This window comes from Gossypium hirsutum, chromosome D02, assembly GCF_007990345.1.
Source record: "Gossypium hirsutum isolate 1008001.06 chromosome D02, Gossypium_hirsutum_v2.1, whole genome shotgun sequence".
Classification (NCBI taxonomy): domain Eukaryota; kingdom Viridiplantae; phylum Streptophyta; class Magnoliopsida; order Malvales; family Malvaceae; genus Gossypium; species Gossypium hirsutum.
The window spans coordinates 38,912,895-38,984,983 of record NC_053438.1 but is presented as its reverse complement, the minus strand read 5'-3'; the positions used below and the strand labels follow the sequence as shown (position 1 = coordinate 38,984,983).

The window sequence follows — 72,089 nt, the reverse complement described above, 5'->3', positions numbered from 1 at the left end:
TAATTAAATAATTTTCTCAACCCAATTCTAATTCTGTTAAAATCATGACAACTTTACTAGAAGAATCTAAAAGGAAATATATTTAATTTTCATATCCAACGAATTCATAATTACTAATTAGTTTAATTCCATTTTTGAACATCAATTATTTCATTATAATTAGTTAAATAATAATTCGAAAACCTTAAGTTATTTCTCAAGTCATTTTTATACTCAGTGACAAAAAACATTCATTTTGTGAATGCTGTCCATTTTTCTAACTTCATCATTTCCATTCGTTTATGTTCATTTGGTTCTACATGCAATTAATTTTTGGTTTTAACAAGCTAGCGAAGGGACTGATTGGATATATAGAATTTAAGGCTCAAATAATTTATAATTATATTATAGCTTTTCACCTATTAGTTATAAACTTATTTATTTATGAAGTCATTCTACTATAGTATTGTGACTAAGTTCTCCTTAATTATATACCATTATCAAAACTACTCAATCGGTGCTCATCCAATGACTTTGTTATAAGTGTGTTACCCTCATAGGATATCCTTAATATCTTTGGGATAAATTTGTTCTCCCAATATGATCCTATTTTATCTTATGGTAACCATTACATCTTCCTTCATGTAAAGTCAATTGCTATCACATAGTAATCAAGTCATTTATAACAAAGACAAACAACTCGTGGTCACATTTACATTTCATCTATCATGTATTTACCTATTAATTGGGCCATGGATTTCAGTATTGAAAATGATGCTACATACTGTAGAATTCATATACCCAACTCACCAACTTTCGGTTCCTTATCTATTTGAACTTGAGCTTTTATTTACATCAAAGTATATGAGTCATGCATATATAGTCCATCATCCACTTAGGATTAAGGTATGTCCTACTATGAACGTCACAAGTGAATAAATCCATAAATGGATCTAGGATCTATTCTTCTTGGGTCATGTCCGATATAATGTCAGTCCAGTTAACCGCATCTATGTCTCTATCTTTTGGGAGTCACCCGCTCCGATGCTCAAGACAAAGCATCTCCCCAATTAGACTTGATAGACAACATTAGTCTTTCGACGAGTTTGCTCATTTTTATTTGACTAAAGACATGTTTAGGTTCATCTAGTAATACAAGTTGCCTTTCTCTATTACGATCTGACCACGTAACACCGCTTAGTATTAGTTGAACATTATATAACCAGTAAGCTAATATATGCTTCTATTTTGATTTGCATGCAAAAACATTGAGGACAATATACAAAGGGTGTTAATGTAATTAATGGATGTTATTATTGACCCAATTTGTTTGAAAAGTAAAAGTATACAAAACAAATATATTACACTTAGGGTACTAGAATCAACGAAAATCTAGCTCATTATAGAAGATCATGTTGCTAGGGAATTTGAATATTGGTAATTGATTTGGATGGAAATTCCTCAAAGTAATTCCTTGGGTTATGGACTTTAGATTGGATTGTGATTCTGATGTTGAGCTGCTAAGAGTCCATATTCGTCGTGTATGTTATTATGTTGTTTTTGTATTGATGGAATTACTGTTTTATTGGGATTGTATTAGATCTTCTATCGTAAGCAAGTCTCAAAATCATGTTTGTATATTTGAAAGCCTTGCATAGGAAAATGTATTGATTATTAGGCCCTTAATCTGCTCTTGTGAGAATATTTTCTGCAAATGTTGTTTTTAAAGTAAAAGCTATTGGTGTGGTTTTATGTGATCATATGAGGTATTCATAGTGGTAAGAGTATTGTATCTTCAAAGTGTAAGGGTGAGGGAAACAATCAAGATGTGTGTGATTGAATATGTTCACTTTGTAATTGTTGAAGAAAGTGAGCTAGGCTTTGTAGACGTAAGGAAACCGAATTGCATAATCATTTTCTTGTGTTTTGTGTATTTCTTGTTTTCTCATTTGGTACTTAGAAAAGTAACCACATTCATTGTATTGTTTAAAGATTTCATGAATCTCAAAGAAATTATAATATATCGTACATATAACTTTCAAATCTCCTAAAATGTCAGTTATTCCATGCTTTCAAAATAAAAATGTGCAAACAATTGTTTCCTTGAAACAATTATAAATTTTAGATTCGATAATTCCAAAGTAGAATCAGTTTAGACTCGCGAATTATTGTTTGACGTGAAGTGATTAAAAGGGAACAAGGGTATTGGTGGTATTTTAAAAAATAATGAATTTATAAGAAAGAAAATTCCCAAAGATTAACTTTAAAAATAAATCAACATCTATGTTTTAATAGTATCTAAAACTCCTATCTTAAGTAAATATTATTAAAATTTCTATGTCAACTATTTGTGATTATAATACTTCTTAATTTTAATTACTACGTTGATAAATAATTAATCATTTTAATTTCAATGCGACTAAAAATATAACAATTGTAAAACAAATTTCATAATTTTTTTTAAAAGAAAATATTTGTGATGTGTATAAAAAAATATTTTTCTTTTGGATTTGTTGGATACATGCAATCAAGATTTTCTCATTATTTTGATGCATTAGGTGTATGATTCTTTCTTAAACTTTTGAGCCAAAATGTTAAAAGAGAAGACATTTTTAATATTATAATAAATTTTAAATTACATTGTTTTACAAATATTTTTGGGTGTTTAACATTTACACTATATAATATTTTTATATGTATTAACATAAATTTAAATCATCTTAAGTTATCTTTATACCATATAATATTTTATAATAATTTTAAAAATTATGATATTTATGACACCAGTTATTTAGCCGTTTAATTTGTGTGTTTCGAGTTTCCTCTTTAATGTATATTAATTTTTCTTTTTCAAAATAAAAAATTATGGTGTTTAAAATTTTAATTTATGAAAATGTAAAAACTAATAAAACTTGGCTTAAATTTAAATATGAAAATATCAATCCCGCATCGCCGGAATATATTCCTAGTAATTTTTCAGTTAAATAATTTTCTTCAAGTAAATTTAAAAAAATAACGTAATCTTTTAACAAAATTTTGTTCCAATTTTTTATTTTGAAAAAGATATTTTAAAACTATTAAAGTAGTATTTTAAGTATTATTAATATACAGAAATATCTTAGAATTGTTTAAAAAAATCATTGAAAACCTTTTTTAAACTCATTTTGAAAAAATAATAAAAATAATTATTAAAAGTGAGAATGTAAAATACAAAATGTTTTTATAGAAAACGTTTATAGTAGAAACAATGAAAATATATTGTACAATAATTAATGGTGGGTCTCACTTAATTTTTAATGTTAAAAGTGATGATATGTGAAGAATTGAAAGTGTCCACTTGTTGCCACCTAAGATGATCTAGTGCTATAAAGCTATGAAGCCGGAAAAATAATTACAAATTGACAAGAAGTTAACCCCTAATTGATGTATTGTAACATGGGGCATACAAGTTAATTGCCCTAGTAAGCATATTTATTGCTAACACATGGAATGCAAACCATCTTAGAAAATATTATGCGTAAATACCTATGAAGCAATAAAAACTATAGTGCATTAATATAAGCTCTTTAGAAGCAAATTATCATAGTTGTAAAAATCTTCACCGAAACCCTACACAAGGTTATAGATCCATCCATAAAAGCACCCTTAAGGGGTGAAAAGTTATTGGTCCATCAAAACAACAAACCATAGAAATTAATCATTAACAATTTATAAAACAACATAAAAGCTCAATCATCAACAAAGCCCATCTTCCACAACAGATGTTGTAGTATGGCTAGTAGTTGCGCATACCTCAAAACTTGGAGCAGCTTTTAGAGTAGCATCCCTCGTAGTTTCCTGAACAACAACCATAATGTAGGCATTCCCTACTATTTTAATAAAAGGATTAAACATGTCAAATCCTTCCGACACAAGATGCAAAAGCTCAAATGGAACTTTGTTGAAATCCACTAGCTCATACTTTAGACATATCTCCAAAACTGTCCAGGCATTATAGTGTTGGAAAAAATCCAGTTTGAAAATAGTTTTTTTGGCATAACGAAAAATAAAAATTTTGAAAATCAACTCGATTTGTGATATTTGTAGCAATAAACCCTAGACCAAAATTATACCTGTGTTTTTGGATAGACGAATCCTTGTCGTTTTCAACTTTCAACCAAACGATCTTCTCCTATATTCTCATGCTACGAATTGCTTCAAGTGTGGGCTCGAACAAAACGAATCAAACACAGAAACTAGAAATAGTTTTCTTTTCTTTTGGGTGAAAACGAAAATTCTCTCTTTAAAATAGAAACCAGCAGAATCATTATTTTGAAAAATATATTTAATTCTTAGAGGATAAAAGTCTCTCTATTTTCTGGCAGAATAATAATATCTGAAAATTGTGTGTAAATAGCCCTACTAGTGTCATCTATTTATAAGGAGAAAAGGTAGAACCCTTGTTGAATTAGAGAAGTTTATTTCAATTAGAAAACTGAAATCCTAGTTCTACTAGGATGTACGGGGCGACAACCCTAGTTAAATATACTAGGGTTTGTTGTCCCCATTTATTACATAAGGGGCTTTTTGGGCCTCTTCCATATTGGGTTCAATTACAAGTACTTCTCGGGCTTTTAACCTAATACTTTGTAATTTGATCCAACCCAATATTTGTTTTTCTATTTCCCAAAAATAAAATTCAATATTTATATTAAAGAATCTTCTCATCCCAATTTTAACCCCCAGTAAAATTATGACGAATTTACCCCTAATAAAATTTTTGAGAAGATATATTTAATATTTCACCATTCAACTTGTTCACTATGATTGTATAGTTTATTTTCATTTTTGGGATTTAAAATAGCTCAAAAACACAAACCCAATCTTCCGGTCATTTTTGAGAAATCTTTGTTCATTTTTAAATGAATTTATTTCTCGTTTCTCATTTTCATTTTCATTTCATTTTTCATTTTGGAGAAAACCACATTCATTTCTAAATGTTTTTTTTATTTCTTCATTTAACCATTTCTATTCATTTGTTTTTATTTGTTTCAACATACAAATTCATTTATGGTTTCAATGAACTAGAAGAGGGACTAATTGGACATATGCAATTGAGTTTCAAATGATTTATAATAAGTTCCAACTTTTCGCCTATTAATTATAAACTCATTTACTCACAAATTCATTTCAATAGAGTATCGTGACTGAGCTCTCCCTAACGACATACCATTATGAAAGCAACTCGATTAATGCTTGTCCAATGACCTTGTCATAAGTGTGTTACCCTCATAGGATATCCTTAATCTCTCTGGGATAATATTCATTCTCCCAATATGATCCTATTTAATCTCACAGTAACCATTACATATTCTTTAATGAAAAGTCAATCACTATCAAATAGTGATCAAGTCATCTATCACAAATACGAACCCATGGTCACGTTTAGTTTCCATCACCATGTAATGCCAATGAGAGGATATCATTTTCCCATGTCTCGGGCTATGAATTCCACTATTGTGAATGACACTACAAAATGCAAAAGTCGTACACAACGCACCAGCTTCCGATTCCTTATCCATTCGAACTCAGGCTTTCACTTACATCAATTGTCCAATGTCTTTGTCATAAGTTTGTTACCCTCATAGGATATCCTTAATCTCTTTTGGATAATATTCATTCTCCCAATGTGATCCTATTTCATCTCATGGTAACCATTACATATTCTTTCATGAAAATTCAATCATTATCAAATAATGATCATGTCATCTATCACAAATACGAACCCATGGTCACGTTTAGTTTCCATCACCATGTAATGCCAATGAGAGGATATCATTTACCCATGTCTCGGGATATGAATTCCACTATTGTGAATGACACTACATATTGCAAAATTCGTACACCCAATGCACCAGCTTCCGATTCCTTATCCATTCGAACTTAGGCTTTCACTTACATCAAAGTATACGAGTTACGCATACATAATCCGTCATCCACTCAAGATTTAGATATGCCAAACTATGAACGTCACAAGTGAATAAATCTATAAATAGATTCAGGATCTATTCTTCCTGGGTCTAGTCTGATGTACTATCAATCCAGTCAGTCACATCTATGTCTCCATCTTCTAGGAGTCATCTGCTTCGATGCCCAAGACAAAACAACTCCCTAACCGGACTTGATAAACGTCATATTAGTCTTTTAATCGATTTTTTCCATTTTCGATTAGACTAAGAACATGTTTAGGTTTGTCTACTAATATAAGTTATTTTTTTCATATTACGATCCAACCACGTAATACTATTTAGTATTAGTTTAAACATTAGACAACCATTGAGCATCATTTTCTTCCATTTTGCTTTGCATGCAAAAACCATGTGAGGAAAATATACAAATTATTAATGTAATTCATGAATAATTTTATTAACCAAACTATTCAAAAAAATTACAAGTGTACATTGACGAAAATACTACATTTAGGACACCAGATCCAACAGGTATCTCTCTTCAATATTGACAATCTTATCCACAAGATCTTTTTTCTACGCTTGCTCATAGGCAACTCTTTCTTCACTTTCCCCAACTCCTCAATCAATGACCTCTTCTCCCCCTCTAGCAATTCTAGTTTATTATCCTTGCTTTTGGTAGAAAAATCTAACTTGTCTTAGGTTGCGCGACTCTCCTTGTGTAGATGTTGTTTGGAAACCCCTAGTTCCCTTTTAGAAACCAAAATTTTTACTTTAAAACTTCTTTCTCATTCGTTACCATGTCAGGGTGATCGAAATACACACTAGTTGCATAGAGACAATTATTGTTAGACTAACATTATAATGACTAGGTTGCTAGTGGTATCGAAAAATGTGATTTTGGGTTCTTGTTTCTATAAATTGAGACTATAAATATTAAATAAGGATATTTATAGAGTTAATGTTTAGATGAATTGAAATTTGGATAGTCAATTTAGCGAAAATTGTGTTTAATTGAGGTTTAGAGACTAAATTATAAAACTCTAATCGCTATAAATTTTTAATTAGGAAATGGCTTGAGGAATAAATTGCAATTATCCAAAGGGAATTAAACATTCTCTAGTGGATGGTAATGATTATTATTGATTAAATTAATTAATTAATATTAATTATAACTAAAACATTATTAATTAAAGTTAATTAAGTTATAATCTAAGTATAAAAATGAGAATTTGGTAGATGGAGAGACAAACTCCATTTTATCCAATTGGCTATTAGAAAAGAAGAAGTTTGATGCCATTTTAGGTTTTTAAAGCTTTTGGTCCTTAATTCAAGTAAGACTTTAGCCATTTCTCTTTGATTTTTATAGATTTTTTTTTACCTTGGAAGCTTGATTAAGCTAACCCAGGGATCAATTTGATCAATTGGTGAAGTTTTCATAAGATTCCATTGTTGAGAATTGAATGATTTAGGTGTTAAATTGGTAGAAATTAAGCTTAGTTTAATAAAAGGACTTAATTGTCAAGTTTAATTGTTAGTTTCATACATTAGGGACCAAATTGAATAAAATTCAAAACTATTATAAAATTTTGGTAGGAATATAAAGGATAAGGTCCCTAATGAATATATGTGAAACCAAATTTTAGTCCAAAGATCTAGATTGAAAGTTATGCTTGTCCTGGGTTTAGGGACTCAATTGAATAAATTGTAAAATATGTGTGACTTTTTAATTGAATTTGATTTGATCTAGAATTTGATGTTTTGTGTTGTTGGATTATTATTTTTACCTAAAGATGATGCAGGGCCTTCGATAGGGAAAGGAAAGGTAAGAGTCGATGATGAGTAACTCGAGTCTTCAGTTTGTATTTCTATGACTCGAACCACTATAATTGTTGCATATTTATATTTTTTTGCATAGTATGATATTAAGGTGAGTAAAAAATGATTATTTAAATTGAATTGTTATGATTAAGATTGGTTATCGAAATAGAGAACTAAATTGAATAGAAAATAATTTAACTTGATGAAAATATGAAATTGGCTTTGAATTGGGTTGAAACATGTTATGTTATGTAATGAGATGATGAATTGGTTATTAAATTGAAAATGATGAAATGTAAATTGAGCTATATTATGAACTGGATATGTGATTACCCTACTAACTGTTTGGGCAGAGTTGAATATAGTTGACATGCCATAGGATAGATTGAGTACAGGTTACTTCGACTATATGTCAATGAGCATTGGGCACATTTTCCTTCGATATATTGGTTGATTGATATTTGAAAAATGATTAAATGTTATAAAGTTGAATTACAAGTATTTATATATGATATTTGATTATCGATAGCATGTGAAAGATGATATGAACCGGTTAACAAGCCTGAGAGTCAATATGGTAAGATACAAAATAATTGATTCGATTTAAAATTGAAATGCGGATTTGATTGAATTTTTTAAATTGAATAGGAATATGAACATTAATGATATTGGTATGGTATGATCAACTAGCTTATCCTTGAAGTAATACATAGTTAATTCATTTTGTCAAACCCAAAATTCTTTAAACTCGAAAACTAAAGATAATTTAGGGGTTAAATTGAAAGATATCATAAGCTAGCAGCCTCTATTTGGGAATCAGGTGAAGTTAGAAATAAAACTGGAAAAGGTTGATATTCGATTCACGTTTCAGTTGAATTTGAACCAATCGGTCTTTAAGTGGGGGACAAAATGATTGCGGATGAATGGTTGTTATATGGTGGGAGACCACGCATGGGGCAATGATCAAAAGGTTCGAGTAGGAAAATAGAGAATCCAGTAAGCTGCTACTAGGAAAATAAAAGCTTTAGTGTTCGGAGAAGCTAAGGTGGGGAGACGAGGAAGCATCAAGTGAGTTTCTGTACTCTGATTCTGGAATGATGAGTAATCTCTATTGATTTTCGTATGGTATATTAGTACTCGCCATTCAAGTTCATTATGCATGATCCCGTGATGTTTTATTTATACATGCATGTATTGTATATACAATATGAAAATGGGGTATTCAGTGGGATTAGTCAAAGTTAGGAATGGGAATAACGAGTGTTTCCATTAGATACCGCTATACAGTGTTGTTGTATGCACTCGTGATGAGCGAAGCTCCAAGCCGTGCAGAGGGGACACTATGGTGTTCGAGCATCAAGGTTAGGAATGATGAAATGGAGGAATGGATAGAAAGCAACAGGAAAAGTAAGTAAGAAAAATCATGGCTAGGCCATGGGTCCGATCGGAGGTTATATTCCTAAAATGAGTAAGACCATAGCTGAAAGATGTTATGGTATCATAATTAAAATGAGTACGACCATAGTTGAAAGATGATATGGCATCATTATAAAAATGAGTAAGACCATAGCTGAAAGATGCTATGAGATCATATGAAAGTGTCCCGGAACAATAAATAGGATTAAGAACATAGCTGAAAGACGCTATGACATTCTTTGATAGATCGTCAGGATAGTAAACACGGGGTTATATTGTGTAAGACCATAGCTGAAAGATGCTACAACATCATAGACAATCCATCAAAACACTAAACACGGGGATCCTGTGGTGTATGACCATAGTTATACTATGGCAACCTATGGAGTCCACCGGGACATTAAACATGGGGTATACTGTGCAAGACCATGGCTTGGCTATGGCAATATAAAAAGGCTGTCGGGACAATAAACACTAGTGGAAAATCAAGGCAGTAATTATGGTAAATTCCACAACAAAGGAATAAGGGTTAGAAGAAAATGTAAGTAATGGCAAACGATAGTGAGCCAACAAACTATCAGGAAATTAGTTGAATAAGGAAAAAGAAAGTAGAAAGGAAAATAGTCTGTTAAAACAGTAACATGAAAGCCGGAGAAGCATAAAGATGGTAACCCGATAGGAATCAGATGTGTGAATTTTCACTCCAGTAGTGTTTGGTGTATAAGTAAGTTGAAGAGAGAGTAAATAAAGGATCACTGAGCTTTATCGCTCAGTGTATGATTTTTTTTCGTAAACTTGTAATGCTTTAACTTAAACAATGAAAAATAGAAATTATTTTCACACCAGACGTGTGAATTTTCACATCAGAGGAACTGTCAATGTTGATTGAAGGTCGATGGAATGACTAGAAGGTAATTACTCAATGATCTATATGTCAATGGATAGGATCGGGAATAAGATTAAGTCCACTGTGACGGGTTTAAAAGAAGTTATTTAGAACAATCAATGAGTTATTTGTATCTAGTTCTATCTATTTAAACCCTTGTAAGATGAGGATTAATTACGTGTAAATTAGAGACTCACTAAGTTCATTCAAACTTAAAAGTTTTTGACCTGTGGTTGCAAGATCCACAGAATAAAGAAATCGAGGAGGAACTAAGCCAGATCGTGTGGAATCAAGGATTTAATGTTAGTCATGCACATAGGAAAAGGTACCTTTAGAGACTTCACCTTGAGTGGAATAAGTATTTTGTAACTGTGTGATTCCCTTAGAACTTAGGAGTTCATACAATAAACCTTTATTTAATAATTTGCATCTATATTGTAAAGATTTATATTTAAAGAAATAAGTAATATAGTCTAAATTTTAAATTAGTGAGATTTAGACAAGGTACGTCAACTTGGTTTTATTGTGATACCTGCATCCGGTGACTGGGTAGGGTGACTGTATTACAAATTTGGTATAATAGGCGCACTTTGTGGCATATATATATGTTGTTATGCGATTAAGGATTAGCATGAATTATGTATGAATTGGCTGTTAATGGTAATTGAATTGGATATATAACTTGATATAAACTTGTAATGATTTAACTTAAACCATGGAAATACCACTTAGTTTTATCGCTCAGCGTACGATTTTTTTTCATGCACGGGTTAGGTTCATATCGAGATTCCATGCATTGAATTCAGCATCTAAACAAAGATCCCAGACTCAAAAATGTTTGTATAGTTTCTTTTTTGGTTATAGAACATGTACCTAGGTTGACTCGGTTTTTTGTATAATACTATGTTTTTTAGAACATTGAATTAGAAATTTGGTAAATGGATTTAGTCATATGGATGCGGAATGTATATGAGTTTGTTATATGGTTTAAAAATGTATAAAATATGTAATTGCCTATGGTACTTATGGATAAGTATGTATGTTTGAAATCTTGAATGAATTAGACTAATTAATGAACTTATATGTAATTTGGCATTGGTGTATAGTTGATTAGGGTGTTATGATTTAATGGAATTGCATAATCCAACTGAAAGTATGGAATGAATATGTATGTAAGTTGATTGAAAATTGTAGGTGAATGTTTCACTTAGAAAATTTGCAAAAACAGTATATCACGTTACAACGTCGAATGTTTGTCGCCACGACGAGACCAGGTTGCCATACCACAGCGTGACGTGGGGTATTAAATGTTGCGACGAGGCCTACTCAATACGTTTTGTCACAGTGAGGAACCCCTCGACGTTAACCTGATGTTTTAGAAATTTTACAAGTTTGTCCTATTTTGGCCTCGAGTTAGTTTCAGAGCTTTCGTAAGCTTGTATAATACCTAGAAATGGTTGTATATTGTATTGTATCCATGATTGGATTGAAATTGATTATTTAATAGTATAAAATGAATGTAGTTTATTGTAGTTGCTCTGAAAACAAATGTGACACCTTGAATCTTGGACTCGACGATTGAGTCGGTTATCGGGGTGTTACGAACATATGGGTAGAAGCATATGACTACCAAAAGGTAGACTAAAAGTATGTTTGCATCAATAATGAGTAGTCATCTTTTCTACTTGGGAAATGTAATTTATGTACTTCTCAAGCTCATTTACAGGATAGTACTTTAATGTCCGTTCGACATGAGTGGAGGTAACAATATTAGGAATAGCAAACTTCAATGGAGAATCAAAAACATGAGGAGAATCTTTAGACACATGAACAGGTTCGACACTTGACAGGTGGGGCAATTTTTTGTCAGACATCTTTCCAAAAGATTATCCTAAGAGTCTTTTACCATTTTTTTCATAGAAATATTATGGATAATTGGTGCAACAAAACTCTCCATTCTTTCACTCCAAGGAAACAAAATGATTGCAAGCAAGATTAACTTATATTCAAGGTAGTTTTTTTAAGCGAATACATTGGGCATCAAGGTCTAAGTATGTCTCAGATGGATTGGATACAATCCTTCATTAAAAATAACGCCCCTTTTTTTTCGGCCTTGGGCTAAAACCTTGTGACAACTGCTTATATTGGCTCACCTTATAGCCAAAATTTCTATTTCGCCTTCGTTCACTAAGGCATTGCAAAATTCAACATGCAACATCCAAACCTTCAGAGTCTTCAACATCTTCAAATACTCATACCAAAGTAATTGGAGTTGTGGAAGTCTCCAGCTTTAGTATTGTACAAGTATTGCCTTAAATGTTCAGTTACATGGAAAAACAACATGCATACAAGAAGGGAAAAATTTGTAACAACAAGTAACATGAAATAGAGTATCATACCCACTTCGTTGGCAAACCTTGGGTGACAACCTTAGGGTAATAATCAAGTAAATGATAAATACCCTTTTATCTAACCTAAGTAATACTTACAAATCTTCAGGGGATTGACTTTACAATAACGGAAATGGTTTAAAAAATAAGTTACCTTATGTGCTTCTTCTCCAAACACTTGCAACTTCACATTAGATTTTTTGTTCTTGAATTTCCAATGAGCATTAAATCCCCATTCTACATGTGTTCATTTCCTCTCAAAAAACTATTGGAGTATGCTCAAAAACCAATCATATGGTGATTGCAAAAACATACTTGTTTACTTAGTTTATTAATAAAGGCATTGTCATGATTATTTTTAGTCTTTATTTTCGTGTTAAATAAACTCCTAAGAATAATATTATTTACTCTTAAATATACTTAGTCAAGTATTATTATGGGCTTGGACAACAATAATGCATTAAGACTAATATGTGTTTTATTGATGACAAGTGTTGTTATGGATATGCGATATCAAGTCAACACATAAGTATATGTTTGAGAACGATATATTGGATCGACTCACCATGAGAATGCTTCTTGGATTATTATGTAGTAGTCACAACATTTCTCATAGTGATATTTGTAGATATGATCTTCAGACTTTAGATCACTGTGGTTTCAACATTATGAGTCATATTCTTTTTTACAGTCGAACATCCACTATAAATATTGATGTTGGGTATGCCATAATCTATGTAGTGGGATATGATTGATCAAAATAGAATATTCCCCTTCCACATAATGGGAGTGATATCTCAAGCCCTTGATCATATAAGACTAGATATACATGGTCAGGCTCAAATGAGTTAATATGAGATATCATACTCATTTGTTTATCTTAGGCTACTCGAGATTCAAGAAATAAAATATTTGAATATACAAGTGTTATTGTTTCATGACTTGTGTTCATTCTAGTTATCAAGAACAAAGGGATATACCACACAATGATATTATCACAGAAAAGTTACGATAAACCACAACTTTCTATAATTTAGGTAGCAATGATGCATTGCCAGATGGCACTCATTGTTCACAACATAGGAATTTTTTTAATGTTATTGCTAACATTATAGGATCCTACAAGTTACACTATGATGCCCCACACCTGATTCAATCATCAGATCTGAATACAAAATGTCACATTATGTCACCAGAGCAACTCAGACTAACTCGATGCAATTTCAAAAATTTTAACATGTAACTATTGTGTATTTCAGATCAACCCTCATTCATAATTGTAATCACACATTATAGACGTCTATCAACTTCATTTAACATGTCTAGGTTGGAAAAAGAGAGTCGGGACTCAAACTCAATCTATCAAAAATTGAACAATGTGTCTCGGAACAATGAAACCATGTATTTAGACTTGATTCCCTTGTATTCTTAATTTGCTTTGATGTTCACATGTCTCGAGACATAGCTCCTCTATTTTAGACTCTTACACCATGTTTGGTTGGGGTGAATGGAATAAGGCTGTAATGGAATACAGTTGTAATGGAACAGAGCTGTAATTAGTAATTCAATTGTTTGATTCAATGGAATTGAATAGAGCTATAATAGTATTTGTGTTTGGTTGGATGGAATATATGTTGTAATAGAATACGAAAAAAGATTTAAATGACCAGAATGTTGGAATGCCGGAACCCCTACGCGTAGCGGAAAAATAAAACATTCGGCGATCCTAACTATGGATCCATGTGTGAGGAACGAATCGGGGTGAAATAAAGGTTTCGAAATTATCGAATCTTTATTCTGAGTAGACAGCAACGCCTCAGCAACGAGTAATTTGATCTACTATCGAACCAAGCTGCAATCTATCGTGACTCCGACCTCTACGTAATCCACCCAGTTGATAATGAACGGAAGGAATCCCCAAAATTTTTTTGGAAAAGACTTTGCTTTGACGGCTGCTAGACCCCAAGCAAAGAAAAAATAAAATTTTTATATCTATTTTTTAGGGTTTCTAGAAATTAAATAAATATAACAATGTTTTAAACCGAAAATTATAATTAAATTAATTATAATAATGATTTCGGTAAACTATATATTTATTTGAATTTATATACTAACCAAATTCATGTTCTCATTATGCGTACAACAACCTTGTACATAATGTGTTCGATATTTGATTACCGAATTAAATTGACTAATTTAATTCAAGCGACAACCAAACATGATTCCAACTATGTTTTATTCCGTTCATTTCAACTATAGGGTGTGACCCTGTAGGTTCTTGTAACGTTAGCAGTATTACTAGAACGATTCTAATGTTACAAACAATGAGTGGCACCTAGCAATGTATCATTGCTACCTAAGTCACAAGAAATCATGATTCGACATAACCTTTTTATGATTAACCTTTCATGCAACAATCCTTAAGTCCTTTATCTCTAGATTGGACACAAGTCATGAAATAGTCACACTTGCATAGTTCATTCCATGTTCCTTGATATCTTAAGTAGACTATGATATACAAATAAGTATGACATCTCATATCAGCTTATTTGAGCATGGCCATGCATTTCTAGTCTCACTCAATCAAGTGGCCTAAGATATTACTCCCATTATGTAGGAGGGACTTATCCTATAACGATCAATCATATCCCTCTACATAGATCGTGGTATATCCAACATCAGCCTTTATAGAACAACCAGTTACGGTGTACGTTTGACTGTATCAAAATATACAACTCACGATGTTGGGATTATGATGATCTCAAGTCTGAGGATCATATACATATCAATCACTATGAGTAATGTTGTGACAATTACATAATAATCCAAGAAACATACTCATAACGGGTCAGTCCAATATATTGTTCTCTAAAACACATATTCATGCATCGATTTTGACATTCCATATCAATGACAACTCTTTATCATCAATCAACTACATGTTAGTCTTAATGCATTATTGTTGTCCTATCCAACAATAATACTTGACTAAGGACCTTTTAAGAATAATCATATTATTCTCAAGACATTATTATCAAATAGTTTATTTATACACACAGAAAAGAAACTGAAATAATAATGGTAACGCCTTATATTAATAAACATGATAAATCAAGTATGTTATTACAACCATCTCATGATTGATCTTTGGGCATACTCTAACACAGAATACCCTTAGTAGAATTTTTTTAGGAAGATGATTATTGTTATTGTTATTAAATTTTAATAAGATTATTATTAAATATAATTTAATAAAAATAAAAAGTAAATAATTTAATCATATTTTAACATAATTATTAATACAATTTAATAAAATAATATATAATTTAATAGCATTCTTAATATAATTATTATTTTAGGTACATGACTATTTTTTTTCAAATTTGGGTCATTCTATTTCTTGTCGGCGTTCACTTTTCCATTGAATCAAATGCAAGGATAATGTCAGAAAAGGTCACAAAGAAAAGCAAAAGTGTAAAAGGATAAAATTACACAATATTCCATTACTTTTTATATTCAAATTTGACAAGGGCCAATTCTTGAACCACTTTTCTCCATAGATTACATTTTTATTACAATACAAGTTCAAACTTATACACCCACAAATGGCAGAAACATGAATTTGTTTATCACACTCCATGATCGACGTCAAGATTGGTATAAATTCATTCGGGGGATGATAATGGCGCTGATTTCCAAAATCTGTAAGAAATGTTGAGTTGTTTCTTGGCTCAAATTAAGGTTTACTTGCACTATTGATGGAATTGTTTTCAAAGCAGAATTTTTACTGCCTATTTCTCCCACCACCACTCTCCAAATCAATTAAAAAAGAAACTAATTATATATATGAAGAATATAAATATATTACCATATAGAGCAAGACAAGAATATATGATATATATTTGAACATGAATTAACTATTTCTAGCAATTAAGATAAAACAATAAATTCATCCATAATGCTAATAAAGGAGGTAGATCGAAATAATAATAGTACATGAAGTTTTTTAAGTGAAATGAAGATAAGGGAACATGATTTGAGCTAAGAAAGAAAGAGAGAAGAGAACTGATTTGAGCTATCACCTCTGCTTTTGGACTATCTGTGAGCATACCAAACCAATTCCTTTTAAAGATCCGTGATTTTATACTTCCACCATGTGTTCAAACTTGAATCAAACTTTGCATCCTCATCACTAAATTTCCTTTTTTGAAACCACCAGTGACCCTTTTATTGCCAACGTAGTACATGCACTTAAAAGAACCATACTTGAAGCTACAAATAAATTCTCAGATACCCAAAATCTCTTTTATGTTTGTTTACTCCATTTCATACATCCAAAATCTTTCTTGGACAATGGCACCATTGAAATCCATTGCACTCTTACCAAATTCATCCACCATTCCCTTATAATTCTAGATTTGTCCTCATTTTTATGAACTAATTCATTTCAAATCCATATCATTCTTAGTTTTGCTACTTTGAATAAGGTACAAATATGAATCTTGCACTCTCCTCAACCCTCATTCCTTCTTATCAACCAAGAGAAATTTCAAGTAAGATCCATAATCAGTATTGGACTATCAAGCAAGAATCTTAAATTCAATGCAAATAAAATAATAAATCAAATAAAAAACCAACAAATCTAATACACCTTTAGAAGAAAGAACTAGAAAATCTTAGATAATAGATTCAAAGAAGAAAACATATTCCATTAATTTAAGCTAAATACCAAATTGGAACATTAACTAATTTTTTCACATTTTTCCCTATAAGAATAATCAAAATCTCTAAACATTGGGATCCTAAAATTACACTTTTTTTTCTAATAATTTTTAGTCTAGGTATTTGAAGCTACCTTTATCTACCTTAAACAGATAAACAAACATTAGGCACGCACACGAGAACAACACATTGTCTCTCCATGGCTTATAAAAGTAAAGTTTCTTCCTTTTATTTAAAAATTAAAATGATTTGTTATTGTCAGAGTTAGTGATCTTTTCCTAAAATGTATCATCAAATTCACAGAAAACCAAACATCAAAAAGGAAATATTTAAGAAAATGAAAAAAATAGAGACAGAAAGTTTTACTGGAAGTGTTGGAGAAAATAGCGAGACAAAGAGCCCAAATATCGAAGAAGGGTAAGTTTTTTCAATCTAATACAAATAGAATGGAATCTCAATGCTCTTCTTAGAAAGCCAAATTACTTGAACAATGGTAAGTTTTACATTTGCTTTTACAATCGAAAAATAAAAATTTAAAAGCAAATATTAATTGAAAAACACGTAAAGAAACATTGAAAAACAAATAGTTCGAATTAAAACTTACCAGATCTTGAATCCTACGAAAAGACTCGAAAAACTCTTCAGTTCTTTTTTTTCAACGGATTAAGCTATTAGGATTAGGGAAAATGAGATTAAAAACAAAATTTTAAATTAAGTGAAGCAAAAATGAAGTTTACAGTTGTGGAGGGAAGAAGAATGAAAAAAATATCAATTGGGGATTGGGGATTTCAGGTGTGAGAAAAAGAATATATGAGTTGGGGATTTCAGATTGAGAGAAAGAGAGGAGAATGGTGAGGGTAAAATTGAAACCTTTCTCTAATTTGCTATTCCAACTATTCCTTGAACCACTATTCAGTGGAGGGAGCACGGAATGGTTTGAAGCATTTTCACACTGAATAATCCCGTAACGAATATGGCTGATATAATTATTACAGCCAACCAAACAATGGTTTGGTAATGGGCCCACTAGATTGGGCTGTAATGTATTACCATTACAATCAACCAAACATGCTGTTAGTTTTGATTTTAGATGTCTCTAGACAAAGAGATTCTTCTTTGAAGACCTTGAACAGAGCAAAACTATTTTAGGTTTAATGTTTACTTGTCTCGAGAGAAAAGATCACTTGTCTCGAGATATGACAATGTAAGTCTTGAAACATGGTCAACATGTCTCAAGACCTAAACCCTTAAATGTATGAATTGGTCATTTTGTTCATAAATTTTCGAGACATGATAATAGTGTCCCGAGACCTGCATGTCAAATTGTAAAAAATACATCATTTCAAGCATAGAATTCATATCCAAATGTTACATAAGTTTTCGTAACATCATCTTATACTAATACTCACATATTTAACTTAACAAAACACCTTTAATCAACTCAAAAACATGGCATCCAATGCATCCTATTATTATATAGATAGGTGGAATATAAGGTAAGCTAAAACATACATTTAGCTATCAAAACTAAACATCAAACACAAATTAGGACACTTATAAGTTCAACATGTGCCAAAACATACTAAAAACCCCAAAAATGACATTTAGCCAAGTGACTCAACCTAGGTAAATGTCTTTAACCATTTAAGAAAAAAAGAACACAAACTTGGCATGAGCTGAGCCATTAAGTCTTGAATGATTTATAAGCCCCTTAATCTATCAAAAACTTATTTTAGGCCCACACACGAAACAAACAAATTCTTATGTTGAGTGTTGTATACTTAGTGGTGCTAACATGATATAAAATATAACATATAAGCATAAAACAATAGAACATAACAATAGCATCATAAATTAACCATCAATTTAATTCGACATGATATCTACCAACTCATTATTCTAAACCAAACTATTTTAATGCATTTTATTTCCTTAACTATCTATTTTTCAATATATTGCATCATTTCAATTCAATTCTTTCAAAGGTATCTATTTGATCAATTCTCAATGTTAACTCATGTCATAATGAAGCATAATCTTTCGTCAAGTGGCACTCATATGCCATAATCATCTTTCAATCTCATAACATGTTATAACATATATGTTTACCACATAATGATCTCATTTCATGAAAATCATTCATTTTCATTTTGTATTCATTATTAACCCTTATTAACTTAACACGTGATAAAGGACATGTACGCAGGTTAATCCCCTAACACTCCATAATGTCTACGTATGTGTTGATTGGGCCCTAAGGCTTCGATCCTCCCTAACACTCTACAGTATACATTGCACTGAAGTGTCAGAATGAATTGTACCAAAGTTCCAAAAGGACTTGCACCGTAGTGCCACAATGCTCTCACCAAGCAAACACAAATATTATGGCATGCCAACTATACAAGAACTTTATCCACTATTGTTAATAGGGTGATTATGTATTATCAATTCATTTTCAATTCACATCAATATATATACATGAATTCACATACCGTTTGTTCCTTTTTTTTCATTATATTGTCATATTCCCATCATGCCAAAACCATAATACATTTATACACATTAGTTCAAATCATCAATATCAACAGTTTATTTCATCTTTCATGAAATCAAGCATTAATGTTTGGCTCAAATCAATCACTAACTATTGAAAAAAAAATCAGTTTGAAAATAGCTCTCTTGCACAACGGAAAAATTAAAAATTTGAAAACCAAGACGGTTTGTGATATTTATAAAACTAAACTTTACTCGAAATCTCACTTGTGTTTTCAACTATACGGTCGTTCTCGACTTTCAACTTAACGACATTCTTTTCTATTCTCATACCACGAACTACTTTGAGTATGATCTCGAATGAATTCAAATCAAACATAGAACTAGAATTCATTTCCTTTACTTTCAGTAGGAACTCAAATCTATCTTCAATAGAAACAGGTAGAATTGTTATTCAGGAAAACAAAATTTACACTTTGAAAATAATTCTCACATTATTTTCAACAAAATAACAATATCTCAAAGTTGTGTATTTAGCTCTACTGGAGCTATCTATTTATAGAGAGAAAATGTGAAACCATTGTTGAATTAGTAGAAGCTTATTTCAATTGAAAAACAAAATCCTAGTCTAACTAGGAGAGAGAGGGGTGACAACCCTAGTTAAATATACTAGGGTTTGTCATGCCATGTATTAATTTGAGGTGCTTTTGGGCCTCTTCCGTGTCAGGTCCAATTATACGTACTTCCTAGACTTTTAACCCGATACTTTATAATTCAATCTAACCCAATACATGCTTTTCTATTTTCCAAAATTAACATCATAAATTCATGTAAATAAATAAAAATTGCCCAATTAAATAATTTTCTCAACTCGATTCTAATTTCATTAAAATCATTGAAATTTTACCGTAAAAGAATCTATGAAAAAATATATTTAATCTTTCTATATTCAACGGATTATGACTAATTAATTTAATTCCATTTTCGAACTTCAATTAATTAATTAATATGTCGAAAAATCATAAATTAATTTTCAATTCATTTCCATTTAGTGAGAAAACCACATTCATTTCCGAATGTTTTTCATTTCATCAATTGTACAATTTCTATCAATTTATGTTCATTTGATTTAACATGCAATTCATTTCTAGTTTCAACAAGCTAATAGATATACCAATTGGACATATGTGGTAAGGGAAGAAATTATTTATAATTAAGTTCCAGCTTTTCATCTATTAATTATAAACTTATTTAGTCACGATGTCTTTCGACTATAGTATCGTGACTGAGCTCTTCCTAATAACATACCATTACGAAAGCCACTTGATCAATACTTGTCCAATGACATTGTCATAAGTGTGTTACTGTCATAGGATATCCTTGATCTCTTTGGAATAAATCCACTCTCCCAATGTGATCCTATTTTATCTCCCTGTAACCATTACATATCCTTTCACGAAAAGTCAATTACCATTAAATAGTAATCAAATCATTCATCATAAAGACGAACGACCCATGACCACATTTACTTTTCATCTATCATGTAATGCCAATGAGAGGATATCATTTATTAATGTGTTGAGCTATGAATTCCACTATTGTGAATGACACTACACACTGTAGAAGTCATATACCTAACGCGCCAGGTTTCATTTCCTTCTCTATTTGGACTCAGACTTTTACTTACATCAAAGTATACGAGTCACGCATACATAGTCTTTCATCCACTCAGGATTAAGGTATGTCACACTATGATTGTCACAAGTGAATAAATCCATAAATTGATTCAGGATATATTCTTCTTGGGTCCAATCCAATGTAATGTCAGTCCAGTCAGTCACATCTATGTCTCTATCTTCTGGGAGTCATCTACACTAATGCCCAAGACAGGACACTCCCTAATTGAACTTGATAGATGGCATATTAGTCTTTCAGTCGATTTGCTCATTTCCGATTAGACTAAGGACATGTTTAGGTTCTTCTATTAATATAAGTTTCCTTTCCGTATTACAATCTGACCACGTAATACTGTTTAGTATTAGTTAAACATTAGACAACCAGTGAACTAATATTTTCTTTTATATTTCTTTACATATAAAAACTACGTGAGGAAAATATACAAAGAGTATTAATGTAATCCATGAATAATTTTATTAGCTAATCTGTTCAAAAAAAATTGCAAGTGTACATAGACCAAATACTACACTTAGGGCACCAGATCCAACATTAACATCATAACCTAATAATTTATGTTTGATTTTTATATCTATCATCTCATCAAATATTATCAAATTCATTAAGCTTATTTAAATATCATCTTAGTTCATATCATAACATTATATCATATTCTGTAACCAAGCATAACAATTTAACAATCAATCTCAGCTACATCAATTTACATAAGTTATAGTTACTTACCTTGTTCATTAATCAGGCTTGGAGATCACTACTTGATATTTGCACAATCATTTGGCTTTCACCCATAACATGAAGTAAGCATACTATGAAATTTATGGCTACCATTAACTCAAAATATTTAACATCAATTAGAAACATAGAATAGGACATTAAGTTAGCACAAACTATGTTAGCTATTCATCACCCAAATTCGCTTTATTCCCTCGACGTTTCGACCTCATCTTTAGCTACTACAACAATTCCATTATAAAAAATATTACTTCTCATAGATAAGCATATAACTATACTTAATACGTATTTTTCACTCTTTCCAGTTTAGTCATTTATAACCCTATTATTTGGAATTTTTGTATCTTTCAATTTTTTGATCAAATCAAAATCCCACTTTGTAAATTTTATCTAGGGACCTCTAACAGTCAGTTCATAGCATAAAATTCTGACAACTCTCATTCTTTCACATAGATCCCTAAAAATTCATCAATGACCATAAAACTAAAGCCTGATCAAGATTGTTTCAACATTACCCACTATCACCAAAGCTTATTTCTTTCATAATTCAAACTAAAAAACAATTAGATTTTTATGATCAAAAATTTATTTCACACAAATCTCTAACATCTCACAATTAGTAAACTAAGGAAAGATCTTAACAATTCCATAATCTAATAGTTAAGTTATAAAAATCTAATTCTCTAAGTAAAAAATCCAACAAAAATTGAAAACAAAAGGTCCTCTTACCCTTGTACAAAGCTTAAGACAATGGTGGAAATAACATGCAAGTTCTTCTTTTCTTTGCTTTGGCATTGGGAAAAAGATGAACATAAGGCCATTTAAATGTTTCTTTTATTTTATCCAACATCATGAAACTTAATTAATAAATATAAAATAAGAAAAATCAATGTTCATAATTCTTTCATGTATAAAGAAATGGGAATTGATTGTTGGGATCAAAGTTTCCCACTAACTTAATATTACTTCAAGGACTTACTTAACTATCATCTAATCTCTTTAGTCTAGTCACCTTACAAGTTAATCCTTGCACTATATTTAATAATTTATCTAATCTAGTCACTTAGAAAATTGATCCTATAATTTCATATACATCATATAAAATCTTCAATTATAATTTTTGGAATAACTTGACTTAAGAAATTTGGCTTCTAATCTCACTTGTCTGACATCCACGAAAAATCGAGTTGTTACACACAACCTATGGTTGAAACGATCAAAATCAAAAGAAAGTTGTGTCATATTTAACTATCACACTAGTTAAATTAATTATATAAATGTCCTTATAATTAATTTGATAGAGTTAAATGTTAGACACAATATGTGTGCATTCTTGATATACATACATAGAGGACCCAATTAAAAATAAATATAAAATGAGTTTTATATAATTTAAATGCTTATATCTTTATTGTAATTATTAAATAATAATTTAATAATTTTTGGTCAAAGGTTTATTTTAAGGGTTGAAGTAAATTGATATCCTTTATGGAAAGGATACTATGGAGGTGTTTGGTAAATAGAGTTTTGAGCTTTTTTAGCTAATTTGGGTACAAATGGAGGATTGGGTAGTCAAACCCTCTAATCATAGTGTTTGGTGAATAGAGGTTTGCAAGAGCTTGTTGAGCTAACACCTCAAAAGAACGATCGGATGGGCAACTTTTTTCAACAGCTGATTGGGAATGAGATATGTAGACTGACATTCTGATCATGCTTGCTCAAAAATTATTCCATTTGTCGCATGATTTCAAACCTAATAGGGGTGTCAAGATATCAGTAGCCTCCATTCTCTCATTTTTGTCACTTTCACCTCCAAAGTTCAAATTAAATCTCAAAAAAAAAAGAAAAACTCTACCGTAAACATACAAAAATCAACATTGTTACGAGAAATTTTCAATGGAGCCCATTCATCCTTGAATATTTATGTACTCTTAATTATTTTCAATTTACTTGTGTAAAATGATTTCTTATGCAACTTTATATTAATTGAAATATGCTACTTGACAAATTTATTCAGAGTGTGACATAATTATCACTAATTTACATGCTAAGAACATGACATAATTATCACTAAGAATATAGTTTACCATTGTATTGATACACTATTGATATTTATCCATTTCCACAAGATTAATATTTGTAAATAAGGAACTTAAGAAATTTGTTTATTTAAATTTTCAAAAATATTCACTAATTAATTTCTATAATAAATGTTTTAATTCCTTGGTAATAGTGTTTTATTTCAATAATTTCACTCAATAAAGACAAAGTATTATAAGCAAATAAATACTTAACAATAAAATGTGACATGCTCTTATATGTCATTTTACACATATTAGCTTTCAGCTTTCAGTTAAGTTTTACCAAGAACTTTTAAATAAACAGTTAATAGAATCAGTTGGTCAAACTAGCCACTACAATTAGCAATCAGCTATCAGCCAATTGCCAAACAAGGCCTATGTTTTAATTCTAATTCTTTAAATTTGTAACAACTAGATTTCTAATAACTTGAAATTAAAGATAATTAAGGGACTAAATTGAAAGAGACTGTAAGTTGGCGGCCTATATTGGAAGAGGTGGGAAAGCTAGAAATCAAATTGGACATGGTTGAAATCCAAATCTGATTCGATTAGAATGGAACCAACCGGTTCCTTAGTGGGAGGTATAATAATTAGCAAGGGACGATTCTCCTAAGGTTAGTGTTGATGCGAGAAGGGCTATAAATAGTTGGGAAATGGCTTTCCAGGGTTATTTTTTCTCGAGCTTGTTTAATTTTTCTCGTTCTTCATCTTCTTTGGTAGCTCGAAGAAGGAGTTGCTATGAAAGGTTCTGCATGAAGCAGACTTGATGAAGAAGAAACTGAAAAAGTAGGGAAAGCAACAAGTGGGTAAGGTTCTTAACCCTTCTATGCACGTAAGATTAAGTTATGGAACTTCAGAACTGTCTTAAGGGTTCTACATGTCATGAAAGTTTAAGCTTTTGAGATGTAACATAAGTTTAACCAATGAATTTTTTGTTTCAAGCTACTGTTTGGAGAATGGAAGCTCCGGTTCTCGAGAGAAGAAATAAGCTAGGGGAATGATAAGGATTCAAGTGAGTTCCAGACTCCAAACCCATTGTTATGGTTTACACTGTTTAGATTTGTCATGGTTGAATAAGCATGAAGCATGATAATATGAGCATGCATTGCATGATTTTGGGTAAACCTCAAGGGGATAGATGAAGTTTAGGAAGGGAAATGGGGAGAGAACCTATTAGTTACCGCATCAGGCAAAGCTCTAGACCTTGTAGAAGGAACATTGTGGTGGTTGAGAATTAATGTTAGATGGTATAAAGGATGTAATAGGAGAAGAATTTGAGAAATGAAATTAAATAATGGTATTTACCACGATTGCGGTATCGACTAGTCCTTCAGGGTGACACATTGATGACGGTATATGGTGTAACACCATAGATGAAAGATGCTATGGCAGTCTAATATGTGGTATGTAGTGTAAAACTATGGATAAAAGATACTATGGTAGTATGGTACACAGTAAAATGGTAATGTTGTAAGACCATGGATGAAAAGTGTTATGGCAGCAAGGTAAATGGTATAAGGTATGCGGTGTAAAACCATAGATGAAAGATGCTGTGGCAATCAGGTATGATGAGTAAGAACATGGATGAAAGATTTCATGGCATCCACAAAGATAGTCTGCTAGGACAATAAACACAAAACAAAGTTGAGGTTCGCTGGGACAATAAACATGGAACAGAGTTGAAGTCCATCAGGACAGTAAACATGAGTAAGACCGTTAGGACAAGAGAAATAAGGTAAAAGGGTATAAAACCATAGCTCGACTACAACATCTCATAAAATCCACCAATATACTAACGCGGAGAGTTAGCTAGAACTCAAGTGAGGGATATATAACAGGTGCGCCAAGCATGAGAACCCACGCAGGTGGAAAGAAAGTCAAAAAGAAAGAGGTAAGAATAAATATAAAAGTCGACTTGGCATTGGCAAAGGCCCAACAAGATTTAGAGAAAAGTGGGATTGGCAAAAGCGGGTCTGTATATGGAAATGAAAGAAAAAATTTACCAAATGATCACAAGATAGGATCCACAATCAAGAACCACCATAAAGGGTACAAAGAAAGAATACGAGGGGAAAGAATGCCCTCGTAAGGAGGAAAGTCTTGAGCGGGAATTCTACCACAATGATAAGGAGAAAGTGAGCAAATGGGATGGAAAGTGGTATAGTCGCATGGATGCTAACATATTGGTTTAGCAAGTTAGACTGACCTGTACGTATGAGACAGGTGAGGTCCAAAGTAAAAGGTAGTTGTCATACTTCAAACGATAGATCTAAAAAAGCGAGTGAGGTATGTAGGTTATCTATTCTGGAGCACTGTGGTAGGATAATCCGTCGCCTTGTTGGCTTACCAGAAAATTAGAGTTGTGGCGCATACTAGTGTTAAAATATCCACCCGTTGGCTATTTATAAGGATTTAAATTTCAAGGTATCTTCAAGTGAAGAAAGAATACGCCCAAGGAATAGTACACCTCAGAATTTTGGCTGAGCATGAAGAGCCTGCCAAGTGTATAAAAAATTTGTAGAAAACTTCAATGTCTTTAAGGCCACGCCATATGCAAGTCATCGTCAAGGTATAGTGTGCTCGATTTTCTTGAGCACTGTTCAAGTTGGTTATTGTAACTGGATTAGTTGGGAGTCAACTGAATTGATTTAACCCTCCCCATCTAGATTTTCTTTTGCCTTCCCTAGGATTTTGTGGGGAAATCAAGAGACAATTTCAGTAACCACCGTCACTTGTCAAAATCCACAGAAAGGTGATAGAGAATATATATTTAGTGAAGGGAGAGGCATTCCAGATGGTTTTTCTTTCTTTTCTATGTTCTAGTCCTTCTTCATAACCTAAATGTTATATTTTTCTTCGCTAAGCTAGAGCTAAGATTTCATTTTATCAGTGGATGATTCAACCATCTAGTAAGTCTTATAGCTCTATATGTTATGATTGTTGAAGAGTAAGGATGTTAAAAGATGTAAGAATAGTAGGGTGTAAGTGGAATGCCCTATATGGGGGTCATATGTAGTTGAAACATTAGTAAACTATCTGTAATTGAGGGTTTTAATGAAAATTCCATGATCTTTTAAGCAATTGTTGCTGTTGGATTGGGAAGGACAACCAAAACTGAAACTTCGGGCCGAGGTAAAAGTAGGTCTCTAGTGAGCTTTTAGACTCGACTTTTCCTTGTTATTTTATGATGGTTCTTTATATAGTTAATGCCCCTATAGTTGTGCTTGTCTTCTTGAAGAGTTACTGCTTGTATGTGTGTGTATTTTGTGCAGCATCTACATGTATGTAAATGAGTGTATGATGTGTTGCATGAATATGAAGATGTGTTGTAAGTATGCATGGGAAATTATGTATTGAGAAGTATGATTCTGTTATGGGTATGAGTGAAGTCTATATAGATGTGTTCGTTATATTAATTGAATAATGTATGACAAAGTGTGGTTGGAGAAAAAGGGTTCGGATGGAGTGTTAGGAAAAAAATATGATATGATAATGGACCTCGGGGTGGTGTTTTAATGATGTATGCCGGGATAGTAAACACGAGGTAAGGCCAGTGTGGTAGATAAGTGGAAAGACCATGATCATGACACATTCTGGAAATGGCAGATGAGTCGCATTTGTCCACTAGGATTTCTGCATGTCTCGGGGCGATGATGGGCAAACCTCAGGGGTTGGTAAGTTTAGGCAAATCCATATAACCAAACATGATAGTTTATATAATGCCTTGGTGGCAAACCAAACAAAGCCTTTGTGGCAAGTTATCTGTAAAGCCCTTGTGGCAAATTATTTGAAATGCCTATGTGGCGTATTCTTTGGAGAGCCTTAGTGGCGAAGATATCTAGAAAGCCTTTGAGGCGAGTCATCTGGAAAACCTATATGGTGAATTTTGTAATGCCTAAGTGGTAAGTTGTTAGTCCATCTTTATGGCAAGATCAGGGTATGCCTTTAAGGTATTTTCTGAAAGAGTTCTTGATTGTGTACTCGATTGATGAATCTGTCATAGTATTTTGCCAGGATAGAGAGCTTGGTGTATCCGTAATTATGGGTGGTGCAAGTGTCTGCCAAACTTGAGAATTTTTGCATTATGTATCAAATTCATTTGGGTTTCTATTGGATGATCAGAAATATTGTATTCATCAGACCAAGCTTGTTTGTTTGGATCGACTTGGAGATACAGTGTAACCGACGTTCTTACAGTCTGCCAGAGTTAGTATAAGAATCTGTCAAGGGTAGTATCTGTATGCATATCATTTTAAGGAATATATCTATCTTCTATCTTCAAAGACATTTGTGAAATAGGACCCGCAATAAGGTGTAAAGTCTGTGATCCGCTAATCGAGTGGAATGTGCATAAGGTGGTCAAGTGTAGAGATTAGCTTATAGTTACCCACTAAGAATCAGAAAAGTATCTGTCAAAGTCTAAAAGGAAGCCTAGAATTCTAAAGTCAAGGAATTCAACAATAACGTTTACAGGTAATATTGGTTGAGACTTACTAAGTTTTAAATGAATTTACGGGCGTCTAATTGTGATGTAGGTTCTTGGAATTGAAGCAGTACGCTAGAAGGGACCAACCCAGGAATGTGCCAAGGTGATAATTCGAGGTACGATATCATGCATACAGAGGGGCACTCTTTAGAATATATCAAATTTTTTTCAACACCACGATTAAGTCTATTATAATACTTAAGTTGTAATGTCTTATACTACTTTTGAGAATCTGTTATAATTAATAAACGCTTCCTTCAAAATCGTTTGACTTAGAAAAGAATATAGATAAATAAGAAGTATGTTTAATATGGTTTTCGCTAGTTGTAATTTTTTTTTAAGTATTTAAGTATTATGGCATCCTATATCTGGATGTGATAAATTAGATCTGGTATAGGGTGTTACAGCAGTATTAGGGGCGAATTAATAGAGGTAATTCCCAATTGTAAATAATAAGATTAAATTAGGGTAGATACGCCAATAATGAGAGGTCCAATGTGAGTACACCCATCGAGGGGATGCGAATGAACCTATTAGGACTAAGGTATGAAAAGAAAGAGTCCACCAAGGACTGGTCTGACTAGAGAAGTCTATCATTGAAGGTATGTTCTAAGAATACTTGGGCAGAAAGGCAATGAAGCTAGTATGGATGAACAATATGGGAAGCCATATAGCTGTTGAAGTTAAATGTTATTTAACACCTTGTAAGCGGCGTGTTTGAGAGAGGAAAAGATGAGAATTAAGAATAGGACTCGTGAATGTGGTGAGGTATCTCAATTACGGTTAAATAGAGAGTTCGACCAAGGAAGATTTGGGAGCTGAGTAGCTCAAAGGATTGGGTGCAGTTTGCCACCTTGATGAAGTAAACTTTTCGTGAGCAAGCAGGAAGTATTTTATTTACGTTAGTTTATTTTACATTGTTGCCCTTGTGTGACAGGGTTTAATTATGAGGTAATAAAGGAACTCACTAAGTTCATTTGAACTTAGTAGAGTTTGTATGATGATCGCAAGACAAGTGAGTAATCAATGACTTTGATGAGGGACTAGGCCAAACGATGTCGAGATCGGGGTTTGTAGACATTTAGATTTATGCACATAGGAAGGGAACACCCTTGGAGAATCTATCTCAAGAGAAATCATGGTGATACTAGACGACCTCCTTAGAGTCTGGATTCTGAAATAGTTAGCCCTTAGCCAGACTTAAAGGGGTCCCATTGTAAACAAATAGATCATTTAGAGATAAAGATTAAGGGATAAAACATTTAGTGGCTGAGGCCTTGGTTGTACGAATTTATAATATTAAAATTATTTTTTAGATTATTTTTTACCTTAGTCTATTTAGAGCAGTTAAGTTAGCCAATTTAAGTATAGGTTCATTGTGACACTCCATACTCGGATCTGGTGAATGAGTCAGGTGTGGGGTGTTACAAAATCACTCTCGGAGATTTTGTTGTTCAATAAGGAAATCTAAATATAGGCAAGTCTTAATCCATTCTCTCATGGTTACATGAAATTAACTTGTCTAGCAATAAAGTTTTTCAAAACTCTCTAAAAAATTCAATGAGGTTTCTTCGATCGTTTTTCTTTTGGGTAGATACCTTAGAGGCCGGAGCAAAACATTGTGGTTGTGTTTTGACCACTACATCAAAAACACACTACTAGAATCAGATTTTTCTCTAATTAGATCGTTGAAGGTATATTTTCTAAAATTCTTTCAACTCAAATTTGTTTCCCACACATGAATCCATAGGTTATGGTCGTTAGAATTTTTTTCTACTAAGCCATGGGCATATCTGCGTTCCAACAAAAAATATGTCGCCTTATATGTCCAATTTGTTGGAAAAATTAGGTTAAAAATAGTTATTTTAGGTATAACAAAAGTTTTAAAGTTTTCTAAAGCCAAGCCTATTGTTTTATTTATATTTATAAACTTAACCGAAATTATAAATGTGCTTTGTATGAGCAGGCTAAAGTTTATCTCGACTTTCTATCGAACGACCTTCTTCACTATTCTCGAACCACAAGTTGTTTTGAGTGTGAGTTTAAAGTTTATCGAACCGATCACACAGAATGAAAACTTTATTAACTTTCAATAGGAAAGTTAATTCTCTCTATAACCAGAAACTATGTGTTTTTTTTAGAAAATAGAATTTATTTTGTAAAATAAATTGTCATTATTTTCTAACAGAATAACGACATATGAGAAGTGTTGTAAATTGCTTAACACGTAGTTCCTATTTATAGAGAAACAGTACAAGAGTTTTGTTCCAATAAAGCTTGATTAAATAATAATATTTAATAAAAAATACAACTTCTACTCCAATTAGGAGTATAGGGGCAACGACATGCCCTAGTAAATACTAGAGTTTGCTGGCCTTTGTACTAACCGAGCCTATTTTAGGCCTTTCATGTATTAAATCAATTATATGTGTTACTTGAACTTTTAACCAACACTTATAATTTATCAAACCCAATATTTATTTTCTATTACCCAAAATATTATTTATTTAATCAATTAATTTAATAATTAACAAAATTAATTTCTCAATTAAATAATTTTTTCAACCCAATTATAATTCGGTTAAATTCATAGTAACTTTATCGTAATGGAATCTATAAGGAAAATATATTTAATTTTCTTATTCAACAAATTTATAATGACTAATTAATTTAATTCCATCTTTGAATTTTAATTATTTAATTACAACTATTTACATAATAATTCGAATAACCTTAAATTAATTCCTAAGTCAACTTTTGTACTTAGAAAGAAAATGCATTCACTTCGAATAGTGATACATGCGATCTATTTCTCTTAGTTCATTGTTTTGATTCATTTCATATTTGTTTGTTCTTGATGCAATTCATTTCTAGTTGTCTTGAGCTAGCAGATAGACCGACTGGACATATATAATTAAGGCTCAAATAATTTGTAACTAAGTTCTAGCTTTTTGCCTATTAATTACAACATTATCTAGTCACAGAGTTATCCCACTAAAGTATCGTGATTGAGATCTCCGTTATTATTTACCATTACAAAAGCTACTTATCAAATGCTTGTCCAATGACCTTGTTATAAGTATGTTACCCTCATAAGACATCTTTAATCTTTTGGGGATGAATTCATTCTCCTAATATGATCTTATTTTATCTGATGGTAATCATTACATCTTCCTTCATGAAAAGTCAATCACTATCAAATAATAATTCATTCATTTATCACAAAGAAAAATAACCAATGACCCACGACCCTGTTTACTTTTCATCTATCATGTAATGTTGATTAGAGAATATCAATTACCCTTTAATTGGGTTATGAATTCCATTATCATGTAATGATGCTACATACTGCAGAAGTTGTATACCTAACGTGCCAACTTTTAGTTCTTTATCTATTTAAACTCTAACTTTCATTTACATTAAAGTCTATAAGTCACGCATACATAGTCTGTCATCCACCTAGGGTTAAGGTGTGTCACATTATGAACATCACAAGTGAATAAATCTATAAAAGGATTTAGGATCTATTCTACTTTGGTCATGTCCAATGTACGGTCACTCCAATCAACCACATCTATGTCTCTACCTTTTGGGAGTCATTTGCTCTAATACCCAAGATAAAGTATCACCAAACTGGACTTGATAGACGAAATATTAGTCTTTCAATCGATTTCTCAACTCGATTAGACTAAAGACGTATTTAGATTATCAACTAATATAAGTCGTCTTTCCGTATTACCATTCGACCACGTAATACCGCTTAATATTAGTTAAATGTTATATAATTAGTGAGTCAGTATTTGCTTTTATTTTGTTTTGTGTATAAAAACCGTTGAAGATAATATATGAATATATTAATAAAACTGATGGATATTTTATTAAACCAATTTGTTCAAAAAATACAAGTACATATAAACGAGAAGAATACACTAAAGGCACTAGATCCCAACACAATTATAGTCTACAAACATACCTTCTTACTCTGGTTACATGTAATACCAATAAGTTGACTTTGATTGGCAATAAAACAAATTACCCTCATGAAAATGCTCCATTACAACTCACAATAGAAAATGAAATAATACTAAGATGACCTAAACTTTTGGGTAAAAGATGGTTAGGATTCATATTGTACAAATTTAACATTTTACAAAAAATAGGTGGAATAAGTAAAAGCACCCTAAAAATGTTTAGATAAAAACACAAGCAATTTTTAGCTTTTTTACCCTCTTACATTCTCTAACTTTTACAACAAAATCTTTAGAAAGGTTTGAAAAGATATCTAAATTCTTTAGATCAAATCAAATTAACTCCATCTTAACACTATCAGGGACAACATCTACAACTGTTAACAGAGATAGACCTCCAGTGCTACCTTTCATTGTTATGTTTGACATTTTTTATCAAAGAGAGAAAAACCAACAAAAGAATAAGGTAACATGGAGTATAACATGAAAGAACAGAAAAAAAAATTGCAAAAGAACAAGGCAAATCAAAGGTATAAAAAAGAATAAAGAAAAAATCAAAAAAGAAAAAGGCTAACTATTTACAACAATAGAAAACCTTAAAAGTATTTTCAAATGGGTTACAAACTTGAGAAAAAAACCCTTCTTCTAAGACAATTGAAGTAATAAAAATGATGTAAAAAGACTTGCAAATGAAGTTTATAATCGTAATGTAGTTACATGTTCCAAAAATATGGTACATCCCAATTGACTTTCCACTATCTTGTAATTCATGGAATTAAAAAATAGTAAAGATCAATTTCCCTCTCATTCTGGAACTTTTTTTCAAGATGGGGTCATCAGTAGCTATTAAAAAGGTGTTAACTTTCTATGGCATTCCATAGCAGAAGTTATTATTGGTATCTCACAAGTCACTTGAAACTTGTTATAGACCTGTTTATTGAAGGACTATTGTTAATACCTAGTACCTCATGGGCTTATACCCAAGGAAGTAAACACAAGCTAAAGCCTAGACAAATACAAACAACTTAAAATAATAAAACCTATATAGGGTTATTGGCCCATACACATAATAACATAATAGGATGGACCTTAAATGCCTCACAATGGATCTTTCCTTTATAGAGCACAAAAACTTTTTCACAAAGCACTCTCTCTTATATTCTTGAAAGAATGATAATATAACAACCCATTTTCAGTGAAATCGGAATAGTAGTTTCGGGACCACAAATCTGACATGAAAATAATTATTTTAATACTATTTTAATGTCTACAGTATGTTAGTAGTGTCATATAAAAATTTTGTTAAGAAATTTTATCGTTTGCACACTTAATTTGGTAAAAAAGATCAATCATAAAATGTGAAAAATTAGAATTCTATATGTTAAAGGTATCAAATGGCTATGAAATTAAATGGTTAAGGGATTTAAATGGTAATTAGACCATTTTTTTATGAGTGGACATTTATGGGCATGAATTAAATGATTTTAAGGTTTATAATAAATGTTAAACATGTAATTTAATAAATAAATGTTAGTAAATTAAGGAAAATAAAAATATCATCTTGTTGTTCATCTTTCTCCACCAAAAAATAAAGGGGAAAAACCTCCATGGAAGCTTGTTAATTTCGGCTAGACATTCTCCATGCATGTAAGTATTATTTTGTCTTGTTTTTAATGATTTTTATGTTTTCGGGATCATTGTAGCTTAATCTAGCTAGCCCAAGGATTAATTTGTAAAACTGTTAAAGGGTTAGGGTTTTACCATTAACATGTTTGTGTGATTCTCGAAAATTATGAAAGATTATGAGTCCTTGTTGTTAAATAAACAACTTTTGTAAAGTGATTTTTGTTGAAAATGTCAATTAGGGATTTATTTGTAAAATGTGTAAAATACATGGTGAAATTGTGAAATAATGGTTTGTATGAGTTGCTATGGGATTATATTGAATTCAGCTAGCTTAGTATGTGGATGAAATTGCATGAATTTCAATTTACGGGATTAAGGACTAAATTATAAAGAAGTTAAAATATTAGGGGTAAAAGTGTAAATTTGCAAAAGTATGTATTTTGGATTGAATTGAATAGAGTGGATGTTGAATGGATTGAATTTACTTATTTAGATCAAGTTAAGCCTCGTACGAATCTAGATCGAGGAAAGGATAAAGTCTCGGACTACTTGATCCTATTTCGTCGTTTTTGTGATTGAGGTAAGTTCGTATGTTTAAATAGCATTTTAATGTATTTGATTTAAATGTTATTATGTTATTCATCATATCATGTCACGACAGAAATCCAATGACGTTACGATGACTATTGAGCCCTATTTGAACCTTAGGAATATATAGGATATGACATGTCATTAAGGTTACCATATTTTGAGTGTTGGTCCTGAATGTCCTACCGGTGGCTGAGTTTCGACATTTGTTGCGAATACTTGTTAGCTTGTGTGAGCGGCATCATGTAGCTATATTCTGATCGTCAGCTTGTGTGAGCAAACCCATCTATGGCTCGAGTGAGCATCTATGTAAAGGAAAAGAAAGAAATGGTTTCGACCATATGTTAGCACACTTTGTGTGAGCTTTCTGCGTATTTGATATTATTCTAAGTGGTTCAATGGGCATGAAAAGGGAAAGAACAGTAAGTGTACTTAAAGTTAAGTTAAGAAATTATGAAAATTTATAATTATTGATGATCAAGTATGAATACTCATGATTATGAAAATTATGATTTAAGTGATGCTATGCTTATGTTCTATACCTTACTATGTGATGATATTGCTAAGTTATGTGTTTAATCACTAACTTATGTTGTTGGTGATGCTTAGGCTTGTGCCAAGCTATGTTGGATTGATTCATGTCTATTTTATGAGATTTTGCTTTGAAATCGTAAGCTATGTTTATGATTTACGAACTTACCAAGCATTATGTGCTTACGACGTTTTTCTTTCCTATGTTTTATAGATTATTGGAAGCTCAATCGATTTGGAAGCTCGTCGAAGACCTATCACACTATCCAAAGATTATATTGGTAGATTTTGATGTTTTACTCATAGTTATAATGGCATGTATAGGTGGACTTGTGTTAATGATCTAGTTGATATGTTTGGTATGTATATATGTGGTATTATGGTTGGTGAATTTTTGGCCTTTTGATGCTTTGGTGGTTGGTGTTTATATGGCCAAGTGAAGGTATATTTTGAATGATCAATTTGGTATGTTTGAATGTGATTTGGTATATGGTCAATTATGCTATGGCTTGGTATGGAAATAGGTAGTTGTGATGGTTGATTTGTGAACAAATATATTTACGTTTAGGTTGATTTGATGATTTGTGATTTAAGTGCCTTTTGGCATATTGGTTTTATGGATAAATAACCTATTGAATTGGTTTTATTTTGCATGTTTTAGGCATGTTTTAAGGCTTGATTGTATGTGCAAATGGCTTGTAGGTGTGCTTGATTTGGGTGAAAGAAATGGCTCGAATTTGACCTATTTCTTGTCCACGCAGCCAAAGACACAAGTGTGTGTCTTAGTCGTGTGTGACACAGGGTCGTGTGTCTCCTATAGGTTTCAAAGGGTTGCAAGTCAGGCAGTTACACGACCTAGCACACGGCCTGGCACACGGACGTGTGAGGCCATTTCGAGAGTTACACGGCCTGGCACACGGGCGTGCGGCTTGGCCTTGTGACCTAAGTCAAAGAGTTACATGGGCACGGGCACGGGCTAGGACACGGTTGTGTGTCCCTTTTTGGAATGTTAGATGGCCTGAGACACGAGCGTGTGCCTCAGCTGTGTGAGGCACACGGCCTAGCCACACGGTCGCATGACCCTGCAGTGTGAATTTTTCTAACTTTTTCCTTATGGTTTCATATGTTCTCGATTTAGTCCCGAATCGTTTTTAAAGTATTTCTAAGGCCTCGAGGGCTCAAATAAGGGATGGCATGAGTGTGTTTGAATGAATTATGCTATGATTTATCTAATGTTTGAAAATGAATGTTTTAAGTTATGATTTTACGGTAATGCTCTGTAACCCTATTCCAGCAACGGATACGGGTTAGGGGTGTTATAGATAAGCTTTTGCAAGCTTGCTCTGAATTGCAAACACGAAATGAACAAGGGATTTAACGACCCTGAATTTGTAGAAGAAAGCTTGTGCATAAATAGTTGGATTTGAGCAGTTGCCCAAGCAGTTCTAGGTAGGAGACACAAAGCCTATAAATTCTCATACACACTACTATTGAGGCATGTACCCCTTACTGCTCTAGAAACTTACTATATATTATTTATCTTTTTATAAACTTACTATCTTAAGTATCAGAGGATATTCTGCAAATAAAACTCAAAATCAATTTCTCCTTTTTGTACATTGATAATTTACTTACAATCATATCAACCCAGCTTTCAAAATTCACAGAAACATATATAAAATAGGATAAATACTTAAATTAGAGCCCAACCTTTTAAAAGTTGCTCATATAGGGGCCAAACCTTTCAAAATGCTCATATAATGGTCTAACCTTTATAAATATTTGGTGAATTCTAACGTATTTGATGAATTCTAACGTATTTAGAATAAAGTACAAGACAATTGAATCGAATATTGATTTTTAAAAAAATAAAAACATAATTTGAGACCTAATATACGACATTTGAGAAGCTCTTATTTGAGCACTTTCAAAAAGTTTTGGCTCTTATTTGAGCTCTTTGAAAGGTTTAGCTTTCATTTGAGCACTTTTGTAAATGTTAGACCCTTATATGAGCATTTTTAAAGGTTTGACCTTTATGTGAGCCACTTCTATAAAGTTGGGCTCCAATTTGAGCATTTAGCCTATTAAATAAAAGAGATGATTTTATACATTTATTTATTATTATTTTTGATAGAAATATTATTTTGATAAGAAGACTTTTTTAGTTAGTATAGTATAAACAACTTGAGAAATCTGAATTAATATTATACCCCTCTAATCTCAACCGCTTTTACTGTCTCCCTTTATACTCCCACCCCTATTTTATAGTGGCAACTAATTTCTTTCCGTGGATGCACAGGTTGATCGCGTGCAGTAATTGAAATATGTTATGCTTTGCATATAAAAAATAAAATAAGTTTTTTTTTGTAAATATAAAGCTTAGATAACAAATCTAAGATAACATCAATAGCTAATGTGATCTATCTGTGACCAGCAACAATTGTCGAATGTCATCCTCCAAAAGTTCTCTTACATATCTAGGGGGTTCCAAAAAAATAACAAATTGGTCCATCATGCCACCATCTGCCTTCGCGATGCAATCCGCAACTCTGTTGGCCTCCTCCTGAATATGTCTGAACTTAACTTCCCAATGTTTCAAACACTACTGGTGAATACTTCTAATTTTATCAACATTACTCACTTATGCCCAATCATTTCGAATAAATTCAATCAACAGAGCATTATCACATTCTAATATTTAAGAAGAAAGATATATAAAAGATTCAAATTGTATAAGCATATAAAATAATTTCATTAGTTAGTAATCATATTTATAATCTAAATTATGTATTTATTCATTACCATATTTATAGTAAAATATGTTGTAATTTACGGGCAAAATACCAAAAAAGCCCTATTTTTTTTAAAATTTACCGAAATAGGCCCGATATTTTATTATTTACCGGAATGAGTCATTTTCCCCAAAATCGTGTCCACGTCAGCGCGATGTCAGGAGACGTGTCAGCAAATCGCGTCCACGTCAGCGTGCTTTGCTTACATGGACACAAATCGCGCCTACGAGGACGCGATTTTCTGACACATCAGCAAAACGCGTTGATGTCCACGCGACTTGCTGACACGTCCCTTGACATCGCGCTAACATGGACGCGATTTTGGGGAAATGGCCCATTCCGGTAAATAATAAAATACCGGACCTATTTCGATAAATTTTAAAAAAATAGGGCTTTTATGTGTAATTTGCCCCTTTTTTTGGTATTTTGCCCCTAATAATACATATTAATGTATTACTGTAATATGTAGCTCAAATTATGTATTGTAGTTAATATTCATAATATTGTAGCTCAAATTGTCAATCCGTCTATACTATTGTACTAATAATATATATTAATGTAATATTGAAGAGTTAATTGATTAAAAAAATAAATGCAACAAGTACAAAAAAGATTCAAAATTGTTACCAACAAAATTTGAACCAAGGTACTAAGGGAAAAGAGCAAGCATCTTAACCAACTAAGCTAAACTAATTAATTGACATATTATAAAAATACTGTTATTATCTTAATTATATTACTTACGTTCTAATGATTTATCGGACCTATTCCATACACGTGTCAAATTAGAAAAAATAATACAATAATTCTGTAAAAAAAACCCGGTGTTTACTTCAAATAAATAAGGAAAATAATGATTTGAATGTTTCAAAATTCAATTTTAAACCAAAAAAATCAAAATTTAATGGCAAAAAAGGATCTTTTTCGACGAAAACTGCGGCAAACCGCCTTCGACAGTTTGTCAGCGCGTAGATCTCGAAAAGTTATTCGAAATAAAAAAAATCGTCTCAATCGGACAACCGAGCCAAAAGTTATGGCCTTTCAAAGTTTTTCAAGCTAAAAAACATAAATTGTTCATGAATTATTGCTTCCACGTCAGCAAATCGCGCTTTCGTGGATGCGATTTGTTGCCACGTAAGTAATCGCGCTGACGTGGACGCGATTTGCTGACACATACCCTGACATCGCTCTGACGTGGACGCGATTTCGAGAAAAAAGGCCAATTCCAATAAATAATAAAATACCGGGCCTATTTCGATAAATTTTTAAAAGTAAAACTTTTATGTGTAATTTGCTCGTAATTTAGGCAACCATATTTTAACATTGAAATAAATACATAATTACTGAAATACAAGGTCAGTAATTATCGGAAAAAGGATTCACCTCATAACAATAAATAAAAATGATTACAAGTGGCACGGATAACAATATCACTTTTCATGAAAACAACATCTCACTAACTAATTTTCCTAAAATGCATGAAAGTTTTTTTTACCCTATGATGCATAGGTTGATTTTGTGGATTAATTAAAATATATTAAATTAATGTATGTTATTTTTCTAATAAATTCTCAAATAACATAAGTAAGAAATTAAAATAAAGTAATTGAAATTTAAAATATAAAATATGGGATATAAAATTAATTTGTAAACAGTACTAAAAGATAATTTTAAACTACATTTAAATATTTAATTATATTTTAAATTATTTTAAAATTATTTAAAAGCTTTTAAATTTCTTATAATTTTTAATAAAATTTAAAATTTATTTTAACATTATTGAAAATAACGTTAAATTTCATATAAATTTTAAATTTTTTTAAAATTATTCTTAATATTAATGTAATTAAATATTGGAATATAAATAAATAAATAATATTAATTTAAATTTTATTATTTTTTAATATGGATTGAAATATATTTAAAGTGAATTCTAAGAAAACAATCATCTAAATTATTTATCCACTTTTAAAAAAGTGGGGTTTTATTTGAGCACTTTCAAACAAATTTTACTCTTATTTGAATACTTTAAAAAGTTTAGCTTTCATTCGAGCATATTTTCTTATTTATTTATAAATATTAGACTCTTATATGAACATTTTGAAAAGTTCAACTTTGATGTGAGCAATCCAAAAAGGTTGAACTTAGCTTATGAAATAAGAGAATTAATTTTATACTTTTATTTGTTTATTATTTTTTCATAGACTCTTTTTTTTAGATGGTATGATATAAGCAAGAGATCTGAATCAATATTATACCCCTCTAATCTTGAACTCTCTTATTATACTTCTATCCCTAAAATTTCTTTTTTTAGTTTATTGATAAAACTCCAATCAGTATACAATTCATCAGAAAACAAATTTTCTGGTGTGAAAAAATATATAATTTTGTATCATTTCCCCAAAAGTTGCTAAACTGGGTGGATACGTAAAAGATATTTTTTCTTTTCCATCACTTTGACATGTATAAAAAAAATATTGTGACATATCATTTTTTATAGCATTTTCAACCCGGTCATTTTTTATATATCGCAAAGGTCGATTCAATCGTTTAGAATAAAAAAGAAGTGTCACAAGAGGTTTTTCACAGGAATTGATCGCATATAATAATTAAAAAATAAATTAAATTGAAACCAAGTATATTAAATAGTTTCATTAGTTAATACGAAATCGTAATTACTAAAATATAGGAAAAAGTGTGGGTTTTTTATTAAATTATTATAAAAAATTAAAAAATAACTAAAATATTATAACTTTTTTTATTTACCAAAATATCATAAATTTTTTTATTTACCAAAATATACCAAAAAAACTAAAAACCTGCAAAAAAAAAAAACCTGTGGCGGCACCAAAGGTGCCAAAGAGATTAGCGGCACCAATGGTGCCAAAGGACTAAAATGTAGCTATCTGCAATTTCAAGGACCTAACATGCAAATTTACTATTTTGAATTTTGAAAGTGAATTGTTGGTGGGGCGCACTAAAATTGAAATGTGGCTAATTGTCTTCTAAGCCCTCCTTATTTTAATTAAGTAATAAACTCTAATTAGTTAAGTGATAATTAAGATACTTAGAATTCTAATTAAGTAATAACTCTATTTTAATTTAATAAACTATTCTCATTTAATAAACTCTAATTTAATAAACTCTATTTTGGTAATTTGATGAGAATAGTTTATTAAATTAAAATAGAGTTATTAAGTAATTTGACGAGAATAGTTTATTAAATTAAAATAGAATTATTACTTAATTAGAATTCTAAGTATCTTAATTATCACTTAACTAATATTAGATTTAATTAAAAAAATTAATAGAAATACCAGGCATGCTTTATTGAAAAGCCAGAAGTAATAATAAAACCGATCACCCATAAATGTAACCCAAATAGAAAAAATAAATTATAATTATAAGCTATTCTCATCAAATTTAGTAAATTTTTTAAATAAACTATTCTCATCAAATTACCAAAATAATATATAAAATGCGAATTAGTTTATACTTTTTTAAATAGCTTTACTTTAGGTAAAATATATTTACTTTAATAATAAAATAAAGGGGTTTTATGAGTAAAAATCATAGATTAAGAGCTTATTTAACTACAAAAATAGGTTGAGAGCTTGTTTATTAAATAAAAAAGTGAGTTAAAGGGGGAATAAAAAGAAAATAAACAAGCCACAGGTTTTTTTTTGCAAGTTTTTATTTTTTTGGCATATTTTAGTAAATAAAAAAATTATAATATTTTAGTTATTTTTTATTTTTTTATAATAATTTAATAAAAAATCTAAAAAGTGTTCACTTCGTAACAATAAATAAAAATGCTGACATATTGCGCGGATAACAATACCACTTACCACTTTTCATAAAACCAACTTTTCACTAACTAATTTTTCTTAAAATGCATCAAAGCCTTATTTTAGATAATATCTTATTTTCTTAATTCTGCATCGCACGGGTTAATTTTGAGTATTAATTAAAATATATTAATTTTTTTTAAATTAATATAAATAATTAATAGTAATTATTTTTAAATATTAAAATCAATTTAATTAAATATTGAAATATAAATAATTAGATAAAGAATAGTGATTTTACATTTTATTATTATTTAATATGAATTGAAATATATTTAAAGTAAATTATAAGAAAACAATTATTTAAATTATTTTCAAAAAGCTTTTACTTTTCCAATTTGAGGATTTAGCAAATTGATTTTATACTTTTTATTTATTTATAAAAACAATATTTTTAATTGGTATTATGTAAACAAATTGAGAAGTGTGAATTAATATTATATCCCACTAATCTCGCCCTCTTTTACTGTCTGACTTTATACTCCTACTTTATAGTGTCAATGTCCAAAATCAAATCCCCCATTTCCCATTTTGTTTCTCTCTCATTCCACCATGTCCTTCCTCGTCCTTTTCCTGCTCTCCTTGGCTCCCCTCTTCCACTCTTCCTCCCCTTTGCCCTACCCTTACAGTAAGCCACTCCCACCACCTTTTGTTTTTTTTTTCCCTACTCTCGCTCACTATCTGCTAACTGCTGCTATTTTATTTTGTTTTTCTTTTCTTTGCAGACACTAGCTTCCACATTGACTGCGGCAGTTCCACTCCTTCCACCGACTCCTACAACATCTCTTGGCTACCCGACAAATTCTTCACTGGCGGCTCCACCTCCGTGGTCTCCGAGCCCCTACATTTCCATCTTCAACACGAAAAGACTCTCCGTTACTTCCCACTCTCCTCCGGTAAGAAGAATTGCTACAATATCCCCCTTCCTGCTGGCCGTTACTACATCCGTACTTTTACCGTTTACGACAACTACGACGGCAAATCCCATTCCCCTTCCTTCGACGCTTCTGTCGAGGGCACTCTCGTCTTTTCCTGGCGCTCTCCTTGGCCCGAATCTCTCACTCGAGATGGCGCTTACTCCGATCTCTTTGCCTTCGTCAAAGACGGTCAACTCGATTTATGTTTTTACAGCATTGCCACTAACCCTCCCGTCATCGCTTCTCTCGAAGTCGTCCAGATCGACCCTTTGTCATATAACTCCGCCCAAACCGGCGACAGCTACATTCTAGTCAACTATGGGCGGCTCTCTCCCGGTTCATCACAATGGGGACCCGGTTTCACATCCGACCCGGACGCCTTCGGCCGCTCCTGGCAATCCGATTCCGATTACCGAGCAGGAAAGTCGGAATCCGCTAAAGTTATAACCACTAAAGAAAAAATAACCGGTACCGAGAAAGCGCCGAATTACTTTCCCATGAAATTGTACCAATCGGCGGTGACAATTGAGGGACGTCTGGAATACGAATTACCAGTGGATGCAAAGCTTGATTATTTGGTGTGGTTTCATTTTGCGGAGATCGATTCGACGGTTAAAAAGGCAGGGGAGAGAGTGTTCGATGTGCTGGTCAACGATAAGAATGTGAGTAGAGTGGATATATTGAAGGAAGTTGGGAGCTTTGCGGCCTACAGTTTAAATTATACGGAGAAGAATTTGAGCAGTTCTGTGTTGAATGTGAAGCTGTCGCCTGTGGCAGGGGCTCCGTTGATCTGTGGGCTTGAAAATTACGCCATGGTTCCAGCTGATTTGGCCACGGTTCCTGAACAAGGTAAAGATGCTGAATTTTTATTATTTATACGAACTTTTTAGTGATCTGCATGTTAAGCTGAAAGCTGCGTATGAGAGTTTGGTTGGTCCTTGAAATCATTAGCTTTCTATAGGAAAATTAGACTTTTTGGGTAGTTAATTTGATTAGGAATGGTGGTGGGTAGGATATGCGATTTTTTTTATTTATCTGAATCTGCAAATTTACCTAAAAGTCCGAACCTATTTATTTTCCGCAAATTAACCGAGAGTTAAATACATTTTATCTGTTGGATATCCGAATCTGAAAAAATCCAATTTCGAAATTTTCATTTTTTTTATATCCAAATCCACACATCTGAATTCAAATCTCCTAAAATTCTGAACTTATAATCTTATGTATATGAAGTCAAAATTATAAGCATTTTGTAACCAATGAATTTGGATATCGAAATCCACATCGGTTATCCAAATAAGTAATGCACCCTTGGATTATGGAAAACCAGGTATCTACCCAAATCTCTAGTGGATGGTAATTTTAAAATCTGAATCCGCCAAAAAGAAAACAGATCGGATATCCAAATAGCTTTCTATTTAACATGTGATTATAATAACTATTATTTTATTAAAGTAGGTGCCAAGGGGAGATCGAGTTCTCATAATGAAAACTTAAAAAGTTTGAGTCTGTGTTCCATTTATTAATATTGCCCTAAGATATGTTAGAATCACTTACGAAGGATGGCCATATTGTCACATGTATTCATCTAGTGGGTTAAAAACTTCTAGATGGTTGTGATAAATGTGTGAGTTTGGCAAGAAAAAAGGGGAAATATGCTTGTCCTTGTTCTAATTTCCTTGGAAACTGGAGCAAATCCTTAAATGGGCCCTATATTGCGGTTGGTGTTAAAGATCAGGACTTTGAAGGAACTGATTCAATAGTTCTCTTGGTTTAGAAAATGAATAGATAGAAAAAGTTCACATGTAAATAATGTTTGTGCTGAAGAGAGAAGTTGGGATATATATTTTTGAAATGGATGTGTTACTTATTTGGCAATCTTGTAGTGGTCGCAATGAAAGCATTGAAAGATTCACTCTGTGTTCCTGACCGAATGGGTTGGAATGGTGATCCATGTGCTCCTACTGATTGGGATGCTTGGGAAGGAGTTACATGTCATACTAACAAGAATGGAACTGGCCTTGTCATTACTCAAATGTAAGTTCCGCCTTTGCTTCTATTTGACAAACACAACTCTCATACTTGAATCAAATAAAATTGGAAAAGTATAGACAATAGTAAAATGTGATAAAAATAGGAGCTTAGAGATGGAGTAATTACTTGTTGAGAGGAATTATTGTGCCAAGATGTAGACTTAGAATAAGAGACGGTGATACAAGAGAATCAGGAAGGTAATGTTTGAGAGAAATGTAAACATTGTAGAGAGAAGAAAAAATCAAAATGTTTCTGGATTATGTTGCAGAGGTTCTTTTTTTAGATAGCTATAAATTTCACTTTATTTGGGACATCATAAGTCCATTTACTATTTATTTTTGTGTGACTGGTTATAACTGTACCAGAGCCAAAATTTTATGTTTTTTATGCTTAGATCTATATATATTGCCCGTGCATGTATTACAGAGAACTTGGAAGTCAAGGCCTGAAGGGTTATATCAGTGAGCAGATTAGTCTCCTGTCAAACTTGATTAATCTGTAAGTATTAGCTGTGAAAAGTAAATGATTTATTAAGCGTTATTACCTTTCTGACTTGTTTCATTTGTGGAGCATTTAACTCATGACTTACAGTCTTTCATTGTTGCTTCCTTTGGAATTACTTGTCTTGTTATTGGAATTTTCATTTCTTTTAAATTGTTCAGGAACTTGAGTACTAATTCTTTGGATGGCACTCTACCAATTGGGCTTGGACTAAAATCCCTTGCACGACTGTAAGTTCTAATTCTTTTATTAATTTGAAGTGCACTGTAGACTCTTATAACGGTCTGTCTTTCTTTTTCTTTTGTTCCCTTCTGCTAGGTGTGCTTTTACCCTTAACTGGCTAAAATATTGTTTTATCACAGTTTGTGCTGTAGACTTCTGGAACAGCCTTTTACAGTAGTGGCTTTTCCCTCCTGTTACATTGTTTTTGTCGTAAGTGGCAAAAATACGGATTGGTCATAGTTTATCTATTTGCATTTTCGTTGTGCATATTGGAGATTAATAGTTTTTCATTTTTACTTTTCCATGTCCTACCATTCTTTTTCGATGTTTCTTCAAGATGGTGGCTTAATCATCAGATCCATGAGTCAACTTTTTTATTGAATTTAATGTATTGCCTTTGACTTGTATTTTTGCAGGGATTTATCCGATAATCAATTCTCTGGTTCCATACCGGAAAGTTTAACATCTTCAAATCTGCAGCTTGTGTACGTGTTGTCCCTATTGTTTTTAGAGAATTCAACACAATTTCATTTTCTTGATACATAATTGTTCCGTACATGCTTAAGATTTCTTTTATTCATATGAAATAAGCATATTATTAATTGTAATTATTTCAATACGATTTTGATAAAGATGATGATGTGCTAAGCCTTTTCTGACGAGGTGGGACAAGCTTTATGATCATATTGCATGGTTTTTCTTTTGAATATGGTCATATTTTTAGAAGGCAAAGTAAAATTGTGGTCCATTTTTATAGTTTCACTCAATCTCATTTTTGCCTTCCTCTTAACATCATGTATATCTTCCACTGGATCACCTACCATCATGGTGCATTGGAAGGTCTATTTCATTTAGATGTCCAAACCGCCTTAAAACACGGTTCTCTATCTTCGTTCTCAATGCGTTTAAGTCCTCCTTTCAGTCCGTTGTAGATCATATTGCCTGAGTAGGATTTGTGGACATTAGGAGTGACATTTCCACCTATTTCCTGATGCTTTTTGAAAATTGAGCTGATTTAACTAATTGGTCCCCTTTTTACCTATTTTAAACTCTTCCACTCTCGCATGTGTCCATCTATTCCTATGGCATGGTTCCTTGCCATTAACATTACATTTTGCTTATTCTTTTGTCAGGAGGCTTAACAATAACTTATTGGAAGGGAGAGTTCCGGAAGAACTTTACTCTGTTGGTGTGCACGGAGGGACTATTGAGTATGTCATATTTTTTAATTTGTTCTTTACTATGGAGGAACTGTTTTCTGGTTCACATGCATATAGATGTCAATTGTTTGTCTTTACCCATTCTGCATGCATATAGATTTCGATTGTTTGCATCCTCGTACTTTTCCCCTTTTTGTACATATCATCACTCTGTTCATTTCGTTTAGTTGCTTAGAGGAGATTCCATGGCTTCATTTATTCTTCACTTCTGGTGGAAAATTTATCTCTTTTTTCCTCTTTGATCATAACTGTTCAATCTCATGACAACCTTTCCTATTACATTGCATTAAAAGCTAACCCTTGTTGTTTTATGTCCTACATTTTTTATAAAATTGCTTGAAACATTACTTTTGGCCTGAGATATAACTTGACACTCTTCCACCAAAATAATAACAATAATAGTAAAAGGAAATTCTTGTATTATGACAAATGAATGGATTACCATGGCTGTTAACTTGCTTGCAAGGAGCTATCTTGTCTGTAAAAGTTTGAAAGCTTGAATTGGGTCAGTAATTGCTTCAAATGAGTTTAATATTCTCAAACCTAGCTAAGCTTGGTACTCTAGCTTGAGTTCGTGTCTGATACTGTATGAGCTATAGTAGTGTTCATTGAGCTGAACCTAAGTAGCTCACACTTGATGTACTTACACTGGTAACTAATATGTGGGTTAGATGCCGTGATTGAAGCTATACAGTTGATCAATTTAGCTTTTGCTTTGATTGATGCGTGTTTTTCTATTAATTTTGTTTTTTGCAAAAAAGTAAAAAGAAATAGCTGAAGCATCTCGATCAAATGGAACCTTATTTGTACCTACGAAATATATGCCTAAAGTTGCCAACTCAATTTTATAAATAGCTATATTTTTATACAGATTTTTTATATAGTTAACTGTGATTTATTTCCTCCAGTCTTTCTGGTAACAAAGGCTTGTGTGGAGTTCCCCCTTTACCGGATTGTCCCCTTTTTTGGGAGAATGGTCGCTTGTCAAAAGGTGGTAAAATTGCAATAGGCCTATCATGCTTCCTTTTTGTTGCTGTGCTGCTGCTGGTGATCTACTTATTCTGTATCAGGCGGGGTAGAAATGATTATGATTTTGGTTTACCTTCAGATTTAATATGTAAGTACCATCTCAGAAGTTCGGTTTTTATCAGTTGCCTCAGCTTGATTTTTGAATTAGCATTAATATATATATTATACATTTATGATGTCATTACATTTATTGCCCTATCATAAATTTTGACTCTCACTTTAAGATGCAAAACTTACATCTGATAGGCTAGAAGGGCACTCTTAACTCCAAAATTTCAAGGCTAAATTTAACTTAAATCATTTAACTTTAGTACCAATAATGCATTTGCTTCCTGTTTTGGGAGCTAGCTATCAATCACTAAAGGAAAATTAAGAAAATTTCCAATCCTAAAAGCTAAAATTGATTCGACCCATCAGTGGGGTTGATATCCAAACCTGGCTCTGATTCATGGATTGAATAAATCTGATTGAGTTAGAAATTGAATTCATAAGAACTATTGCATTTTGATTGTTGTAACAAGGCTACACTTCAGTTGTTGCTTGTTTGTTTGGTTTAATCTGCTTTTGTTTCAACAGCAAATTGACTGATGCTGCGATTGTGTGTGATAAAATTGTTTGTTGGTGTTGTTTGCAGCAGTTGCTGCGAAGAGGAACAGGTATCAAAGACAGAAGTCATTGATGCTGCTTGAAATGGAGAGTCAGCACGCCAAGGGGTTGCCATCAGTTCCCCTCAACCCCCATTAGTAGTCAAACAGCCAGCTTTGGAAAGGAGACATTACTGGTTTTCGTAGTTTTCCACTCACACATGAAGAGGGCATATATATATATAGATTAGAGGGGGCGCATGCAAATTAAATGCAGTGCAGTTATATAGGGAATACCATAAAATAAAACACGTGAATGAATTTCTATACTGAAAAAGGAAAGAAAAAGACAAAAAAACCAAGAGTTGGTGGATTTGGATTTGACCAACGAAATGGGGCCTTAGAAAGTCGCATTCGCTGTTGAAATGCATTGTATCTCAATTCGCCTTATAGTTTTTCCAATTGATCAACAAAAGGGTATAAGGTGGTCAGTGTATGTGTTAGTCATAACCCTTTTTTTGTGTGTGACATTTGGTGAGCAATGCAATGCATGGGGTCATAAATATCCACACGTGGATTATGTAAATGAGACCACTAATTTATTGCCAAGAGGTCCAGGTTGATTCTACTTAATTTTTTTTACCTCATTACTGTCTCAATACTCTTTCACCTCTGGATTTAGGGTTTATATTTGGTTGTTTCTGCGGTCAATTGTAGAATTGTTAACCATCGTGTGTGAGTTGTGTCGTTTCCTCGGTAGTTCATTTCATTGCCCAAGGTTACATGTCTTCTGAATAATTCTTTTTCCCTCTATCTGATTGAGTTGTTTTTGTTGGTTTGTATAAAGAAAAAGGGATCCAACAGAAGAAATGTGGTAGTGAATTTGTTTTTCCTATCTTCGCATTAAAAAAGGATTACTAATAGATTAGAAAAGGTAGAAGGTTAGTTTAATTACAAACATGATTTGACATTTTCTTTTTCTTTTTGATGAAAACATGTTTGACGTTAAGTTTTCAATATTTCTTTAAAGCATGAATTTGCTAAAAGAAAAAGTCAAAAGTGGCTCATTCTATCACCCCCCCCCCCGGTTAAATTTGTAATAAATGCGATGGCAAAATATTCCAAATCCCATAAGTTGATTTTGTTTGGGCGCTTTTTTAAAGGAAAAAGGGGTTGGTGGGTGCTGAGTAGGACGTGTTTTCAATTAAAATTTTTAAGTTTTATCGTCTGAAAAGTTTCATCATAAGATGTAAATTTTTTTGAACAATTTATAATAGACTAAGTAATCAGAAAAGGTTCATTTTCAAGGAAAATTATGGAAATGAGCAGTTTTTCTTTATAATTATAGGAATGGTTTGATTTCCCTAAAACGCGCTGAGTTGAAGTCATTTTCAGGGGAAACACAGAAAAGCATGTCCAACTCAGCGCCTTTTTCCCTGCTGATATGTAAAACGCGTCCACGTCAGAGCGCTTTAGTAAAGCGTTTTCACGTAGGTGCGCTTTTGCCTGTGCTCCAACGGTTAATTCCAACGACTATTTCATCTAGCCATTGGTCCCTTAATGGTAAAAAAAAAGGAATAACCCCTCCCTCCCCCCAACAAACACATTTCTCACAATTCTCTACTAGGTACTAGTGTGCCTAATTAGTGTTGGATCTGATGTCCTAAGTGTAATATTTTTGTCTAAGTATAGTTGTAATTTTTTTAAACAAATTGGTTCATAAAATTATTCATGAATTACATTAATACTTTGTATATTGTCCTCATATGATTTTTGCATGTAAAGCAAAAAAAAAAAAAAAAGAAGAAGAAGAAGTAAATGTTAACTCATTGGTTTTCTAATGTTTAACTAATACTAAGCAGTATTATGTGGTCGGATCGTAATACAAAAAAATAACTTATATTAGTAGGCGAACCTAAACATGTCATTAGTTTAATCGAAAATAAGTAAATCAATTGAAAGACTACTATGTACTCTATCAAGTCCAACTGGGGAGATTTTTTTTATCTAAGGCATCGGAGTGGATGACTCCTAAAAGATAGAGACATAAATGTGACTGATTGGACTGACAATACATCGGACTGGACCCAAGAAGAATACATCCTGAATCCATTTATAGATTTATTCACTTGTAACATTCATAGTGTGGCCTACTTAAATCCTGAGTGGATGACGGACTATGTATGCATGACTCATATGGTTTGATGTAAGTAAAAGCCTGAGTTCAAATAGATAAGGAACCAAAAGTTGGTGCGTTGGGTATACGGCTTCTGCAGTATGTAGCGTCATTCAAAATAGTGGAATTATAACCCAAGACATGGGTAAATAATATTCTCTCATTGGCATTACATGGTTGATGAAAAGTAAACATGGTCACGAGTCGTTCGTCTTTGTGATGAATGACTTAATTACTATTTGATAGTAATTGACTTTTCATGAAGGAAGATATAATGGTTACCATGAGATAAAATAGGATTATATTGAGAGAACGGATATTATCCTAAAGAGATTAAGAATGCCCTATGAGGGTAACATACTTATGACAAGGTCATTGGACGAGCACTGATTGAGTTACTTTCATAATGGTATGTCGTTAGGGAGAGCACAGTCACAATACTATAGTGGAATGACCGTGGCTAAATAAGTTTATAATTAATAGACGAAAAGTTGGAATTTAATTATAAATCATTTGAGCTCTAATTGCATATGTCCAATCGATCCCTTTGCTAGCTCGTTGAAACAGGAAATGGATTGCATGTTGAATCAAATGAACATAAATGGATAAAAATGGTGAAAATAGAGAACGGGAAACATTTGGAAATAATTATGGTTTTCTCCAAAATGAAAATGGAAACATTTAAAAATGAATTTGTTTTCTCCGAAATAAAAATGACCTGGAAATGAATCTATGTTTTTCGAATTAAATAAAGTTCAAAAATGGAAATAAATCATTTAGTCATAATGGACCTTTGAATGCATAAATATTAAATATATTTTTTCATAGATTATTTTACGGTAAAGTTGTAATGATTTTAACGAAATTAGAATCGGGTTGAGAAGATTATTTAAATGGAAAAAAATTGAGATGTTTATTTTGGGAAATGGAAAAATAAATATCGGGTTGGATCAAATTATAAAGTACTAGGTTAAAAGTCTAGGAAGTACTTGTAATTGGACTCAATATGGGAGAGGCCCAAAAGCCCCTCATGTTAAAGGGAGGGATGACAAACCCTAGTATTTTTAACTAGGGTTGTCGCCCCTTATACTTCTAGTTGGACTAGGAGTTCATTTTTTTCTAGTTGAAATAAACTTCTTCAATTCAACAAGAGTTCTACTTTTTCTTACGATGAATATATGGTATCGCAAGGACTAAATATACAACTTGAAGATATTGTTACTCTGCCCAAAATAGTGAGAGTTTATTCTCAAGTATTAAATCTATTTTCCATAATAATAATTCTGTCGGTTTCTATTGAGAAGAGATTTTTGTTTTCAAACTAAAACAAATAAAACTATTTCTGGTTCAGTGTTTGATTCGAATCGTTCGAGCCCACACTCAAAGCAGTTCGTGGTACGAGAATAGTGGAGAAGGTCGTTCGGTTGAAAGCTAGGAACGACAAGGATCCATCTATTCGAAACTACATGTGCGATTTCAGTAAAGGGTTTATCGGTATAAATATCACAAACTAGCTCGATTTTCAAAATTTTAATTTTTTGCTATGCAAGAAAATCGTTTTCAAATTAGATTTTTCCCAATAATTAGTAGTATGAAGGAAATTTGCTAGTTGGAATATTCTTGACAACTATGGTTATCTAGAAAATGGTAAGTTTTGGATCTTATAAAGGGGAAACTAGCATGTTGTTGGAGTTGAAGCTATTGATAAGGTCATTTCATGTTTTGTAGACATTGTTAGACATGGCCCTTTAATACTCATCTCAATTGTGTATGGTAGTAATTTTAGTAATGAAAGAAGGGATCTATGGAATTGTTTGCAAGCACTAAATTCTAGGGTTAGGAACAAACCTTGGGTTATTGTATGAGATTTTAGTTTAATCTAACATCCCAAGGAAGGCTTAAACTTTATTGTTTCCCAATTTATCACTATTGATATGCACGAACTATTAGATTGTCAAAAGAAATTAAAAGTTCTAGATCACTAATTTATTGGCCCCTTCTTCAAGAATTGGTACTACATTCTTAAGGAAGTTGGATAAAGTGTTAATCAACTTAACCTGTCACAACTACTTTCTTAGCTCAATAGTGGAGTTCCTTTCTCTAAATGTTTTGAATCACTCTCCAGGGCTAATAAAACTTAAAGCAGTAGTGTTAAGTCCTCCAACTTCCCATATATTTTTTAGTTTCTGGACTAATCACCTTGAATATAGTAAGGTGGTGGAGAAATCCTAGATGGCAATCTAATGCAAAAAAAATTCAATAAACTAGAGAGATTGAAGGTAGAGCTAAGAAAATTTAATAGTGTATTATTTTTTTAAAAGATTTCTAGTAGATTTTACGAAAAGAAGAAAATGGAGAATATTTAGCTTTTGAAGTTAAACCAACCCCCTAGTGATCTATTCAGGAAGAGAAAAAGGTGTAACAAATTTGCATGCATTGTTATCTACTAAAAGGAAATTCTTTAGACAAAAAAATCAATGGTATAATGGGTCAAAAAAGGAGATCAAAACACTGCCTTTTTTCACAAGCAAGTTTTAATGAATCAAAAAATAAGTACTATCCAAATAATTTATGATAGGGAGGAAAATGGATACTTTTAAGCAAATTACTATCGAAACGGTAAGATTCTTCAAGCAAACCTAAGGTTTAGAGGACCCTAATGTTGTTAGTATACAAGATGACCTTATGAGAGATTTATTGTAGTTCTTAATAGCAAAGGAAATAAAGAATGTTCTAATTGTTGGAAAAAATCTAGTTTGAAAATAGTTTTCTTGCATAACGAAAAATAAAAATTTTGAAAATCTAGTCGGTTTGTGATATTAATAGCAATAAACCCTAAATTGAATTCGCACATATGTTTCCAGCTAGACAGATCCTTTTCGTTTCTGACTTTCAATCGAATGACCTTCTCCGCTATTCTCATACCACGAATTGCTTTGAGTATGAACTCGAACGATTCGAATCAAACACAAACAAGAAATAGTTTTCTTTGTTTTCGTGTGAAAAAAAAATCTTTTCCCAATAGAAATCGACAGAATTGTTATTCTGGAAAATAGATTTAATACTTGAGAATAAACTCTCACTATTTCTGGGCAGAGTAACAATATCTTCAGGTTGTATATTTATCCCTACCGATGTCATCTATTTATAGGAAAAAGAAGTAGAACTCTTGTTGAATTGAAAAGTTTATTTCAACTAGAAAAACGAACTCCTAGTCTAACTAGAAGTTAAAGGGTGACAACTCTAGTTAATAATACTTAGGTTTCTCGTCCCTCTCATTAAATATGAGGGACTTTTGGGTCTCTCCTATATTGGGTCAAATTACAAGTACTTCTTGGACTTTTAACCTAGTACTTTATAATTCAATCTAACCCGACATTTTTTTTCTTATTTCTCAAAATAAACATCTCAATATATTTCAATTAAATAATCTGCTCAACCCAATTCTAATCCTATTAAAATCATGACAACTTTACCGTAAAAGAATCTATGATAAAAATATATTTAATATTTCTACATTCAATGGTTCATTATGGCCAAATGATTTATTTCCATTTTCGAACTTCATTTAATTCAAAAAACAAAAATTCATTTCTAGGTCATTTTTCATTTTCATTTTCATTTTGGAGAAAACCATATTCATTTCCAAATGATTCCATTTCTCCATTTTCATTTTCATTTTTGAGAAAACTATAATCATTTCCAAATATTTCTCATTTCTCTATATTCACCACTTCTATCCATTTATGTTTAATTGATTCAACATGCAATTCATTTTGAGTTTCGACGAGCTAGCGAAGGGACCGACTGGAAATGATTTATAATTAAGTTCCAGATTTTCGCCTATTAATTATAAACTTATTTAGTCAAGAAGTCATTCCACTATAGTGTCATGACTAACCTCTCCTCAAAATCATACCATTACGAAAGCAACTCAATCAGTGCTCGTCTCATGTCCTTGTCATAAGTGTGTTACCCTTATAGGATATCTTTAATCTCTTTGGGATAATATTTGTTCTCCCAATATGATCTTATTTTAACTTACGGTAACAATTACATCTTCTTTCATGAAAAGTCAATTACTATCAAATAGGAATCAAGTCATTTATCACAAAAACGAACAACTCATGACCATGTTTACTTTTCATCAACCATGTAATGCCAATGAGAGGATATCATTTGCCCATGTCTCGGGATATGAATTCCATTGTTGTGTATAACACTACATAGTGTAGAAGTCGTATACCCAATGCACTAGCTTTCTGTCCCATATCTATTTGAACTTAGGCTTTTACTTACATCAAAGTATATGAGTCATGCATACAAAGTCTGTCATCCACTCAGAATTTAGGTATGTCACACTATGAACTTTACTAGTGAATAAATCCATAATCGGATTCAGGGTGTATTCTTCTTGGGTCTAGTTGGATGTACTGCTAGTCTAGTTGGTCGCATCTATGTCTCTATCTTTTTGGAGTCATCCGCTCCGATGCCCAAGATAAAGCATCTCTCCAATTAGACTTGATAAACGGCATATTAGTCTTTAATCGGTTTGTTCATTTCTGATTAGATTAAGGACATGTTTAGGTTCGTCTACTAATATAAGTTGTCTTTCTGTATTATAATCTGACCACGTAATATTGCTTAGTATTAGTTTAAACATTAGACAACCAATGAGCAACATTTGCTTCTATTTTATTTAAGTGTAAACACCACATGAGAACAATTATACAAAGTATATTGATGTAATTCATAAATAATTTTATCAACCAATCTGTTCGAAAAAATTACAAGTGGACTTAGATGAAAATACTACATTTAGGGCATTAGATCCAACACTAATAAGCTCGATTGTAGTAGAAGAGATAAATAGTACAATCTTCTCCATGCACCGTGATAAAGCACCAAGCCTTAATGGCTATTCAATTGTTTTTTTTTTGAAGCCATAGAGCATAGTTGGAAAGGATGTTGTTGAAGCAGTTTGTTCTTTTTTTAGCACTAGACAATTGTTAACTACTTTCAACTATATTATTATTGATCTTGTGCTTAAGGTTCTTAATCCAAGCCAAATTTATGATTTTAGGTCCATTTCCTATTGCATCACCTTTTACAAGTGGGTAACAAAAATTTTAACAGATAGGTTGAAAAAGTGTTTGCCATTAATTATCGCTAGTAACTAGAGTGCTTTCATAAAAGGAAAGACCTAATAGACAATGTTATCTTAGCATAAGAACTAGTCAATGGTTATAGCAAGACCATTTCATCCAAATGTGCCTTGTAGATGGATTTAAGAAAAGCATTTAACTCTTTAAGTTGGAGTTTTGTTCTCCAAGTGTTGAAAGTGCTTGATTCTTGTCAGAAAATGGATTGAAGCACATATAAGAAAGCCTAAGCTTTCAGTAGTTGCTAATGGTGGATTTGTAAGCTCTCAAACCCTACCAAAATGCTATGGTTGAATCGTGAAGATCACATTAGTCACCTACGTGACAAAACTACCATATCATTCGTTGAAACCTTAAGTACTCTCTCTTTTTAGAAAAAAACTATGATTTACTTTGTTATTTTTGGAAAAATGCTTCATTAATTAATGCAATCATTCTTAGGTGAGCTTATTAGAATTAGAATGATTTATAAACACTTTGCTCATTGTTTCTCTTATAAAAAACTTTGTTATCTTTTATAGCAGCGGAAAACTTAGTTACTAACCGATTAATCATTAAGTCAAGTATCATGCTCAATCCAATTTCAAAGTGTGCTAATAAAACCAATTTAATGTGTCAATAATGCATACATGAAAACCCAAAGTAGAATAAAACCCAAACCATAGTCCAAAAACCAAATAAACTTAAGAAAAACTTAAGCAAAATAAATTATAAGTCCGAAGCCCGTCGCATCTCCGCATGCCATGTCGAATCCTAATCTCAAGCATTACCTAAAATGGTTGAAACTATGGGGTGAGCTAACTAGCTCAGTGTGAGTCTAAACAAATAAAAACATTCCAGTAATCATTCCAACAACAATCATCATTAATATCAATGTAACTCAAGCATAGCAAAAACATTATCATCCGAAAGTGTCATGGTCATAACATTATGCATAATGATTTTTCCTACCCAATCATCTGTTATACACCACGAATTCCTTTGAACTCGTCTTCCAAACTCCAAACATTGCGAGCCAAGCTCGATACGGTTAAACCACCATTATACATAATGCAGTTATACTGCCTTTAAAATAAAATGTGATATTATCGAAAAACTCATTACTCACGGTGCAGTGCACTGAAAACATACATGAAAACTTAATATGCTGCCACTACTCCACTTAACTCCTCCGTCATCCACATAATCCCACTCCATGAACATGCGAAATGTCATACAAATCTCAAGAAAACATGTTCTCATTACATTCTTATTTCAGTAGCATGATTTACATGCCTTTATTATAACAATCACTTTCAATTAGTAATAACACTTATCAAGTGTTCAATTTTACCATCAGTACGGTGACATTCCAACATGCTAGAGTTCAATATCATCATTTTATCGACTGGGAGGCCTTACAGGTGGTTCACTTAGCTAACAGAGTTCGAACCCTAATCGACACGGCTCTGTTGGACTAGTTTTTCACGATCGTAGTGCCTACACATATTAAACTCACACTAGAGTTTTGTTCGATGTTCATTCTTTAACCGGCAATTTCACAATGTGATGAGTCACAGATTCTCTTTTTCAAACTCGAGTGTATGACACGTTATCTAAGTATCTTGGGCTTCAGAGCCTCCCTTTGACTTTATTCCAAGGAATGCATGAGTACCTAGGATTTTTCAACATTATCTCGGCATATCCATCGATCGACCCTACTTTATTGGTTTTGCTGAGACTACGGCATGGTATAATCCGGGCTAGTCTAAGGAAACTTGTTTACCTCCGAACCTACGCTATATTCATGCTATTCTGGCCAAGACACTGACTATTCGGATGGAGAGTAAAAATGTCGTTGGTACTTCAAATGCGTATTTTTTCTGGAGTATAACGACGAGCCACCTGATTGATGTTTCCTACTTTGTAGCCTCTGTTGTCGCCACTAGTCAGATCGGAGTAGGAAGAATCCTATCTGTTTGGGCCCTTATGTGACTCGACTAGCAAGATACTTTAGACTACTTGACACCCCAGAGCAAACTTCCTCATTCACTTTAGTTGAGTAGATGATTCTGTAAGGATTATCGAAACAATACCCGGGAAAGAATTCACCTAGATTTCATCTGTCACTATCAATCTAAATTACGTTATTTCTTTACTTAGTATCTTGATCCGTAGAAATCCCTAAATTATGCAAATATCTATTTCGAGAATAAGAGCAACTAACTCTAGGCCAATTAATTGAAATTTCTTTCTAATTAAAAACCCTATTATCGCATTAACTTGATCTATGGATCCCCCTATTAGATTTGACTCTAATCCGGTAGATTTATGTAGTCCTATTTCTAGGATTGCATACAACTCCATTCAGTTATGCTAGATCTCCTCTTAAATAGAGTCTATTCCTCCTATGATTTAAACACATCAAACTGGGATCAATACCCTAGAAATATTAACCCATTAATTAAACACACGTCATTAAGAACAAAAAAACTAAGTTTTTATTGCATAAAATAAAAATTAAACGACAGAATCCATCTTAGGGTTCATCTCCTCTAGGTAATTAGAAAATTAGTTCATGCTTAAAAATAAAAACAACCAAGAAACAATATAAACGAAAGAACTAAAGAAACTCATGATAATCTCCTAAGATATCAACTAGGAGTCTTCAATCTTGATGGAAATTTGCTTTAGAGTATGCTTCAATGGTGTTTTTTGAGTTGTTTTCTTAAGTATTCTATGGAAACTCTCTCTTACCTTCTTAATTTTGTCATATATAGGTCTTGGAATGCCCAAAAAACCTAAAAATTAAGTTTTTCTACTGCCTAGAGTGCAGATCTGCGCAATTAACATGGCCTACTGCATGGTTGTGTGGCAGGCTGTGTAAAAGGGTTAACCCATGTGGCTCTTGTAACTTGCTTTGATTTTCTAATTTTCACATTTTTTTCACTCCTTTTGCTCCCAAATGCTCTATTAAGCATAGAAACATGAATTTAAAGGATTATGAGCATAAAATTCACAATTAACATCGAATAATCACCCAAAAATGTATTAAGAATGAGGTTAAAATATGTTACTTTTTAGCACTTATCAACATTACCATAAAAATTTCCAATTCCAAATCGGCTAGGCTACTTGCGCTGATTCAATATGAAACATGCGCGCGGACGACTAACAGCTTCACTGCTAATCCAAGATGTTTAAATCATCGCCTAACACCACAAAATACTTAATAATCAGTAGCTAAACAACAATTTAAAACCTTTATTTCATCAACTAATATATTCCCCAATAAACAAGTCGAAACTACGCATTAACTAGCAATCAACTGCACTTACGCTTCTCGATTTTTCAGAATTGAGTTGACGAATGATCAAGATCGAATTTTCCTAAGTCACACATGATTAAAGGCTGATTAGGAAGGGTTTTAGGAGATCTAAAACTTTTTGGAAATAAGAGGCAAAAATAATGAAAACAACACCTCTTTTTTATGGATATAGGAACGGCGCACCCTCCACCATAGGCGATAATTTGGGGTTATTTTAGGGCTTAATAAAAATGGGTTTAAAAGCTAAAATTCATCATTTAAAACCTTGAAAACCTTTAAAATTTTAGATATTGAAAAGTGGGTATTTTATAAAAAATCGATAAGAAAAACAGAAGGGAAAAACACTTACCCTAGCAAAATCAATGAGGCGGCAATGAAGGTCTTCATGGCAACAATGGAGATCGATTTTTGGAGTAATAAAATATCAGTTTTAAAATTGGAAAAATATGAGAAAATGGCAGCAAAGGAGAGGAGGAGAAAATGGCACTGCTTCCTTATTTTTCTTTTAATCACTAAGCTATTTACTCATCTTTAAAATAATTTTACATTCTTTTAAGCTAAAATTTGGGATGTTACAGGATTGGTAGGGCATATCTTTTGTGCAAGAAAGATTATACAAAAGGATCCCTCATTCCCATACTTTTTTTATCCTAGAAATGAATGTCCTCTCGTCTTTTCTTAATGATGTTATTGTACATAAAGTGTCTGGATTATCATTTAAAGTGTTGATGACCTCCTAGTTTTTGTAAAAGGGAAACTTGGATTTAATGCTAGCTATTAGCAATATTATGGGATTCTTCTACAATATTTGTAACTTGTAAATGAATAATTTAAAGAGTGAATTATTTATTCCAAGGATTAGTCTAAGTGAATTGTAGCTAATAGTGGAATTTATTGGTCTAAAATTAAGGGCACTCTCTATTAAATACCTTGGAGTACCTTTAGTTACTAAAGGTTTAGGATACAATGGTTGCAAGCCCCCTTTTTTCATTTTTGAGAAAATAACACAAAATTATGATTTGGGTAGTAATTCAGTTGTTAAATATTATAGTTGATCCAAATAATCATATTAAACTTTTAGAATTTAAAGTGCAAAAATATGTTGTTACCCAACAAGGTTTTGTAAAAAAAATAAATTCAACTATGCAACTCATTCTTTGGAAAGGGCTAAAGGTCCAACTTAGGGTGCTTGGGTGTTTTGGAAAGGCGTTTGAAATCGTATATTAGAGGGGGGTCTTGGTGCCAATGACTTACTAACTTGGAACAATAGTTGTTTATTTAGGAACCTATTAATGATCTATGCAAATTCTAGTTCACTGTGGGTTGCATGGATCAATCATTATGTGTTAAAATGAATAAATATCCAATAACCTCATCTTTTGCAAAGTTCTAGTTAGGCATGGAGAAAGTTGCTAAAGCTCGAAACCTTAACTCCACTATTGGGTAAGAGGCTAGGGGACAAATGAAATGGAAAAGGATGGAGATATCTTTAAAGCTTCTAAAGCATAAGATTTACACAAACATAGGTAGGAGAAAATGCCTTGGTATACGCTAGTATAGTGTTGATTTACCAAAGCACTTATTTATTTCCTAGTTAACTATGCTAGATAGATTCCCCACAAAGAGTATATTGTTCTCTTAGAGAGTAATCAAATATCCAATGAATATCTTGGTAAGCGTCTATGTCACGGGGCTAGATTTTTCGTCTCGCGATCCGTGCGGCCTTAGGTGATTCGTTTGTCCAAACTCGCCTAAGTCAACCTTTACTCAAGTGAGGATTCCTTTACAAGTCCTTAAAGGCACCAATTTGTATAGCGAAAGCAAACTTAAGCCAAAAGAAGCCACAAAGAACAATAGAAAGCCCCAGAAAAGAATACACACAAAGTGTTTGAGTAAATGCTCTCAGAATTCTATTACTCTTAAGAATTCAAGTACAATGAAATGATTTACAAGTGAGGGGGAGGCTTTCTATTTATAGTTGAGCTCCCTCAAAATCGACGGTTAAGATTAAATTACATCGATGGACAAGATTAGCCTATCCCTTAATTTTGGGGATTTACAAGATTACATCATATCATATCAAATCTACAAGATATGATTCCCCTACTTACTAAAAATAGCCTAAGTTGCCATATCTTCATTATCGGGCCAACCCGGCTTCAATCTGACAAGCTTCTCCAACAGTTCTTTGAATCAGACCAGTTCTCGTGGGCTAAATGTTCCCCATCTAATCGATAGACCTCCATGGGACATATCTTGTGCCATAGTCACGGGCTTTGCACTTTGACCCGTGACATCTACCCCCTTAAAGGGCTTGCAGAATGCGAAGGGTTAGTGATTGGACTCACTCCAATCCATACCTTGGGAAACTAAAACTAAATATCCAATGAACATGTGATGAGTGGAAAAGAAGTGAAGAACATGAATCATGTAATAAGAAGGCAAGTTGTTGTAGTGCTATTCATAATTCTTGCCAAGACAGAGTTATATGGTTGTTAGATTACTATAAGGGGAAATCATTTAAGCCTAGTTGGCCTAGTTGTTCTTAGACTTGCATGAAATGGTTTGTTCATATGTTGTTGTAGGAAAGGAACAACAACTTGCATAGCAAAAGGCTAAGGCAAATTCCATGTCAAGGGCTTAAACAAGGGGCCTGTCCCCCCTCCCCAAACCAAAAAAAAGGGGTAAATTTACCTTGTAGGTCGTTTAAAATTTAAGACATTATAGGTTAGTATAATGGTAAATATGCACCTTACCCCCAAAATGGCATAATGACTTATTCGACCCTCCAACTTAAAAAAAAACATTTTAGCCCTCATTTAATTTTTCACTTCTTTTAGCATTTAAACTTGCAATGTTTGTCAAATCACCTCAAAATGGATGGAAAAGTTAATGCATGTTAACTTTGTTGATGTGGCATACATGTAGATGTCATGTCAACAATTAATTAATTTTTAAAAATTTAAAAATTCAAAAAATTATGAAACTCTTTTTAAGAGTAAAATTCAAAAAAAATTATTAAAAATTATAAAAATATTTTTTAAAATATTTTATAATTTGCAAAAAAAATGCTAACATGGCATACACGTGGATGTTACGTCAATAAAATTAACAAATATTAACTTTTCTATCTATTTTGAGGAAATTTGACAAATAATATAAGCTCAAAGATTAAAAGAGTAGAAAAAATAAATGGAGGACCAAAATGACTTCTTTTATAAAATTAAAAGATTAAATAAATTATTATATCAAAAAAATTATGATTGATCTTTGACTCCTCCTAAAACAATATTCTAGCTTTGCTCCTCTAGTCCTCTTCCATGTTTATTTTAGCAACTAAAAAATATGGTTAAAGATAGATTAATTGATAGTAAAGTTGTTGCGAACCACTACGTAGAGAATGGGGTTTACATGTAAATAGGGAACAAGAGTAGTTGTTAGTTTCAAACTGGTCATTTTTATAGGTAGTAAAATATTGCCCTTTTTATTTTTGACCTTTTGATGAAAAAGAATATTGAAGGAAAAATCTCAGTGGATTGGAATCTCTAATTAATAGGACCCACCCAAACCAAAACCAAAAAATAAAACAGCCACCCGCCTACCCACTGTCTCCAAAGCAGCGCTCGATTTTTCATCAACTTGCTGGTAGTAATGGGTCCTCCGACCAAGGAGTAGGACTACTCCGTACAATATCCCACTCTATTACCACTGGTGGAATTGGATGTATAAATAATGAATTTCGAGGGAAAAAAATCATCAATTGAGATCTATACATGATCATGAGTTTTTGTTTCCTTTCTTTTATTTAGTATATGCATATAAAATCCATGTGATGTATCATATACAAAAAGAAGTACAAGTAATTGATTAAAAGATATAAATACTGTCTAGATCTAAATAGCTATGATATGGATGGTATTGATATTGGTATTAATTGTTTCGGTTTTGCATTATTAAGTAATGATTAGAGTGCATGAACAGGCTGGAAAGGAGACAAGTAGGGGGAGACGAGAGGAGAAAATGTCAATGTTGGTTGGAAATTAATTTATTATTATTCTTATGGTAACTAGGATGGAGAGATGGGTTTGAGAGGATACTAATTAAAGGACTTAAAGGTGAAGAACCTAGCCAATAAAGACAAACTAAAGCCTAGGAGGAGATGAGAAGGAATAAATCAAGGCATTTATGGTACTTATAATGTAGTTGTTGGATGGGATCAGCCTTAATTTGTCTTGTATTCAATGTTCAATGTCTATCTATCATCTCCTTCCAGATGTAGTAGGCCAATTAGCACCCATCCTATTGGAACTCAAAACTTCATATATATCTAGATTCTAATTGGTTGTACCAAATGATGCACCAATCCTTGCATTTTGATTAACCTAGCTAGCTAGTTGCATCAATATACAGATAAGGTTCTTATAATCATTTATTTTTATTTTTAGAAAGAGGGCGAGGGCATCCTATATGCTATATGCTGATGCTGGTGTTGAAGTTGAACTGCATGGCACCTAGTATAGACGGTCCACAATCACGTGAACCCCCCTTCAACTTGTTTTGTTGGGTCCCACCTCATACACATCCCATCCATGCCATTGTCATACTAGACACTCTTCCTCCTGTATTTTCCTTCACCTTCCGCTTCAAATATCCCCTCCCTTACCCTAAACATATTATTAGTTATATTACCCAAACTCCAATACAGCTATTTTTAATCTTTTCTCTCACCCTCCCACCATAAATCTTCCTCGCTTCTTACCCTACCTTCCTATCTCCTTGGGTTGACCACCAAAACCCTACTTTTTACCATTAAAAATCTATTTACTCCAAAACTATGAATAATCTTCTCTATTTCTTTTTCTTTCTTAAATGTATTTAACATATATTACCCACCCCCTATATATAGTCTAACATCACAACTCAACCCTTCATACAAACCCAACCCAACCCAACCCTCTCTTTTCTTCCACCTTTTGAAAGACAAAAATACAAAAACCAACCTTGTTCAACTACTGCATCCTCTGCCTATATCTTTTTCCTGTTTGTACAACCCAAAAGAAAGAAAAAACAAATGGATGGAGGCTGCATAGCCATAGATGAAAGCACAACCAGTGATTCCATGTCCATATCCATATCCTCTCTTTTACCTCCCGTTACCAAATATCCCGACTCTCTCTGCCGAGTTGGAAGTGGAACCAGCGTGATTGTGGAATCTAAAGCTGAATCTAAAAAGCTTCCTTCTTCCAAGTACAAAGGCGTTGTTCCTCAACCCAATGGCCGATGGGGTGCTCAGATATACGAGAAACACCAGCGTGTCTGGCTTGGAACTTTCAATGAAGAAGATGAGGCCGCCAAAGCCTATGACATAGCGGCTCAAAGGTTTCGGGGTCCTGATGCCGTCACTAACTTTAAACACCTCCAAGAAACTGAGGAAGATGGCATCGAAATGGCCTTCCTCAATACACATTCCAAGGCTGAAATCGTTGACATGTTGCGTAAGCATACTTACAATGATGAGCTTGAGCAGAGTAGAACAAGGAGATGCTATGGCTTCGACGGGAATGGGAAACGTGTGGTAGGAAACGAGGCTGTGTTTGGCTCTTTTGGTGCCGAAGTGAAAGCGCGTGACCAGCTTTTCGAAAAAGCTGTGACCCCAAGCGATGTGGGGAAGTTGAACCGACTAGTTATACCTAAGCAGCATGCGGAGAAGTACTTCCCATTGCAAAGTGGAGGTGCTTCTTCCAAAGGAGTTCTTTTGAACTTGGAAGACGTGACTGGTAAAGTTTGGAGGTTTAAATATTCCTACTGGAATAGTAGCCAAAGTTATGTGCTAACAAAAGGGTGGAGCCGCTTTGTTAAGGAGAAGAACCTTAAAGCCGGTGACATTGTTAGCTTCCAGAGATCAACAGGAGCCGAGAAGAAGCTTTACATTCACTGGAAGGCAAAATCAGGAGTGGAAAACCCGGTCGGGCTCAGGCTATTTGGGGTCAAAATATTTGGAGGAGCTGCAACAGGAAACCTTGGATGTAATAATGGGAAAAGGACTAGAGAAATAGGACTTCTGGCGTTAGAATGTAGCAAGAAACAAAGGGCAATAATTAATGCCTTGTAACACTACCTTACTTACCTTTATATCTTTTCGTTTTTGGGAAAATTTCTGACTGTAAAGACGGTGTAGCTAGCTAAGATGGAAGGAAAGGGAGTAAAACATGATGTATATTACAAAGGCAAAAGGCTGAAGAAAGCCGATAGAAAATATCTTTCTACGTTGATTAGTTTACAAACTATACATTTGGTAGCTTCATAATTAATTCCAGAGATGGAATGAGAGAGGGAAATTATTTGGTAATTGGTATATATGCAGTATTTCAATGAAAGAACCTTTGTTTGTCCTCAACTATTATGGCTAGCTAAGCTAACTGGTTAATTTGGCATATATGACTTGTCCAATAATAGTGATAATAAGATTTTGCAAAAGGTTAAAAGTATCACTACAAAGGAATTGCGTAAACATCGGTATATGCAATTTGTTTGTAGTGTACGATCGAGTAGATGATGATTATAAAGGTTACAAGCATTTAAGGAATCTTTGAAGATCGATGCATGTTGCTAGCTGCAAATCAACAATTAGGTCTTGGATCATGCATAAAAGTTTTTGCAAAAGGATGTAGTGGCTGCTTTTTTTAATTTACTTTTCTTTTTTGTCCCATTTAATCATATATATACATATGTATATTCTGAAGTATGAATCAGGGGCCTGAACATCCAGTCTGGTATGTGGAGGTCATTGTAATCTGATTTTCGTCGAGAAAGAGAGTTTGAAAACGATGAAAACGGCGCATGATTCTTTTGACGGGGTGATGAAAAATGCAAGGGAACCTAGATTAATACATCAAGATTGAACAGGTTTTCAATCTCCATTCAGTAATGAATGTAAATCATTGGAATACACCGAAGAGAAATCGAATAGATATGGGATAATGGTAGATTATTCCATTAATGCAGACGCAGTTTTAATGAGTAGTTGATTTCATAATAAACTAGTTGTCGGCCCCTGTGATCCCGAGATGTTAATTAGTATAATAATAATAATTAATTTTTATATATTTTTATTACAACTCTTTTTATTTACCAATTGTATTAGTTCAAATGGTATCGACATTATTGTCAAGGCAGGAGGTTGTGAATTCGATCATTCTTAAGTATGTTTTATCCTATTATTTAATAGTTGAATAAGGATTATGATTAGTTTTAAGCATGTACCAAAATAAAATATATTAACACTTAAAAAATCAAGCATGAATGCAATAAAACAACCCAACATAAAAGTTCAAAATAATTAATAAAAATAAAAATAAATTACTTAAAGTCGTTAAAATTAAATAAAAAATAGCATATATTGTAACACCTCATACCCGACCCGGTCATCAAACCCGAGCCATGGGATGTCACTACAGTAAACAGAGATTATCACATATAATTCCAACTTTAAACATTCAATTAAACAATAAAAACAATTCATAATATTTATTTCAATTAAACATGAAACTATTTCATAAATACACAATTAACATTAAAATAGAACATGAGTCACACAATGATAGTCAATTCAAGGCATCATCATCAAATACAACTTTTCTCAGGCCTAATACAAACTTACAATGCCATGATATCAACCTAAAATTTAACTAGGACTTATTTGCAATATTTCCAAAGTTACAGATCAATTAAAGCATAAATAAATTCTCCAAAGAATCAATCGTATCATAACATTCAAATATTATAATATGCAAATAAATTCGAGTCTTGATCGAGCTTATGAGAGCTCTTAAAGACAAAAAGCCCATGATCATGTTTTACTATTCATCTATCATGTAATGCCAATGAGAGGATATCTTATATGTCACACAACTAACTAAAAATACGACTAAGGCAAGTGCACCTATCGATAAATAGTATAGCTATGGTGAGTAGAGATATCGTATCCACGAGGACTAAAAGTATTAGTAATTACCGTTTTCCTATTATTTAGCCTACAAATTGGAGTGATTGTTTTAACCTAAGATTTACTAAACTAATCTAACTAAAGAAATCAACAGAGAATGAATCAAAATTATCTAATAATAACCAATGAGAGAAAAAAAATACCTAGGAAAGAATCCACCTAGACTTCATCTATTATTATGAATCTGAATTAAATGATTTATTCACTTGGTATCTTAATTCGTAGAAATCCCTAAATTATACTAATATCCCTTTCAAGGGTAAGAGCAATGACTCTAGGTTGATTAATTGAAATTCCTTTCTAATTAAAACCCTTATTATCGCATTAACTCGATCTATGGATTCCTCTATTAGATTTGACTCTAATTCGGTAGATTTATGTCGTCTTATTTCTAGGATTGCATGCAACTCCACTCAATTATGCTAGATCTACTCTTAAACAGAGACTTTTCCTCCACTGAATTAAGCACATTAAACATGAATTAATATCCTAAAAATATTAAAACAAGAAATAAGCACACATAATTGAGAACAAGAATCAAATATTTATTGCATAAAACATATATCAAATAATAAAATTCATCTTAGGTTTCATCTTCCCTAGATATCTAAGGAATTAGTTCATAATTATGAATAAAAACATCTCAAAGTCAGAAAAACCACAAGAAATAAAGAAACTCATAAAACTTCAGAAGAAATTAAAAGGAGGTCTTCGATCTTGATGGAAATCTGCTTCGGGGTTGGCTCCAATGGTGTTCTTCGAGTTGTTTTCTTCAAGATTCTCTGATGGCTCCATTCTCTTCTTCTATTTGGTATTTATAGACTTTAAAATGCAAATAAAGCCTAAAAATTTCTCTTTTCCACGTGTTAGGGAAGCGATTTGCGAAATCGACACGGCTTGGCACATGGCCATGTGTCCAGCCCGTGTGGCTCTTGAAAACAACTCTATTTGTCTGAATTTGGCTCATTTTTCGCTCCTTTTTCTCCCACTTTCTCTCCTAAGTATAGAAACATGAAATTAAAGGATTAGGAGCATAAAATTCACTAATTTGCATAAATAATAATCCATAAACGCATTAAGAACATGATTAACATATGTTACTTTTATCACTTATCAAATATCCCCACACATAAGCATTTGCTTGTCTCAAGGAAAATCCTCAGCTCACATTAAAGTTAATATTTCTCAACTTGTAATTCTCATAAATATTGCCTCAAAATAATTCACAAATAATCATGCATTAATAATTCAACTAAAAGAGCATTAAAGATTCAAACAATCTAAGCCAAATTTTTTTAAGGCACAAAAATATATGTGTCTCCCATTATTTAAGTATTACCTTTAATTCGCAATCAACAAGACTTGACATCCTCACTAAAGATTCACTCAAAGCACTCAAAGTGTTTAAGGTTCAATAAATAAGCACTCAACAGTCGAATAACAAATGTCATTACCATAAGCTTGCTTGAAAATCAAATCTTCATCACTATAAAATGATATGATACACCAATCAAAAGGTTTTTAAGAGGTTGTAATAGGGCTTAAGTTAAGGGTGTGGAAAAAAGCCAGAAAAGTTGGTTATAATCAAGATCAATTTGATAAATTACCAAACTAGAAAAAGTAAACAAATGCTGAATTCAAAACAAATGCATCAATCAAAATAATTTAAGAACATGAACAAGCTTCTTCTCAAAATATGAATTTAACTGTTCAAACTCAATCAACAAAAAACTAATTAATAATCAATATTTTTTTCAATATATTTTTTTATAACAATAAGAAATAATTCAGCAAATCAAACAAAAGAGCATAGTTAGGCAACTAACCAAATCAAATCTCAACAAAAAAGGAGTCAATAAAACGGGAAAGAGTCACAATGAAAACAAAATGGGTCATGGGTTAAAATTCACGGGTTAATAAAGAAAATGTGTGCTAGGCTCAACGAGGTTCACTAAGGGTTAATTCAAAATGTAGGCTTTTTATAGGACAAGTGGGTTAAGACCTAAATGCCTTTATGATCTAAGTATATCAAATCAAAGGTGTGGTCTCGACATGCATAATCGAAACAAGTTCTAGAATAACAAATCAAGTTGACACACTCATAACCAATAATAGAATGAGCATGAAAAATGTATGCTATATAGGCTCCAAATCTCAAAAAAAAATCATGGTTTTGATTTCAAACTTGCAAATTTAACACTTCAAGATAATACATCAATTCAGGGAAGCAACCTAAAAATTTTTAATTTCTGAAAAATAACTTATCATGCTTGATTCTCTCATGTCTTAAAGTTTAAATCAACCAATATACAAATGTCTACAAATTAGTTTAAAACAACATCAATAAAAATCCCAAATCGACAAAAATTCACTCTAATGAAAGTATGAGAACAATACTTAAAGACAAGAAATAATTCAGGGAATTTCTAAAAATTATATAAATCACTTCCCCACACTTAAGATGTACATTGTCCTCAATGTACATATAGATATAAACACAGAATAAGCAGAATATCATAAGAGAAGGAGAAAACTGAAACTACCCTGAATATGAATTAAATCGCCAGAATAGTGAAAATCGAAATTGTAGGTAAATGAAAAGTGTAGTGCATGGTTCCAAACAAACTAATAAGAAAATAAACACAAATAATGAAGAAGATTAAGAGGTTACAAACTCAAGTAGAAGCAACCATAAAAATAGAACATAATTCAAAAGATAAATAAACTAAATAAGTTTAAGAAAATAAAAATAAAACAACTAAAACAAAAAGAAAAAGAAAAGAATTAAAATAAGTGATCCTCATCATTAGAGACATCGGGATCATGAAGCGCCGAAGCTGAAGAAGAGATGTGGAGGTGCTGACAGATCTGCTGCAAGGTCACATCAATACTATTGAACCGCTCAAAATAGTGCTGCTTGAAAGGAGTGAACCGCTCAAAGAGGTTCGTGAGGGTAGCAATAGAAGTAGCAGTATGGTGACTCAGAGGTGGATAATGAGGTAGATTCTCGTGGTGGAAAAGGACATCATTAGTGAAGTCTTCATGCTCATCCCGAGGATTAGAATGAGATAATTGGTATTGAGGAGGATCCACTCTATAGTCGCTCGATCATCCTCATGTGACTCATACTCAATAACCTCTACGGGGTCATCTGTAATATCCTGTTTTTAGTGAAATCGGAACAATGGTTTTGGGACCACAAATCTGAAGTAAAAAAAATATTTTATTATTATTTTATTTCCTACAGCATGATAGTAATACCGTATAAAAGTATCGTTAATAAATTTTACCGTTTACATGCTCAATTTGATAAAAAAAGATTAAATCGCTTAAAGTACAAAAGTTAAGTTCTAAAAGCTAAAGGTATTAAATAGCTATAGAACCTTAAAGTAAGAGTATTTATATGGTAATTAGACCATTTATATGTTAGTGGATGAGCATGGCTTGGCATTTTTGTAAATTTGATTAATTTTTAAGGTTAATTAAGTAAATAAGTAAATAATTATATCATCTTTTATTCATCATCATCAACCAAAAAATAGGTTTTGGGAAGCCATTTTTGTGCTTAAGCTTTCAGCAACTTCACCTTGCTCTTAGGTAAGTGATTTTTGTTCCGTTTTTAATAATTTCTACGTTTTCGAGATCGTTGTAGCTTAATCTAGCTAGCCTGGGGACTAATTTGTGAAACTGTTAAACTATTAGGGTTTTTCCATTATTGAATATGCATGAGTTTTGATGAGTTATGGAAGAAAATGTTGTTGTTAGATAAACATCTTTTGTTAAGTGATTTTTGATGAAAATGTCAAATACTACAAGCAAGGCAAAGGGAAAAGAAAAACTTATTTGAGCTTTCAGCATTGAAGTGAAAGCTAAAATGGTGAGTGGTTTGATATGCTACACTAATGCACAGTTCAGTGTGTTAAAGGGGAGCTTAGGTAGCCTAATCACCTATCCTAAGTTTCAAGAGTAAGTTTTCTTACTTAAACTTATGATACTTTGCAAATAAAGCTTAGATGTGATATGAAATGTGATGTATATTACAATATCATTGCAAATTATTTGTGCTTATGACTTAATATGATATGAACCTTGTTGGTTTTATGCACACAATATGTGATATATGTGAACATGACTCTTTGAGCATTATATAAGCACTTGAAATTGCATTGCAAGTGAATATGAAAGTGTTATAAATATATACTTTGTAATAAGTGAACAAGTGCATAAAACAGTAAGAATATGAGTTTATGAATGGATATGTTGGCATTGTGTAACACCCCACTCGTTGAATCCTTAGTGTCTGGATACTGTTTAGGGAGAATAAGACGAATGAGATAAGTTTCGAATATGTATAGTGTTAGAACTAGACTAAGTATGGAACCCTTTGAGCACACCTATGATGCCTTGATGTTGGCAAACACTAGGTTGACACATAGTGATCAAAAAGTGTGTCTGGTTAGAAAGGATTTGCCCAAAAGCTTTGATGGCACATAAAGTGGACGAACCCCATTATGGATAAGAGAAATTATCTTTATGATGCGAGTTTACGTCAGCAGTGAAGAGTATCCTATAAGGTTGGCTTTGAGCCAGTCAAGATGAAAGGAGTAATAGTCAGTAACTAACCAAACAAGAACCAAGATAGTTCAAGATCAAAGATAGGTACTCTATTAGTTTTCTTGGAAATTGTAGATTTGGATAAGACAAACTAATGACTAATATGACATTTAGCAAGTTTAAATAAAAACTTGGGTTGAGTTAAGTGTTTAAGATAGTTTAAGAAGAAAATATTATCTCTCTTCCTCTTTTGAGATAATAGAGCTAGAAGAAAGGTGAGGTACGCTCCTCTAAGCTAAGTCTAAGACCATGATGTTTGAACAAGATTTCCTTAAAAATAGGGTAACGCCCAGTATTTAGGCGAGCTCTGAACTTA

General features: G+C 32.4%; 2 protein-coding genes across 3 annotated transcripts; both read left to right on the top strand.

The window, feature by feature from the left end:
- Window positions 1-42,470: 42,470 nt before the first annotated feature.
- Window positions 42,471-49,142, top strand: LOC107887012 (receptor-like protein 4). 2 transcript variants are annotated; one of them, XM_041088536.1, is made up of 9 exons: window positions 42,471-42,630; window positions 42,728-43,768; window positions 44,806-44,956; window positions 45,380-45,451; window positions 45,616-45,684; window positions 46,093-46,161; window positions 46,810-46,887; window positions 47,805-48,013; window positions 48,563-49,142. In XM_041088536.1, exons 1-9 carry the CDS (start codon window positions 42,555-42,557, stop codon window positions 48,667-48,669), a joined length of 1,872 nt encoding a protein of 623 aa, XP_040944470.1. In that variant the 5' UTR covers window positions 42,471-42,554; the 3' UTR covers window positions 48,670-49,142. The 2 variants fall into 2 exon arrangements, with proteins under 2 accessions (XP_040944470.1, XP_040944469.1); XM_041088535.1 differs by having other exon boundaries at window positions 48,560-49,142.
- A 14,708-nt stretch (window positions 49,143-63,850) lies between these two features.
- On the top strand, window positions 63,851-65,441 carry LOC107887166 (AP2/ERF and B3 domain-containing transcription factor RAV1). Its single transcript, XM_016811327.2, has one exon. The coding sequence runs from the start codon at window positions 64,226-64,228 to the stop codon at window positions 65,264-65,266; it is 1,041 nt and encodes a 346-aa protein (XP_016666816.2). The 5' UTR covers window positions 63,851-64,225; the 3' UTR covers window positions 65,267-65,441.
- The last annotated feature ends 6,648 nt before the right edge of the window (window positions 65,442-72,089 follow it).

Bases quoted from the DNA above. Each gene is read 5' to 3' on its own strand.
- LOC107887166 (XM_016811327.2), top strand. From the start codon at position 64,226: ATGGATGGAGGCTGCATAGCCATAGATGAAAGCACAACCAGTGATTCC.
- LOC107887012 (XM_041088535.1), top strand. From the start codon at position 42,555: ATGTCCTTCCTCGTCCTTTTCCTGCTCTCCTTGGCTCCCCTCTTCCAC. The intron at 45,685-46,092 runs GTAAGTTCTAAT...GTATTTTTGCAG, and splicing joins CTAAAATCCCTTGCACGACT to GGATTTATCCGATAATCAAT. The intron at 48,014-48,559 runs GTAAGTACCATC...TGTTGTTTGCAG, and splicing joins TTTACCTTCAGATTTAATAT to CAGTTGCTGCGAAGAGGAAC.